This window comes from Drosophila takahashii, chromosome 3L, assembly GCF_030179915.1.
Source record: "Drosophila takahashii strain IR98-3 E-12201 chromosome 3L, DtakHiC1v2, whole genome shotgun sequence".
NCBI lineage: Eukaryota > Metazoa > Arthropoda > Insecta > Diptera > Drosophilidae > Drosophila > Drosophila takahashii.
In genome coordinates, this window is record NC_091680.1 from 16660844 (window position 1) to 16732932 (window position 72089).

At 39.3% G+C, this 72089-nt stretch overlaps 4 protein-coding genes and 3 long non-coding RNA genes across 7 annotated transcripts; 3 read left to right on the forward strand and 4 right to left on the reverse strand.

Moving 5' to 3' along the window:
• Positions 1-15710: 15710 nt before the first annotated feature.
• On the reverse strand, positions 15711-16062 carry LOC138912883 (uncharacterized). The gene is given in 3 exon segments (XM_070214497.1): positions 15711-15940; positions 15943-15984; positions 15987-16062. Coding segments are annotated over 3 exon segments (348 nt in total).
• An 11722-nt stretch (positions 16063-27784) lies between these two features.
• Positions 27785-28775, reverse strand: LOC138912930 (uncharacterized). The gene is made up of 3 exons (XR_011418503.1): positions 28659-28775; positions 28308-28539; positions 27785-28250 (listed from the first exon to the last, which is right to left on the reverse strand). It is a non-coding gene; the product is annotated as an uncharacterized lncRNA (long non-coding RNA).
• Positions 28776-30778: 2003 nt separating this feature from the next.
• LOC108069092 (uncharacterized) lies at positions 30779-31769 on the reverse strand. Its single transcript, XM_017159043.3, has one exon. It carries the CDS (start codon positions 31660-31662, stop codon positions 30898-30900), a length of 765 nt encoding a protein of 254 aa, XP_017014532.2. The 5' UTR covers positions 31663-31769; the 3' UTR covers positions 30779-30897.
• Positions 31770-38692: 6923 nt separating this feature from the next.
• LOC123002972 (uncharacterized) lies at positions 38693-39229 on the forward strand. Its single transcript, XR_006412334.2, has 2 exons — positions 38693-38797; positions 39046-39229. It is a non-coding gene; the product is annotated as an uncharacterized lncRNA (long non-coding RNA).
• A 17593-nt stretch (positions 39230-56822) lies between these two features.
• Positions 56823-58472, forward strand: LOC108069084 (uncharacterized). The gene is made up of 3 exons (XM_017159035.3): positions 56823-57077; positions 57131-57307; positions 57367-58472. The coding sequence occupies exons 1-3, from the start codon at positions 56841-56843 to the stop codon at positions 57544-57546; spliced, it is 594 nt and encodes a 197-aa protein (XP_017014524.2). The 5' UTR covers positions 56823-56840; the 3' UTR covers positions 57547-58472.
• A 2138-nt stretch (positions 58473-60610) lies between these two features.
• On the forward strand, positions 60611-62901 carry LOC138912829 (uncharacterized). Its single transcript, XR_011418384.1, has 3 exons — positions 60611-60914; positions 61382-61558; positions 61617-62901. It is a non-coding gene; the product is annotated as an uncharacterized lncRNA (long non-coding RNA).
• A 1974-nt stretch (positions 62902-64875) lies between these two features.
• LOC108069094 (uncharacterized) lies at positions 64876-65379 on the reverse strand. Its single transcript, XM_017159045.3, is given in 3 exon segments — positions 64876-64974; positions 65285-65339; positions 65341-65379. Coding segments are annotated over 3 exon segments (174 nt in total). The 3' UTR covers positions 64876-64894.
• Positions 65380-72089: the final 6710 nt, after the last annotated feature.

Sequence of the window (72089 nt, forward strand, 5' to 3'; positions counted from 1 at the left end):
GGTCCTACCGAAAATAATAAATGTTGGTCCAATTATATAGGCCACGTAATTCAAAATGTCGGCAAACATCGGTTTTTTGTATTCTTAGCTATACCGCGGAACCTGTAGGTGATGGAAAATAATTTTGTATGGGACTTTTACTCAGGAGCACCCAAATATCATGGAAAACTTGAAATGGTTCGTGGAAATTTCACAAAGTTTAATTTTGTGTTCCTGTGTAATAAACGTTCTTTAAGAGTTTTAAATATAAGACTTTGTTAAAATTTAAATTATTAAATAATTGTCCATTAACTTTTAAAAATATTTTCGTTTTTTTTTTTATAAAGATGAAACAATAAAAATTACATATTAATGCAGTGTAGCTGGAAAAACACTTTCTCTTAAATGAAAACTTAAATAAAAGTTCAAGTACTAACTGTTAAGTTCCACAAACTAAATTTCAAAAGGAGATCAATTACTATGTTGTACAAAAATTAAACCATAAATTTATTTAGCGGAATAAGGGTAATACCAATTTATAAAGAGATCAAAGCACAAAATCCTTGATGTTGAAGAGCTCTTCTTGATTCCAGATCGACGGTTATAGGCTTTTATTTTCAAAAGGTCTAAAAAAGGTCTTTCGTAGAGTTCTTGACTTTGGGTCAGCTTTCTTTTTTTTGCGTGGAGCCCATGGGTGTGAGCCAGCAAATAGCATAAGAATCCAACGCACACATTGAAGCGAGAGGAGGGGAGTCAAAAGGGAGCAGGGTGAATTTTAGGGATGGAGCCATAAAAATAAACCACCCAAAAGTGGGCTAAAATGAAGTTGTGTGTGCCAAGAACAATAAAAACGGCAAAGGAAGCTGCGAGCACCAAAAGACCAGGGGGTGGTGGAGGGTAGCCAAAAAAAGGAGGGAAAAGGGAAAGAGCCGGCTGCCAACATGATGATGATGGCTAAAAGTTACAGCCTCGAAGCAGAGCGGGAAAAAAACCCCAAGCGAGAAAAGAAAACTCACAAGGAAAGCTGGCAGCGAAGGAATGAAGGAAAGAACAAATGAAAAAAAGACGTGCCACAGACAGCGAGGGGGGTGGGCAAAGAAAAAGGGGGTGGGGGTGGGTGCTCTGGGGTTGGCGAGGCGACAGAAAAAAATTATACAAATACAAAAGGAAGAAATCAAATGGGCAAAAAAGGACAATGACAAAAGAAAATAATACAAGCGATTGGGTTGAAAGTGTGTGTGGGTGTGGGTGGTGATGGTTTGGTGGGTGGTTTAAGCATAGGGGTTGCAATGACGAACGTCCGATGACAATGACGTTTTTTTTTTGTATTTAGCTGTGTATTCTTGAATAAAACCTGTGCATATGCAGCTCAAATTTATATCCGATATTTCCAGGAACGGAAGTGGAGTGTGAGATGGGCGAAAAATATCCTGGCAGCTTGTCAAGGGTCTGAAACGAGACAGCGCGGGCAGGGGTTGCCAGATTTTGGGGTTGAGAGCGACTGAGGCCCAGACAGTGGCAACCTTCTTATGGAATAATATCTCGAATATGCGTAAATTCGTTTTTTTTCGCCTGATTCATTGTCCTATGCAAATGAGGCGGAATCGGAATCACGGCGACTGAGATGGGGAGGTGTGCCCAAAATGGAAAACGGATAAATTGGAAAGTGGGAAATGAAAAATGCTCCAGCGAAAACTGCAGGAACTTTGCCTCGTTTTGCGCATATTTTCGCCAGTCAAACCAAATTCCTGCCACTTAGCGGCAGCTTCGTCATCTTCTGGGTAATTCGAAACTTTCCCAAGGGATTAGATCTGCGCTGCCAGGGGGATGGTTGGGTGGGTGGCTGCCCTTGTGGGTGGCTACTCGCTGCGGCATGTAAGTTGACTATTATTTTGACGTGACTACACAATCACAAGCTTGCAAATATCCAAAGCACCCGGACCCTTAAAGCTGCTTTGCTTATGGCCATCTCTTTCCCTTGATTGTTCGCCGTTACATTCTCCACCATCAACCAACCACCTACCCACCCAACCGCCACCCACCCACATCAATGGCAAACGACCTTCGCTGACAAAATGCACAGTGGCTTGGAAATTACGCTGATGCTGGGCAGGAATTTTTTGGTGGGGGTAATTGATGTGGTCGGAATATATGGGCACTTCCAGAAAAAAGTCCACCAAGCCAAAAACCTTGAAACTTTAATAAAACATATTTCCACATGATTTTGCCCCGATATTAGTTTCTAATTAGTTGTATACTGAGCTTAACTACAAATTTGGAGTATAGTTTGATTATTTTTATGACAAACCCCACCAATATATGCAAAAATCAGTTTTTGGCTATTTTTTTGTTATTTTTTGGACCTGTCTTCTGTTGTAAATTTATCCTATAGGAATGCTAGTATGTGACATTTTTCTGTACTGAATGCTTCATTCACATGCTAAACTATTAGGTTAAAAGCAAAACATCCAGCAATTGAGAGTTAGAGGTAAAGAAATCCGCTTTACAAAACAGTCGGAAAAAATGTCCCGAGCGACATGTCCCGAGCGAATGTGGTTGAAACTGCATAAAAAAAAAACGGCAAAGAATTTTTGAGTAAAACCAAAAGCATTTCACAGCGACATGTTTGAACAACATTCTAAAAAAATTGCATTAAAATATTCCATCAGAATTCGCTAATTTCTGGTGTTGTATGAACTTCCCCGAAATCCACTTCTATTTTTGTCCCGAGCGAATACGGCAGTTTTTTACCGATATCTTAAAAACTAAAAGTGGTACAAAATCAAGATTTTTACCAAAAATAGAGCTTAGGAAGAGTGAAAAGAAAAGCCCATAATTAAAACTAAAATCCATTGTTTTACAATTTTTTTTTCAACTTTAAAGGTGTGCAAATGTCCCGAGCGACATTTTGGAAGTGCCCATATGCATATTTTATATTAATTTAAAGAAAACGCCGAGGGAATACAAAGTGGGAAAAAGTTTACCTTTTTAATTAAGATCAAATGGAGTTTCGTTAGGTAAGGATTTTATTTTTATACCCGTTACTTAAAGTTATTGAATTCACTTAATATATTGTTGTTAGTAGCTTAAATAAATTAAACAAAAAATAAGGAAAACTTTCCCTTTTAAAACTATTGATTTCATTTAAATAATTAAATTAGTTGGTAATATCGCTAAATTACAGATTAAAAGAAAGTTTTTTTAAAATTAAATTTATTAAATTTAAAATGAATAAATTTTGGATTTTAAAAATATGTAAAATCTAAATGTTTTTATAATTTTTGCATCATAAACTTAATTAATTGTGGATCGGCTTTTCTTACGCTTTTAGCTATAAGCTCAGTTTTTTACAATTTTTTTACGTGTGCATTTGGCCCGAAGACAAATGGCATTAATTGTTGTATCTGTTAAGCAAGCTCTTATGAGTTAATCCCCCATTTTCGACCACTGTGCCATGTCTGTTGAACATCACTGTCGCGCTGCCTTGTCTCTAAGCCAAACATTGTGTTGACGGCTTTTAGGCATGTGCGTGCTGCTGTGTGGGCTGAAAAAGGGGGTGGTGATGGAGCGGGGGGACGTGGTGTTTTATTCCGCCCGGGCTTGGGTGTGCCAGGGGGCTGTAATAACAATGACGACGACGACTACGACGAAAACGTCGCCCAGGCAGAGTTGACAATATGCGCAGAACCATCGTCCTCCGTTCTACGTCCTCCATTTACCATCCTCCACCTTTCTGCCCATCTGTCTCCAACAAGTCGCGTCAGTCTGTCCCCGTTCTACCCGCCCCCCGACCATCCTGGCCAAAGTCTTCAGCCGCTCCAAAGCCAAAGCTCCAAACCTGCCAAGCCCCCCAACATCCATACGCCCAACCCTTAACCCATGCTCATATTGCCGGCAATTTTCTATAATCCTTTTTGCCTTTTGCAAACATTTCTACAAGTTGCTCGTGTTGTTTTTGTTACTGTTTGAGTTTCCATTGTTGTTGCTGGTGAAAGTTTATGAAAAGTGACTGCGTTAGCAGAAAATATTATGCTGCCAGCGGCAATGACTCCACACAAAAAGCAGAAAGCAGAAGCAGAAGCCCAGCCCTAAATGCGAGCCGCCCACTGCAAAGCAGCACCCTCTCAACTGAGTGGTCTCCCCACTTTTGGCCATAAACTCTTTTTTATTTCATTTTATATATTTTTTTGAAGCCTTTTTTTCTGTGCGAGTGCTGGCAAAGTTTTAACTTTTGGTACCAAAGTTGGCAAAATGTTTAAATTCAACAGAAAATAAAACACACGCAGCTACAATGTTGTGTTGGCCTATCATGGACACAGTGCGTATGCGTGATATACTCGACTCCTTCCACGGAATTTTCCAACCCAAAAACTTGCAGAGCTTAAATCAAACTTTTCGGTCTTCTGGTGGGAACGAGGGGCTAAAAAAGGGGGTTTTTAGTGGGGTTGGGGCTGGTTTCGGAAAGTCCTTTTAGATCTGCACTTCAACTTTTGGGTCAACGTCTGTTTGTCTATTTGTTTGTCTGTTGCTATCTGCGTCTGACTGTCCGTGTTGTTGCCGGGGTTTCTCTTACCAACCCCCCCTTCCTGGGCACACTCAATGTCTGCTCGATTTGTTTGTACATTTCACCCACAGACCACCCCACATCACCCCCAAAATGTTCCAAACTTTACAGCTGACCATTGGACATTGTCCTTTTCTATCTTTTTGGGCCTGCCTGGGTGAGTGTGTGTGTGCTCGAGCGACCTTTTTGTGCATTTTTGCCTTGACTGACTTGTCCGTCGGGCGGTCCTTGGACTCCTCTCCTTTGCCAAGTTGCCTTGGCCCCACTGCTGCTGCTACTGCTGCCTTTCTCTATTAACTTTTCGTTTTAGCTACTTTTTCTTTGTCCCTTCCGACCGACAGTCCGCCCTTCAGTCCGTCTATCTGTGACCTGCAGAGACTGATGACCAAAGGATCTGGTTCTGGGGGTTCGGGTTGGTTAGGTTTTCCATTTGGCATGGGTTGGTTTGTTGCTCGAGTGTCGCCAGCCGAGGGGCGAAAAATGATTTGTGGATGGTTAACAAGAGGTTGAAACTATTTAGGGGATGAAACTCCAGCTGAAGAGCCACTGATGAATAATTGGATGGCGCTAATGTCGGATTCGAGGGGATGTTCATTTCCATTTATGTGTATTAATTATAGTAAGTAATATTTTGTTATTCATTTTCCCCTTTTTTAATTGCATGTTTTTTTCAATTAACCTATGAAGGATTTCATACAAATAATTAACCATTCTAAAATAAAAAAACTTTTAATAGAACTTAATTTTTACATACAATTTTGAATTAAGTTTACTGCAAGTACTGTTAAAAATTATTTTTTTCCAATTACACAGGTCAACAAAATGGACTTTATTAAAAGGTGCAGGCTTATTGGCATTAAAACATGTTAATATAGACGTATATAAGCATTTCTGCATACTTAGTTTTCGCGTTTAACGGGTGGTATTTGGGCAATCGCGGTTTTAAAAAAATAGCAACATTTAATTTTTTGATTTAAGATATCTTCGAGGGTCTGTGCTCAGTTGTAATAAAACCTATGCCAAAAAATTGCTTAGATGCCCTTCTACATTATTGCACTTAAGGTTCCATCATAATTTGAGTCAATGAAAGCCTATGAGCCATTGAAGTAATTTGTTCACCTCTATTCCCAACCAACTTGATGCGGTGAACACGCTTAAAAAAATACAAGGAAAAATATATGCCCTAAAATATTTTACAGGCATCTAAAGGCGTCTTTCACCGAATTTTTAAGACAAATAAGACCATTGTACGTCGAAGGATGGAATTTATAGAATTTTTTCCGTAAGAACTTAAAAAGTAACAACTATTTTTAAATCCCATTTTACATATATATCTGACACATTCGTAAAAATATGCCTTTCAATTTGGTTAGCAGTAGGCGCCGAACATAGACAAATTATATTTTTAAGGGGTTAATATGCCTTAAAAAAAATCCCCACCACAATTTTAAGGCGACGCCACTGTTATCTTTAAAAAGCCTACTGTGTGAAATCACGACAAACTCGTTACGTAAGAGTGACTCTAAAATACTTGTTACTTTTCCCATTCTTACGGAAAAAATTCTATAAATTCCATTCTTCGAAGTACAATAGTGGGATTTATCTCAAAAATTCGGGAAAAGACGCCTCTAGATGACTGTCAAATATTTTAGGGCATATATTTTTCCTTGTATTTTTTTATGTCTGTTCACCGCATCAAGTTGGTTATGAATAGAGGTGAACAAATTACTTCAATGGCTCATAGGCTTTAATTAACTCAAATAATGATGGAACCTTAAATGCAATAATGTAGAAGGGCATCTAAGCAATTTTTTGGCATAGGTTTTATTACAACTGAGCACAGACCCTCGAAGATATCTTAAATCAAAAAATTAAATGTTGCTATTTTTTTAAAACCGCGATTGCCCAAATACCACCCGTTAAACGCGAAAACTAAGTATGCAGATATGCTTATATCCGTCTATATTAACACAATTTAATGCCCATAGGGCTGCACCAAAAACACTGTTGGCCTGTGTTATCAGAGTCATTCCAAAACACTGCACACATAAAAGTCAAGAAAAACTTAAAAATAATAACCACACCTTAATTTTATTAAATTGAATATCACTTTAACGGTAAATAAACGTGCAATTTATAAGTTTGTGAAATCATATTCAACTTCCATAGTAATACCCATAGGATTGCTTCTACAAAAAACTTTTCCCAAAAGGGTCTAACTCCTAGCCAAATATTTATTTTATTATACCCGTTACTCGTAGAGTAAAAGGGTATATTAGATTCGTGCAAAAGTATGTAACAGCTAGAAGGAAGCGTTTCCGACCCCATAAAGTATATATATTCTTGATCAGGGGCACTAGCCGAGTCGATCTAGCCATGTCCGTCTGTCCGTCTGTCTGTCTGTCCGTCTGTCCGTCTGTCCGTCTGTCCGTCTGTATGAACGCTGAGATCTCAGAAACTACAAAAGCTAGAAGGTTGAGATTTTCCACACATATTCTTTGGCTTCCTACGCAGCGCAAGTTTATTTTAGCCGAGCGCCACGCCCCCTCTAACGCCCACAATCGCCCACTAACGATTTTAAAATGGGTCCTGCGCCCACATCTTTAAAGATTTTCGAAAAGTATAAATGCAATTTTGTTGTGTATATTTATACCTATCGAAATGTAGAAGACATTTTTCAAATCGGACCATTCATTAAAAAGTTATACGCATTCAAAATATCTACATATATCTATCTCCCTCGCACTCCCTTTAGCTGAGTTACTATTATTAGTCGGGACACCAACCCGCGTTCGCACTTCTTTTAGCTGAGTGACGGGTATTAGATAGTCGGGACACCAACCCGACTATAGCGTTCTCTCTTGTTTTTTATTCAAATTGCTTTTCTATCCTCAGGCAATCATAATCTATCATGTATTCCCCGAAACAGCGTATTATCATCACCATCTTATGAGGCATATCCCTCCGTTATTTTCCTATCGTCCTTATTTCACCCCGCCTCCACTACGACTCGATTATATTCCAGTTGGCAGATGACAAAACATCGCACCAAAGTCGACAGTCGCCGTCACAGTTCTGGCTGCTTCTCTATCCTCCCCCACGAACCCCCCTCCCAAGCCATCCGAAAGTCCGATCCAAATAAATACAGCCATCTGCCCCTGTCCCTGCCCCTTTTCCACCACCTGACGCCCGCTCCTTGGGAAAAACCATAGCAATGCCATAGTCCACGCTCCGAACGGTCCGATGTCCTTAGTCCGAAAAGGACATGCTATAATTTCCAGCAACAACAGTGGGACGGGGGAAAACCGAATGGGAGCGAGTGAGAGGGATAGAGAAATAAAGAAAACCGACTAAAGTAACCAAAGGAGAGGAAAAAAAGCAACAATCCCAACAGCGGCAACAACAGCAACAAACAACTTAGGCCAAGCCATGTCCCTGTGCGACCAAAAAGCTCGCCCATAGTTGTCCTTTGCCAGGCTGCTTCATTCCACCACCGCTCTAGCGTACAGAGAAAGAAATTTAGGTTACTAACGCCAAAATAGAATGATTTTCAAAGAATATTGGAAAAAAAAATTAAAAAACAAAATTCCAGGTCAATAAAAAAACAATTTTGATATGAAAAAGTACAAAATCGTTTTTATAAAAATGTGTTAACATTTTTCCCTGTGCACCTATCTTTGTATTGGTATGCATGCCTTGGTATGCCATCACGCAAAATGTTCCACTGTCCACCCGCTCACCCTTCTTTTTGCCGGCGACGCCTCCAATCCGCACCCACCTCTTAATGGGTGGCTTGACAGGGTTTAAGCTCTTTTACGGGGCAGATTGTGTTTCCACAACAACAACCCAAGCAACAGCTAGAGAATCAGGACGAAGGACACGGGGTTTGTGGAGGAGGAGGAGGGGAGGCGGAGAAGGAGCAGTAAAGTAAACTCGAAAAAGGTTGCATTTGATGGGGAAGAAGTGGGGGGCAAGGAGATATGAAAGCCAAGTGAACTAGCGATGGCCAGACCTCAATTATGATTTGGGGATAACCCTGTTTTTAATCCCTCAAAAGGCTTCCCTCTAAGCTCATTGCCTTGACACTTTTATTTTTTTTTAAAAATACGATTTATTGAATCTATTTAAAAAAAAAGGTTCTAAATTCAGTTAATTGAATAAAAAATATTCTAGTACATGTCCTAGTGTTTGAAAGCCTTACAAAATATCAAGAAATTAAGGAAATATTATAATAATCCTTTACTGACTTATTATAACTTCTTATAATTATGAAATTCTTTTTCGTTGACCTTTAACCTTTTTCTTGTACGTGTCACGACCTTTTGCCATCGCTAAATTCGCCAATGGAAAAGACGTTGGCGGAAAATAAGCTGGCAAAAAACTTGATTCTACTTTGGTGCAAAACTTTCTTAGCTTCGACTTTTGTTAGTTGTTGCTCCGACTTTCCTGCCCACTGCCGCCCCCTTTTGGTCCTTATCCAGAGCCAGAGTTCTCCTCTTTCTCCGCCTCGTTTCTTCTTGATGTTTTGCTGCTGTGTTGCTTTTGTAAATTGGTAAAAGTTTGAGTTTAATTCAATTCGGAACGGTAGCTGTGAGTGGTAGCTTCCTAAAGGATAACGAAAACGTAGCCAGGGGGGGTGGAGGGTGGTGGCAGGGGGGTGTCTGTGTGTGTGCATAGTGGTGTGGGTGTAAAGGATATCACGCGCAAATTGCGGTGCCTGACTGCAAAAAGGGAGAAAAGGAGGCGAAGCAACGGATGGCCCCACGTTGGGCGCCACGAAAAGTTCTAGTTGTTCTTCTCATTGCTGTTGTTGCACTATGTAGGGTCGAGCAAAATGGGGGAAAAAGGGGAAAAGCCGGGGGCAACGTTTGGCTTGTTGCTCGGCACATGCAACTCTTGGCACGTAGTCGCCCCTAAATGTGACATGTTTATGGGGGCAGGGGCAGGCCCTCAAGGGAAGTGGAAGGGATAACAGTACGAAAAACAAATGGTTGCAACAACAGCAATACAAAACACTTTTGGGACAAAAGTTGCCATCCCACCAGGTCGCCCACCTCCCCCCAGATTGTTGCTGCATTTTATAGATTTTGGTGGCACTACCTCCAGGTTTTTCCCCCGCCCCCAGCATTTTATTAGCAATTCCACACCCCTCGAAAGGAATATCCCTTCGCCTCGCACTCAACAGTTGTTGGTTTTGTTGTCGCTGTGCATTAAGTGTTGCCAACTTTATTTAATGGCATAACAGTTGACTGCCAGTCATTGGCCTCGCTCCTCCACTCTAGTGCACTGTAAAATTATCGAATTGTCTAGAGAGTCCCCTAAAATTGTATTCATTTAATAGATTAGCTCAAAAAATTGATTTAAAGGAATAATCTTAAATGCTTAATAGGCAAGTATAAGTTTATGTGACTTAATCATACGATTTAAAAGCAATAGTAGTTAATGAATTGGAAATAATGCTATCCGATATATCCTTAATTAGGAATCAAACATTTTAATGAGACATTTATTAATTAAATGAGTTTGGAGAGACGATTTAGTGATAAACTTGATATTTGGGTTTATTAAGCGATGCAGGTTCGTAAGCTATACTTCTTTTTACAATGAAATAGGTACTCCAGTCAGGATCCTCCTTATTATAATAAACCAGCTTTTTCGCTTTGATAAACGTAAAGAGATTATAATAGCAGACTGAAAAGTGGAAACAGGGAAACGTGGAAAATATTGTTTGTGTATCTGCCAGGCAAATTCACTAATTTCAAAGTGTTTCGTGCCTTGGTGACTTTTTTGCCGACGTTACTTTTGGTTTGTGTGGTTGTGAGCAGGGCGTAAATTGTCTATTAGTCAGTGGAGAAAACGAGAGAGAAATTGCTGCACATTTTTATTATGTTTTCCTTTGCTTTTCGTTTTTGTTTTTCGGCTAAGGGATGAAATTTAATTAAGATACTTTGACGTCTCGCAGATACACAAACAGAAGGAGCCCACACACCCACAGGCCCACTCCAAAGGACAGAAACATTTGGTCCTTGGGATAATTCAATTTGTATGTGTATGCATGGCTATGTGTGGGTGTGGAAAATCATCAATATACCAAGACAGCAGCCAAGACGTTGACAATGTCATGGCCCCAGCCCCACCACCCACAATCCACCACCCATGGGCGGGGTTCGGGGGCGGTGGTTCACTCACTTTCGTTTTGTCATTTCGATAATTTTCGCCTTGTTGGATGTCTTTGGGTTTTGCTTTATTCGGTGGGGATGACTGAAGGGCAGCAGGCTTCGGTTAATGTATATATATAGCATTTTATTGGGGGAGATTTGCGTTCGGCATAGGCCACTTGTGTATTTCCTTCGATAATGAAATTACTTATCTATGTCATCTATGCTGATTTGGGTGTACAAACATTTGAAAGTAAATTGAAAGCATTCGAGGGAAATCACTAAAAGCGATCAACTAAAAATTGAAATTGAAAAAAGGTCGTCACATGCTTGAATCTGTGCTAGAAAATAAAAAAGTATTGTAAAAAATGACATGAAGTACTTGAAAAGAATTATTTTCAATATTCATAAAAAATTAATTTAAATTGTATTAAAAAGTGCAGTCAAGTAATATGTTTGTTTGATGTTACAAATAAATAGGTATTAATAAAAAGGCAAATGGTTCCTCTTTTTAGTTCGCAAATAGATTTTTTTATTAGCTCTTGACAGATTCCAAAATAAGTTTCTGAAGAGGAGTTCTTTGATCTGTCTTGGTCAATTTGCCCCGCAGGTCAGGAAGTCCCTTGTAGAACCATTTGGTCCCGCCCAAGGCAACAGGCCCCCCTGGTCATCCCATTAAAGTTGATAGCTTTCCAAACTGCTGGGGATATGGGGTAATGGAGAAAGGAAAGTCACTCGCATGACGCAATCTGGCAATTATCTGGTTGCCATCCTCAAAGTTTCTTCCTTCTTGCTCATCGCCAGTCCCGAACCCATAACCAAAACTCTATCGAATCTGTTCGGGGGGCGTCGTTTGTTCTATTGGAAATTTAATTAGGTTTACATCATTTTCGTGCAGATTCTGCCAGATGGGCTGCTCCCAAAAGAACAGGCACAAGATGGGGCAAAACAACAACGGCAGTTGGTCAAAAACAACTTTCACTTTGGGCATTAACTTCCTGAGGGGGCACTCAATTAGAGGCGCATCTACAAGTCAAATATTTTGACTGGGCACTGAAACAATACGAGCATTGGTCCTCGATTAATTAAACTTACCCTCGGCGTCTGGAGTTGGGAGCAAAGATGCCTTGGCACAACAATGCATTAACGTACCGCTGGCTGACAGACACCAACCACCACCCAATAAAATATTAATGGTTACAATTATGTGCTACGTGGCAGGGATAACAAAGTTCACATCCTAACGCAATTACAAGACAATCAAAAAAAGCAGCAGCTGAGGAAGTCCAACCAGTAACACATACAATAATTTATGCACCATGAAAAAATATTAATACAAATGTTTCAATTTGTCAGTTTTTTTACCTTTCTAAACACTTAAATTTATTTTTAACACAAATGTAGCTTACTTGTCGGAACTTGTTTGTTAAGTTGGAAATGATTTCAAATTTAAATGTACATTTTTATTTTCACATTTTATTTCCTTTTGAATAATTGAAATGGAAAATGCATTATTTTAAAAATATATTTATTTAATTAAAATTACACATTCATTTTAATTTCTGGCAATTAAAAGCTTAACATGCATTATGTGGTGGTACTAAATTGTCCTAAATTTTATTATATTGATAATTGATCAAGTTTTATCAATTAAGCTGCAATTATTAAATTTGATGTACCCTTACACCTTCTTTTTGTTTCAGTGCTTATAAATGCTCGGCATGCTTGAAATAATTCAATGAACACACACTGAGCGAACCACGAACGAACATTCGCCGGCAGCCCAAACAAGTGGGGTTGGATCGGCAACGGCTGAGAGATCCAATTTCGGGGGGGAAGGTGGGTGGACTTTGGATGGGCGGGTGGTCGAACCGCCCGCTGTGCGCTGAATAATTCGTAATGTATCTAACCTCGAAAACCTAATCAAGTCCAGTTAAGCAAATGTGTGCACAACAAGGCTGGGGTCCTGCAATTACCAGCGCACAGGACAGACAGGACTCACTTAGAGTGTCGGGTCGGGTGCCAATCCCGGTCTCAGGGCCCCCCCCCTCCCTTCAGAGCCCGACTTAATCGGTCCGAGGTCCGCACAGAACGTCACACACGAACGCAACACGCTGCCGATGGACCAGGCGCTCAGAATTATCAAAGCAACGATTGGGAGTCCGGGGAAAAGTGCAAGACCAGAAACCCCGCGGCATTCCCACATGCGCAATGGCACGTGAAACTCTGGATATATATATTTAGTAGCATTGTGTCCGTGCGAACCCAGTCGAACAATCGAACCGAGCCGCCAAGCGAGATAAAAGCCGAGGCGAACCGAACTGAGACGAACCCGAACAAACCACCCAACTGTGAGGAGTCGCGGAACCCATGGGGTATGATCGAATCGAATATGTTGTTTAAAGTGGGATAGGAAATACATCTTTATAAGTATTTATGGTTCAAGAGTTTGGCAAATATTTAACTAAAGAAGTGAACGTCGGATTTTTAAAATATTTGTTCAAATATCAACAGTAAAATAAACGGAATATAATTATTTTCTTCAACTTTCATATTGAAATTCAAATAAAGTTGATAAATATTAATATATCACAAAACTTGTATAATCGAAGGCCCTCGCAGATATTATTATAAGATCCTCTGTAAGTTTTAGTTCTATAAAAACTCTTAAAGTTATTAAAAATAAATAAATAAAAATATATTGGTATACTTTTTCTTCGTAAGAAAAGTACATTTCGTTAATAAACTCAAGCGCAGAGTACATTCTATTCGAAAACCCCTATCTTTTCGTTATGCTCGCCTTGCGTGTTCTCCCGAAAAACATTTCTCCCGGTTGCAGTCGGCTCTGGAAATTATTCAGCTGGCAATTTTCCGGCTCACCCGCGGCCCGCTAACCCCTGACCCACAGGCGGAAAGCCAAGCGAGCGCTGAGCGGAAAATTCACTTTTCGCCATCGCTGCGCACTTGTGCCGAAAGTCAGTCGGGCACGTCCGCCCTCCGTCAGGCCCACGGGTCAGTTGTCAGTGGCAGTTGGGCGGGGTGGAAGGGTAGTGGGGAGTGGGTGGAATGCCCGCGCCCAGTGGGCGACCTCCAGAGGGGGTGGCGGTCGGGCGGCAGAGAAAGCCACTCTCTCATTTGCTCGCTCAGTCGATTTAATCGTTTAGTGCGCCCTTTTGCGCCTTATCAACGTTTCATTTAATTTAGCCCGAAACCTTTTTCGGTTTCGATTTGTGGGCGTCGGAGTGGGTGGCTCCGGGATTCGGTTACGGATTTCGATTGGGATTCCGGATTCCGTCCGGATTACGAATTCCGAATCGCTGGATGGCCCGCCGAGTTGCGGTTGATTAGGTGTTATCGTTATGATTAGTGGTCGCTCGAGTGGCAACTCCGTCCGGGAAGCTGCGGTTTCCAAAGGGTCGTTGTGGGTTAAAAGAGGGTGTGGCGCGGTGGGCGTTGCGGTATGTGGGCGGCGTGTGAAGGGGCGGACAAGCGGATGATTAGTTGAGAGCAATTGGGGGATATGGACATCTCAATAAATTGATTGTAAACTACAAAGACTAGGCAGTAACCACAATTTATTACAAATCAGGGATAATAAATATTCGGCAAATGTAATGGGCAAAAATTAAATTATTTGAAAATTAGGACTATTGGAAAATGTTATTTAAAATTGTAAGTAATAGGAAAAACGTAACTAACAATAGGTAAAGTTAAATTAAGTTAGGTTAAGTTAGAAAATAATAAACAACATTAATATCGTTTTATTTTTGTGTATTTTTTTTAACGAATTGAAACTTAAAATTAAATAAAACATGCTTGTAGTTTTAGAAATATCTTCTTTTTTCTGTCATTTTGCCAATTGATTTGGAATTTATTATAATTTTATTTGAAAACCAGCCTCATTTTAGCCAAGTCTAGTCATTTTAGACGCAATCTTTTAAATCTGTTAAATTTCGATGCTTAAAAATTACTTCGATGAATTTTATTTTGATTCATATTAAAATTATGTATGTCTTTCTTGTTCTGCTTTTGAACCGATCGCTCCCTTTTTAAATTGGTAACTGGTAGCAGTGATGTCTCTTGCCATGTATTGCTCATACGCCGCGTTGTACGGCGGTAAAAATGGGAAAGAGGGAAGAGGGAAGGGGAGGGAGGTATTCATGTCCCACAGCAGCGAGGATTTATTAATATTTTCCAGCATTGCTGCCACTCCCCATCCCCATTTTCCCCCTTTTCACCGCTTTTTTATTTTTTTGTTGCATACATTTTGTAATTTCTTTGTGGAACTCTGTTCCTTTTCCTCCATTCTGCCCCCAACGAGTCCTTTGCCTGTATGGTATCCTCGCTATCCTTGGCGCTTTTATTCATTCATTTATTTGCGCTTTTCTACATTTCTTTTTTGCCCTTTCCCCTCGTCGTCCCCGCTCTCCAGTTCAATTTCTTTGGGAACTTTCCTTCACGACTTTTCTTACGTTTTTTGTAATAATACCCACGCTTGGTATGGGAATTTCGATCGGAAGTTTAAATAGTGATGTTTTATGGTTTTTCGAATACCCTAAACTATAAGGTTTTTATACTTCCCATGATATGTAATTGATTTCCTTTAAAATTACAGTCTACACAACTATATACGAACTATTTAGGCATTTAAAAGAAAAATTACAGGTCTCTTAACTCTTAATTTTAAAAGTAAAATTTTTTGAAAGTTTAAGATTAAATTAAACATACCTTTGAAACCAAATACATTTATTTTTGTACAGAAAGAAGAAATTTTTGGCATTCAACGTGAAAGTTGAGCTATTTATTATTCAATATTTTTAAGAAAATTCAAAATCTAGAATTAAAAGAGTACTTGCGACTTCGTGTTGTTCATGTTGTCACACTTCTACTCGTTCCTTTTTCAACTTTCTTCCACGTTTTTTTTCTGTGTTCATTTTGCTTTCTTTTGCATTTTTTCTTGGAACAAAGTTGCCGCTTTATTGTTTCGATTTAAGTTACTTTGTATGCTGTCAACGTTGGGTAAGATGGTTATATAGCGAGTGTCGGCGCGGAGAAGGGCGGCTGGAAAGGGGGTGCCGGGGGTGTGGGTGACGAGGGTGGTGGTTAAAGGAAGGTTCTCCCGGGGCTTGGGTTTTGAGTTTGTGGGTGGCCAATTCCTTGGTCCGACCGACGAATGCCCGCATCGAAATCGCTTGGGAGCCGCTTTGGGTTTCATTGTTGCCTGGTTTTATTTCATGAGGCTTGTACTTTGATTTGTCGGCCCCACAATTTCGTTTCGGCCCGGCATCGAGTTTTATGCTCGTTTAATGGCTGCGAATTTACTCGCTTTATGCGTCTTCGATAAGCATTTATTAGCGCCATGAAAATCGGGGGAGAAACATTTATTGGGCTGGGGGAGTGTGATTTTGCAGCGAGGGTAATGGTTACGGTATTGGCTTACTTTTTACTGGGTGGCCGATGGGGCGTATGATTTATTTTTATGTTATTCATTTATTTTTTATGCCTTGTCTCTCGCCCTTATTCTGTTTTCGTTTTGGGGCTTTGTGGCTTCATCTTTGGGGTATTCTCTAAACCCCATGGAACATATGCTGACAGTTTGTTCCTTTGGGAACTTGTCTGGTGAAATATTATAGCGAATTAGGAAAAAGTTTTTGTTGGGAAAGTATTTGACAGGAAGTGGAAAAGTTCTGTTTACCTATTATTTCATTTTTAACGATACTATTATATAAAAACAATAATTTAATTGGGTTCTATTTATGATATATAAATATTAAACCATAGTTTTTAGTGTGGCCCAAAATATTATATTACTAAACTATTTCCCAAATTATTTTCACATTTCTTATAGAGCAGTTTCCTCTTTAAATTGGTTTCCCATCCATTTTTCCTTTTTCAGTTCTTCATCTCTGCTTCTTTTCTCATCCCATCTCTGATGTTTTATCCTTGTCACTGCCGCATCCTCTTCTCCACAGCCATCAAGAGCGCAGCCCCCTCTTTCTCCTTGGCTATATTGCAATTTTTGCTGCTGTTGCCCATAAAACTTTTCCACAATTTTTCCTCCTCTGGTTTTCTTTTTTCCTGCCACGCCCCCTTTGAAGCAGGGGATGTGGGTGGTGTAGGGAAACAACAACAAGGACAACATTTACTTGTCTGCTTAACTGCAAAGACAAACCTTACCCAACCCCCAGCCCCCCATTTTCCTCCCTCTAGCAAGCTGCTTTGCCTGTCATCTAAAATTCATTTTTATACTTGTATTTTCTCTCTTGCTTTTTTACTTTTTTCCTATTTTTTTCCGTGCTGCTTTTTTATTTCAGTTCGTTTTTGCCATTTTCTTTTCTTGAGCCATTTTTATTATTTTTGTCATAAGCTCGCATTCGGTGTGTGTGTGAGTGTGTGTGTGCGGGCGGATGTGCCTGTGTGAGTGGCGGCTTCTTTATATATTTTTCATTGTGCCACGCAAAACCCCCCTGCCCCCACCGTCGTTTCATCCAAAACTCACAGAAGTCAAATACGTTTTAATATCTTTTCTCTCTTGACATTTTCACTACAGTTATGTTGCCATTTTTCCTCTCCGCTTGTGTGTGTGAGTGTGCTGGGGATATATGTCCTTTATGCTCGTGAATGTGTGTGAGTTTTTCTTCGCTTTTGGAGCTCCCAGCTTCACGTAGTCGAAAGTCGCGCCAAGTTTTCCATCTTCTTCTTCTGCTGTGCGAAAGTATGTCGACCTGTTTTTGTGTGTGTGTGGGTATTCCATGGAAAGCGCATCCTTCGCCTTCTATAATGCCCCTCGTTATATGTGTGTGTGTGTGTTCGTGTGGGCGCAGCTTAATGCCTTTTCCCACCCTCCTTTCGGCCACCCAACGTCCTTCGCCGGCTGTTGCAGGCTGCTGTCATTGTAGGAGCCAACATGTTCGCTCTCCCCCGGCTCCTCTCCCCCTTCTCCTCTCCTCTGCCCTTGCGAAAACCCCAATCCTCAGCTTTCCTCGGCCCCCGAACATTTCCACATTTTCTCCTCCATTTCGATGCAAGCGTAACATTTTGCGCCACAATTTTCCTTTTTTGCTGGCTTGTCTTTTGCGTTGGCAAGAGGTGCTCTTTATACCCTAAAAGGGGATCCTGTGGAATTATTATCATATCTAATTATTTTTATGTAATATTTTAGAAATATTTTGTCTTTGTTATTAGTTATTTTTAAATAAATTCTAAAAAGCTTACACTCTTATTATCATTATACCCTTGTAGAGGGTATTATAATTTCAGTCAGATGTTTGCAACGCAGTGAAGGAGACGTTTCCGACCGCATAAAGTATATATATTCTTGATCAGCACCAATAGCCGAGTCTAAAATATATAAACGCTGAATCTGGAATCCCTGGAACTGCACCGAGTGAGCATTACTTTATCTACAAGGGTATATAAGCTTCGGCTGGCCAAAGGTAGCTTCCTTTCTTGTTTATTTATATTTTAGTTAAGGTAATGAAAATTCCTTTTATCCCTATTTATTATTAAAAAAAAATTAAATTTAAATAATTTTTTATAAAGTTCTTTTATTACTTATCAAATAAAAACACCTCTTAACGAGGTAAAAAACTAGTGACGACCGCACCTTCAACATACAAAAGTTCTGATATCAACATTTGTGACGAAAAATTATTACACTCGTCATTAAATAGACTTTTTAATCTTTTCTCATTCGGCCCGCCCTAGCAAACTATTCCAGCCTTTTTCCCTTTACAGGCATTTCTATTGCAGCGTGACGAATGAGAAAAGATTAGAAAGTCAATTTAATGACGAGTGTAATAATTTTTCGTCACAAATGTTGATATCAGAACTTTTGTATGTTGAAGGTGCGGTCGTCACTAGTTTTTTACCTCGTTAAGAGGTGTTTTTATTTGATATCAGAAGTTTTTGTTTGTTTACATTTGCTCTCATAGGAGCTAATATATACATTTAAATTTAAATTGGTCAAACATAATTTTTAAACTATTGTATTTTAACAAATTAAGTTAAAAAGGCGTTGAAGTATTTCAAAATACCTTTTAATCGAGGTATAGCACATGTCTGTACCTTTAGTAGTGTAGAACTTACAAACTAACGAAATTTAGCTATTTTTAGCTTTTTCCCGCTAAAGTAGCGGCTTTTTCCAAATGTCGTAGAACAAAAGATTCCTATATGGAACTCTTAAGTGCAAATTTACTGATCCCATGACCCTAAGATACAGTTCGGATACCCTCACACAAAATTCAATACTCAGGAAGCTTTAGTTGTTCGAGCTGGCAAAAGTGGCCATTTTCGAATAAAAATAACTTTTAAACGTGACTTTTTACAGTAATGTGTTATATACCAAAATTTAAGGAATCTCAAGGGCTATACAGTTTAAGGTTTTAAAGAAAATCGTTAGAGCCGTTTTTGAGAAAAATAAAAAAAAGCTAAAAAAAAAGTTTTAAAAAATTGTCTTTTGTTCATATTTTTTTAAGTATTACATTTACACAAATTGCATATAGAAGGCGTTTATAGCATTTAAAAATACCTTTCAAACGAGATGCAGCACAAGCCTGTAGCTTTAGTAGTATAGAAGTTACGGTTTTCCGAATTTTAGCTACTTATAGCTGTTTTCCCGCTAAACTAGCGAGTTTTTCCAAAAGTGGTAGAACAAAAGTTTTTTATATCGATGTGATGAACGTCATATCAAATTTTCAGAACTTAAAAAACATATTTTGGACAAGTGGACAAACAGAATTAAATTTTCATTTTGGGAAGAAGAAGAAAATCTTATTTTGGCTATAACTTTTGAACGGAGCGTCGGATTTTGACAAATGACCCCTCATTCGACGGGTATTTTCAAAAGGAATACAACTAAAACATTTCGAGGGGGCATTTATCCCCACCGGCCCCAACAGCTCCAAATTTCGAAATTTTCACTTTTTCACTTTCACCGCTCTCTCTCCCAAGCCAATTAATTTTCTTAGAGTCTTGGTATGCAATCCTGTTAGTTTTCGCAATACCTTTCGATAGGTGTATCATTCATTATGATCGGACCATCACAGTAGATTTTCATTTCTTCGTGTATATATAGTAGTCGCCTTCGCACACTCTCCTGGTGCGCTTCGTCACTACATGGACTGCCGTCCATAGTGATTTATCAACTAAATTTCTAACTGTTTTATACAAGTTATAATTGTAAATAGCTAGAGTGTCAAAGAATCATGTGCTTATTTCATGTCCTTCCTTCCCATCCTGCGCCATCCTTCCACTCACTTTGTCCCTGTCCCTGGGCGGCATGCAATTTTTTGCTCCGTCTGTGTTTGCCCGTTCTGACTTGAGCTTTTAAAAATATTTTTGCTGAATTCTCCACTCACCAAACACACGGAAAGTTAACCAAAATGTGGGATTTACTTATGTACCAGTCGGCGTACATAAAAGGTACATATGTATATTCGGGGGCTACTCTATGAAATGGTCAACAGAGATTCCCAACCCACCCACTCGCAGAACGTGTAAACATTATGCAAACATTGCCGCCCACTCTCGGACAGAGAACATTCCGAATTACAATCCCCAATTACCATCACCTGACTGCATAATTAAATACAAAACGATTTTCCTTTTAATCTGCGGATGCAGAACAGAACGGAGGACACAAAAACGATGACACGCCCCCCAAAAGGCCCCCAGCCCTAAACCGAACAACCGCACATAAATAATTAAAAAGGAAAATTCCACAATTGCAAAAAGGTCAGCGCATAAAAATTACGAAAATCGAATATTAAATTACCAACAGCAGGGAAAGCAGAAAATGTCGTTCTGCCGCAGTCGACATTTGCTCGACTTAACCCAACTTAACTGCTTGACAGCAAATTTTGTAAAATGTAATTAACCAGCGCCGGTCCTATGGTCGAGGAAAATGGGGAAAAGCCGAGCTGGTAAACAACAAAAAGGAAAAAATGGGAAATGGGCGGAAGAGAAGGTGGGCAGAAATAAAAGCCAAACGAAATAAGGAAAATCAACAGAACTCGTTGACATAATTTTCAAGCATCCCAAAGTGTGAGAGGGAGATAGCCAGTTCGAAAAGGGGATGAAAATGGAAAAGCAATGTGTGAGCGTATATTTGCGCTTTACGGCTTTCCCTTGCTGCTCTTTGCTGGGAGCCCAGTCGAAAGAGCTGGACTAGGAGATACCCGATACCCGGTTAAGTCCACAAACCACCAAGAAATTACAGAAGCCCAGGGGAAAATTATGTTAACAGAGCCGTAACAGATGGGAAAATGTTTAAATTGAGTGGAGATTTGAATATAAACGTTACGTTTGCTGAGGCATAAATGGAGATTTGAACTTCTTTAGTGGAATTTTAAAATTATTTTTTTTAAATTCTAGCTTATAAGCGTTATAAAATTATATTTTGTATCATAATAAATATTTGTGTGTATTCGCTATCATTTATAATTTAATTTAGCAATTACTTTAGAAATAAAAGCTCGAACAAAAACCCTTCTAAATATACCACATAACACTAACCAGTAACCACACCTCTACTGCCCTCATATCATTACTAAATAGTGTGTGGGATGGTCTGTTATTTTTCGGGGGTTTCGGTTTTGGTTGGCAACCATTTGTTGAACCTTTTTGCCTTTATTCCTGTTCTGTTTGCTCGGCCACAAAATTTGCGCCTCATTTTCACAGAGCCCCACAGTAGCGAGCGAACGAGACGGGAAAGGACCTTTCTCGTTAGCCGTCTCACTCGCCGACTATACCTGTCTCTATCTGCGGCTGTCTCTTTCCCTCTAGCCGCACGTGGCCTGTCAGGAAACATGCTAAGCAGCGGCTTCCACATGCTGAAAGTCATTTTGATGGCCCAACAAATTCATTCCCGCCACCTCTCGCCAGTTACAAACCACCCGAAGGGACCCCAGGGGCCTTCAACCCTATACGCTACCCTGTAGCTATACCTTCTACCCTTCAGGCCACACTTGGCCCACCTCAATTCAATTTAACTTTCAACTTTAGCTCTCGCTTTCTCTCCGCTTTCTCCACCTCCCCTAAGCTGGCTCTCTCTCTCTCGAGCGGGTTTTCCATAATGGCATTTTTCCGAAGTCTCGCTTCCTGGAAATTCTGAGCGCCCAGTCGACTCCCGCGTTTGTCGAACGCAACCAACGAGCGGGCGAACCGAACGGCGAACGAAACAACGAACGAACAGCTGGCGAGCGAGTGCGACGGAACAACAGCGAGTGGGCGAGTGGGTCGGAGCGCCATACGTTCCTAGATTCCGGATTGTGAGTTTGAGTTGCCGGTTCATTTTAGGTGGATGGGTAAAATACACTCGGAAAATTGTAGGATGAAGTTTATGTTTGGTCGTTAAAATATGGTGCTTTTAAATCAAAATAACTTCCAATTAAGATTAGCTTTTAAAAAGTATAATATTGTTATTAATTTAAATATTTTAGCACTAACACTGAGCAATTATTAGAAAAAATAAATGAATCTCTTAAAGACTGTTAAATGTTTCAAGTGTAAGGGCTCTACTTCATGTGGATTGAGTGGGTGGCATCCTCTCGCTACTGATTGTTACTGTTGTTGGCAAACGACTGTGCTTTTATCGTTTATTTGTGCCTGAACTGGGGAGTTGGGAATGGGGATGGGGTCTACAAAAAGGGTTCTGAGTTGGTTTGCGGATGGTGTATGCAGGGTGGTGGATGTGGCAATGTGCTTCAGAACAAGTGCCCGAGCAGAGCACCTCGACCCAAAGAGGATCCCAAGAAAATCGTTTAGCGGATAAAGTCTTAGGGGAAGAGCTGCCCACGGGGCAAGAAACTCAAGTTACGAGAGCAAAAAGGCAAAGATGAGCTTTTACCCCTGCAAAGTACCAGGCTATCAGATTCAGTGACTTGATTTTAAGTCCAGGGGTTGTGTGAGACCTCGCTGCCTTAACAAATAGCTCTAAAATATTAAAATTTTTTAAACTTATTTTATTATTTTAAATAATTGACTAAGAAGACCGATATGTAAAAATGGTTTCAATAAAATACAACACACCCAATGACAAAAGAGATCAAAGGGAAAGTGTGAAACAAAACCTCTATAACCGTACATACTAAATTGGTTGACTCTTTTTTCATACCTATACCCAGATGAGCCTTTTCAGATTCCATTACAAAGTCCATTAATCTGCCGGCAATCACAAATCGAACTTGCCCAGTGGTTCATTTAGCTGTCAGGCCCAGTCTGGACCAAAAGGACCTCCCCTAAGCGACAAACAAATATTGTCTGGGGTTTTATTTAACGGACAGTTGCCAGAATGGCAGTACCAAATTCAATTGCCACATCCGCCAGCGACTTGTCACGGGTGGTTGAAGAAAGACGCTTCTGCTCCAACCACTTGGCTGGATGTTTCTGCTTCTGGTTTATGTTTTCTGTTTTATTTCTGGGTGCGCAGTTGCCGGTGCCCAAGATCCTTGAGGGTTGCTCTCGCTGTTGTCATGGTCACTCGATTGCAGCAATTAATATTAAAAATGATTTCATTCCCGGTGGCTGGGCCTCCAACCCCCGGAACACCGGCAAAAGTCGGTGTGATCTGTTTGTGGCATGGGATTCGGCATAACATAGAGTGGGTGATGGGATGCTGGTTCCACATCTGATTGCGATGGTGATGGTGGTGTGTTAATGCATATTTCAGACACGTGCTGGCTACGCTTCTTTGATTTAATGCACAAGGAGCTGGGCGTCGAGTGGCATTTGTTTGGGGGTTGGGGAAAATGGCTTGAAAAAAGGTTGCCATCGAGAGGAGCGGCAGAAGGCAATGATGAGCGGCTTAAAATATTTGTAAAGACCTTTTTATTAAAAACAAAAATCGGTTTTAAAGATTATTTGTTTGACTGGCGGCAAGAAAACCCATCCCCCTCCTCGCCGAGACCCTTTGTTTGCCTGGGCGTGATATTTTAATTACGACCTGACGATGTCTGATGTAGATATGTAAATTCGAGTGTACGTGTGATTATTGAGTGCTTTGAATGCTGACTTATGTTCTTCGTGATGGTGGTGGTGGGCAAAAGGGGCTGTGTTGGGGCAGAAAGCACACAAAGGGGTTAAATATTCGAACTATTAATGGGCCAGTGGAAATGGTAATTTACTACCCAAAAAGTTTCACCAAAAACCTTACCCAGAACGCTGGTGGTCTGGGCGTTCTTGTCCTTATAAAGTGGCAAACAATGCAAGGAAGCGCAAACTTTATCAGACGATTTGAAAGGAAATGACTTAATTAATATTGAACAAGAAAGGAAGCTACCTTCGGCCAGCCGAAGCTTATATACCCTTGTAGATAAAAGAATACTCACTCGGTGCAGTTCCAGGGATTCCAGATTCAGCGTTTCGATTTATTTCAATTTTGTTTTTAAGTAGTCAAGAATCAAAACGCCTACTTCCTACAAAGTTACAATGAATTTTCTTATATTTGTTTGGGAGCCTTAAGATATAGTGGTCCGATCCGGCTGGCTCCGACATATGTACTACCTGCAATAGAAAGAAGACCTTCGGGAAAGTTTCATCGCGATAGCTTTAAAACTGAGAGACTAGTTCGCATAGAAACGGACAGACGGACAGACGGACAGACGGACATGGCTAGATAGACTCGGCTATTGGTGCTGATCAAGAATATATATACTTTATGTGGTCGGAAACGTCTCCTTCACTGCGTTGCAAACATCTGACTGAAATTATAATACCCTCTACAAGGGTATAAAAATGTTGGGAACTTTATTGGGTGGAGTGATGATGAAATAGTAAGGATGACCACCCCTTGAAGATTTTAGCTGGGTAGACAAAATTTCAGACTTCTTAGGTATTGCTAAATGAATTTTGTACTAAACATTTCCTATTTTTATTTGGACACTTTTAATTTAGAAAAGTTGTTTAAATTTTATTATATAGCTGTAACAAAAGTTACTGAGGCATTTCGTTAAACTTGAGTCAGTGGGTCCAAGAAATTAGATTAAGTTTTAATTACCTAAACGATTTATGGATCCCCAAGGTGCTTTCCTGTTCTATTAAAATTCTTTAAACGTCCTTATATTCTTTTCTTATCCTTAACTATTCGTGGTTATATTTTTCTGCTTACTTGCGGGACATATGCTATTGTATTCCTCCGCCTTTGTGGATATTCCCCAGACATATGCTCTCTAGCTTGGACCATAGATGGTATTTCCTGACCCTCCTGCCGCATCCCCGCCCCACTGCAGCCCCTTTTCGCGCCCTCCACTGTGTTGGCACTTGCGAGTGCGTTTTTTATGCCATCTTAAGGCCACTTTATGCGCTTTTTATGAGTCCGCAGCATCATAAAAAAAATTCTTTTCCCACTCATACACACAAATAGTTATGCTTTTGTGTGAACTGGCAAGCGCACACACAGCCATTTATGATTTTTTCCACTCGCTTATATATTTTTATATTTATTGATTTTGTATTAAAAATGTAAGTGCGGGCTTTTAGTTTGGTTCTTTTCTCCACCCAGGATGGTGTAAAGTTTTTTATGATATTGAAATAAAGCGATACACATTCAATAAATATAAATAAATAACGTTAAACAGAACGAAAGGTTTCCAGAACTGCATTCTAAAAGGAACGTGGCGGCAAGGGAATATATTGAGTGGGGAATAAAAAGGTTAAATAAAATAATTTTAGTGCAAATATGAAGAGGATGGCATTTGGTTAAGAGCTTGCTGTTGAGCTTCGAGTATACGATATATTCATGATACCGTTTAAAATAAGGAAACTTTGTACTTTTCTTTTCATTTTTTTTTCGAATATTTTCTGCACTTTTAGTTATTTTTTACAAATGTTTTTCTCAGTTGCTTATAATTTTATTTGCAAGGGTATCTTGTCTTCGTGATGAACTTCTAAAGCTTTCATTTTTGTTTTTCTTTCTGAGTGTAACATTGCCAAAGGGTAAAAGCAAAAATATATGATGATATATATTTACAAACAGGCGACGATTGCGACTCGATTATTTACAATTTGATTTTATTTTTACAGCCATTGACAAACAGGGGGGAAAAACTCGGTGATATGTGTGTGTGTCTGCCCGAAAGGCATTTCCCGGCGCAGTGAGAAAAATCAATCAAAATCGATTTAAAAGCACAACTTCCGTTGCGGATTTACCAATGTCCGTCTGTGCGTGTGTTTGCCATTGGGCTTGTGGGTGTGTGTATTGTGAAAATGTTACCAATTTATTTGTTTTTATGCCCTCGTGTGTGTTTTATTGCCTCAGCTTTTGTTGCTGTCATTGTCGCTTTGTTGCCTTCATCCGAGTCCATTTCCCCTTTACCCATTTTCCCCAAACCGAAAAAAGGGGAATCACTTTGCATGCGTCCGTCTTCTGCTTTCACACACATATTTGGTCAATTTTCAATAACGAAATGGAGGCACACACACCGTCACACCCGCACCCTCACATAAGCAGGCACTGAACGCATTTACAATTGGATTTTTGTGTTTTTTAAGGGCAAAGGATTTGCTTGGGGACTGGAAGGCCGAACAATAAAAGAGTGGAAATGGCATAAATACGTAATTCAGGACATTTGAATATTTCATAAGGACATGACCCACATACAAAATAAAACACACAAAAATTATTACAATTCTCTGGTGCCCACACATATTGGAAAATGCGTGTGCGTGTGTGTGTGTCGGAAAATCCTGCTTCAGGGTGAAGGAAATTTGCTTTTATTGCTGATAGTTTGCATTGTAATTGAGTGGGAACAGTGCAGGAATATGTAGGAAAAGAGAGGGGTTGAAAAAGAGTCTGTGCAGCATGAATTGTGGATTTTGTGAATTACTGGAATATGAATGTGGGAGTTTTCGGTATTCAAATTACTTGTTGGCCCAGATGAAAGTGTGACTCGAGGAAATCACTTGAGGATAATAACTTCTGAATAGCAAATTTTAATTGAGTTTGACAGGGAAAGATGCGGCAAACGATGTCTTACTGAAGGATTGGAAGTCACTTAAAAGGCAATTATTATGTAAATATTTAAGATATTATTTCGAATAAACTTTATTGAAACTTTATTGAACACTTTTGATTTCTGTTTTATAAATTAAAAATAAATACTTATCACTTAAAAAAAACACCTATTGACTTGGAAAATGTTTTAAGCTTTAAGAAACGTGTCACATTACAAGAGCTTCAAAGAGAAATCCCAAAACGATAAACATCGATGATTACATACCCAAGTAAGTGACAGCTTTCACTTTTCCAAATATATCACATTGCAAGCAGAACCAATAAATCACAGGATGTCCATAAGTCACACCTTCCCACATTCATTTCCCCTTGACTTCGATTAAGTTGACACCGAACCCGATATGCCCCGACCTTCAGGCCGAGATATGTAATAGATAGGAATCGCAGTTGGCCAATTACTGCCCATCCCCATCTCGCACGCAATCCTGCACCACCTGAACCACCGGCACAATCGCACCACCCGAATCGTCGGCTGACATTTGGCATCACTTGAGTGCGCGGCCACCTGACAAATACCTCGGATATCATTCACGCCGGGAATCGGAATCATTCACTCATATCGCCAGCCACTGATTGGCATTGACAGACGTCGACGCAGACGCGTCGCCGGGCAACTGCAATTTTGTATCTTGATAAATTACTTATGACTGGCCCAGACATTGATGAGTACTCGGTGCTCAGTTTTCGGTGGGGGGAGGCCTCGGGCACGCAGCACAAATCACTAAGTGCGCACCTGAAAACATTTAACGATAAGCAAACAACGCGCGAAATGGGCGGAAAGCGTTGGGGCCTGAAGGATACCCATTAAATAAAATGTAAAATAAAATATAATTTTAATAGTATTGTAATTTTTATATTCCTAGTAATTTAAATCCAGAAAAAAATATTTTGAATGTTATAAGATTTTACCGAACATAAATATTGAAGTATATATACTTTAACTTTTTTAAAAATCCTTTTTAAATGGTGTGATAGTATCATAAAAATTAAATATCGTTTTGAGGCCATGAAGAAAATCTCGATACGTTTCACAAAGAATCACTCATATAAAGAATTTTAATAAAATCTTTAATATAGTACAGTGGACTTTGTTTTTATTACATTCTGGATAAACATTTTTTAGAGCTTTTCGAGGGTATTAAATCTTTAATTTTTAATGTTATATAATACCCGATTTAATAATAATCAACGGTTATGCTCTTAAGTTCTATAATTTTTGTGAAAATAAACAATCACCAGAGTGCGAAATAAAAAATATTGTTTAGAACATAAGGCGAAAAGTGTTGGACTGTGGGTGTTGACAAAAAAAGGGTGCAACGGAGAGTATACCGAAATGAATTAGTAATAATATTTGCTTGTTTGCCTGTGGACAGCCCCCCCCCCCCCCCCCCCCCCCCTTGCACATTTCGAGTTCTTTATTTTTTCGCAAAACTTTTTCTCTTTTTCGCCATACTTATAACGATTTCGAAGCTGTTTCAGTGTTTTGGCAGCCAACAAAGGCGACATCGAAATGGGTTGCCGAGCGCTGCGAAGGGGGCTGAAAAGTGGGGAAATCGATGAGACGACAACTGGTGATGGAGGTTTGGATATATACTTATAGAGGTACAGACGTGGTGGAGGCGTCGCCGACGGCGTCGGTGGGACAGTTAATGGCGACAACGGCGGCGCACGTCTGGGTCTGGAAGCCCCGACTTTGGCGACGGCGATGCGATCCGTTGATGGTAATGGTGGCTCTGACTCTGGTGACGGTGTCGTCGACCAGACGAAATCCCGCCAGCAGGCAGTGTCGGAGAAAAATAGTGGCACACACACATCCAGACAGACTCCTTCGAAATGACAGAGGACCGAAAAAATAAACCAGGACGAGGGATCGTGGGAGGGGAGTGAAAATGTCCACCCCCCCATTCAGTTGAGTAAATCAAACCAATTTCAAAACTCAACTAACCAAGCAGACAATAACAAATCACGTCCAACGAAAAGAGGATGTGATGGATGAACCATTTGCTTAATGTTCTTAAGACTCTAAACGAAGGGAAATGTTCTATTAACTTGTTATTTCGCTACAGAATGCGATTAAAATTTAAAATTTAGTCACGCTTAAGGGTAAATATAGAATTTATAAAAAATAAATTTCTTTAACTTTTATTTAATATGGGTAACGCGAGTTTTAATATTTTTTGTTTTGAAAAATAAGGATTGTTAAAAAATATTTGATTTATTTTAAAATTTGTAGATATGCTTAGTAAAATTAATCGTGTATTATTTTTTAAATAATGCATTTGAAAAAGTTAAACAAATTTTAAAATATCTATTTGCCAAATATATTTTTATTCCTGCTTTTGGCAGGTAAAATTAAATTATTCCAGACAATGCACCAATACTCCAAAAGTTTAATTAGAAAATCAAACATTGCATTGAACGACAAATAAATGGGGAAGTTTTTTTAGCAGTCGATGTCAACCTCCGTCAAAAGCAATTTTTTTATGAATTCAATCAATGAAAACATAACTGGCTCTTCATCCCTTTATTGCAAATATATATCAGCCAGACAAATCAAAATTACTTTCGGTTAGAGGTTTGGGCTTTCATCCAGAATCCCGTCAAATGGAGCGGGTGAGATTCTTAATAACGACTTCCGAGGGGCGCTTAAACTGTTTGCTCTTGCCTCGTTGATTGTGTTTTTCTGCATTTGTTTGTTGATGTTTCTGATTCAGAATCGGCTGCCGCCGATGCACACGCGCCCACAGTAAACACACTTGAAAAGCGATTCAGTCAACAGTTCAGCTCGGAAGACGACGGCCCCCAAAAAAAAGACAAGTCTGACAAGGGGGTACATTCCACCCAGACAAGCTACCCAACCACCCACTGTTGTCCTTGGGTAAACACGCAATTTTCCACTGTTTCGACCGCTGCACGTGCTGAAGAGCGGCAAGAACAATGGCAACAATCAGTCAATAAGTAAAATTAAAATAATAACAAATTTCTGAAAGAAGCACCAGTCAAATATAATCAACGCAATGGGGAAAGATTAAATCGAGAGCGAGGGAACAAGGGAATTTCATTCAATGGAAAACAATTTTCCATTTAACTCATAAAAATTATTTCGTAGCCGAATTTGTTTAGAGATGCGATTCGATTTTGGGATATTAAGTAAAAGTAATGTGTGTGTGCGGGTTTTGTGTGTAGGAATTTGGCTCCGATTGTTTGTTTACAATGCCGGCAACAAGTTGATGGCTATTGAGTGGGAGAGAATAAATATGTTTAATGATTGTTTTTATAATTCTTTCCTGAAGCCAAAAAATTGCGCAATTCCCTCAATGGAAAATGCCCAAAAGAAAACAACGGGGCAACGAAAATATTCACTTCCTCTTTGATAAATCAATACCGAAAATCAAACCTATCATATCGGCTATAGCCAGCGAGCAACAAATTGCTCACTTCTCTGGGTGTGTATATAAAGTTCTTTCTTTGTCTTCATTGTGTAAATGTTCAAGGAAATCGAAAAGGACCCAGTCTGTCTTTTATCCTTTTCTTCGGCACTCCATTTCCCCCGCTCCAAGTCCCAAAAAAAAGAAAATAAGAAAAGAAAAGAAAAGCTGAAAATGTTTTGCCCACTCTCTGCTGGCCCTAATCAAGTAACCCGAACACGTTCTTTGTTAGATTTATATGGAAAATATATTTTTATACATGCAACCCAATGAATCCCGACATAAAAACCTCCCGCCCACCCACATTCCACCACCGCCCGCTGTGAGAAAGCTGGCTCCTTGGGGGTGGCTAGACTTTCCCGGCTAGTCAAAAGTGATATTTTACATATTTTCCGACAGTTTTTCCTTTATTTCCACCCCCTCCCCACTGTCCCTTCTTGGCTGCTCCTTTTTTTTGCCGAGCTTTGCTTGCATTTTATTACTTAACGCTTAAGTGTGCTTCTTAGGAGGGAAAATGGTGGGTTTTCTCCTCGCCGAGTTTTCTGTTTTAAATTGAAAAGTTGTAAAAGGATTTCTTGGGTTGCTCCTTTGTTTTCTCTCCTAGAGTTTGGCAAATTAAACACTTTTTTTTTGGAAATGATCAAACAGAAAACTTTTATTTAACAAATACGGTGGAATGAGGCAATAACAGAGAATGAATGTGAAATGGAACAATGGGTGGGTGAGTGAAAACTATGAAATCAGGGGTTATCACAATTACCAGCTGCTGCCGCCGCCCTGGGGAGCCCAGCCTCCGCTGGAGGCGCCACCCGAGGACCAGCCGCCACTGGAAGCTCCGCCGGAAGACCAGCCACCGCTGGAAGATCCACCACCGTAGCCACCGCCGGGTGCACCACCCGAGGACCAACCACCGGAGTCGCCGGCTCCCGAGTCCGATTCTGAGATGATTTTGATGATCTTCACGGCAGTGGGGGCCTCAGCACCACCTCCTCCAGAGGACCAACCGCCGCTGGAAGCTCCGCCCGAGGACCAACCACCGCTGGAAGCTCCACCGGAAGACCAGCCACCGCTGGATGCACCACCATAGCCTCCCGAAGAACCTCCGTAGCCGCCGCCTCCATGACCTCCAGACGAAGCCTGCTGCGAGATGATCTTGATGATTTTGATCTCCTGGGCACCGCCGCCATGACCGCCACCACCGCCAGCAGACCAGCCACCAGCGCCTCCTCCTCCAGATTGCCAGCCTCCTGCGCCGCCGGATGGAGCAGATTCGTGAATCACTTTGATGACCTTGACGGGCGGCGAGCCTCCACCGCCATGGTGATCTGAACCGTGATCAGAGCCACCGCCGCCATAGCTGTAGCCACCACCAGCATCTCCGCCGCCATGGGAGGATCCACCGTAGCCACCGTGGGAAGAGCCACCACCACCGTAGCCTCCACCACCGCCACCGCCGCCTCCTCCAATGAATCCTGCTTGAGCCACAGCGGCCACAGCCAGCAAACAGACGAAGATTTTCATGTTGACCTGATGGAGATGAGCCAAAGCGTCGAACTGATGTCTCTGCCAGATCGTGGTTACACTTTTATAGAGCCAACCACCACGATTCGAGGCGGCCTTGTCCGGAAGCACCACGCAAGTGGTGCAGTGCACTGCGAACCACTGCGGACACCCCCGGGCCAGTTAACAGTATTAACACAGGCTCGAGTGGCTCCGGCGAAAGCATCGGTGGGCTGATGTCGAAAGACTCTCCCCTAACCGCAATTGAAGGCTACATTTGCTGATCGAATCAGTTGGCAAATGGCTTTAATAAGTGACCGAAATACGCTTTCCTTTGGGGGCAACATGTAATTAAATGATAACTTACTTATTATGAATTTCATTTTACTAAGAGATAGCTGGAGCTGGTGTTCTCTTTATATATATAATTTAAAGGAGCTAAATATATATTTAAAAAATCTAATTATAATTTTGATGACAGTAACTTCATTAGTTTTCATTATTTTAAAGTATTTGGACAACTCTAAATAAATATTCAAATAAACATACTAAAAATGATTTTCAAAATTGGTTTTGTAAAATTCTTTGATAAATCTAGAAAATATAACAAAGCAATTAATATTTCTTTTCTTTTGCTCCAGACTTAGCATATCTAGTAGAGTATCTCATCAGCGACTTTAATCAACATTTGTTATACTTTCTCGTGATTTGTTTGGATTATGTAATCAAATACACAGCCAACAAACAAATAAGCGAGCAGGCAGCCAACATTATTTTTGGCGCTTCAAGCGCACTTGAATGAAGTTTTTCCCCCTGATCGCACAAACATCTGTCCGTGGCACTCGCGCCGATCCCCTTTCCGCCGATCGAAGCCGTGATTAATGAGTGCGGAGTTCAAAACGCAGGTGATCGAGCCCAGGTGAGAGGACAAGTCGACGGGCAGGCGAGGTTCGTGCGCTTTCAACTGTCCCTGACATCGATTTCTGGGCTACCGCTTGGAGTTGTTACGCATGCGATTCAGATGGGGTCACTTGCCAAATACACGCAAAGAAACAATTAGAATTGGTCAGCAAAAAATAAAATTTAACAAAAAATACTTATTCATGCCATTTATTTAAATCAATTTATTTAATTTATTTGATTTTTGGTTGTTAAAGAGGTGTTTTTATTAGAAAATCCATTTAACTTTTCTTTTAAATCAAAGATTAGTATGATCCAAAAAGTTTTCTTAACATGGCCTTAAGCTTATTTTAGTCAGTAATTAAAAGCTTATTTTTTCTGCTTTTTCCCGGTGCATTGTCTCCTGTTTTTTGACCGCCATGCCAGACTCTACCCGTTCATTCATCCGTTCCAGCACCTTTGCATCCATTCATCGATCATCTGGCTGGGGGCAACAGTTCTCAATGAGACGTCAAGTTCTCATTAAGACGAGAGCCGCATGCAAATGCCAGATCAATTAATCAATTTGTTTTGCCAATAAATACGACTAAATATGGCCAACGATCTCTGCCAATAATGATAAATGGTTTCACCAGCTTGGTTTTTCTGCTTTTGCAGTCCATTTGGCTTTATGTTATTTTATCTCTTTACATTTTCACTCGGCCAAATGAATTCAATTAGGCAAAAATAAAAAAAATGGTCAAAAATTAACGTGGGAATATTTTTTGGCCACGCATGACAAATATGTCAAACAACATCAGGCCCCGCGAAATCCCCTTCTATGTGACTAAATAGACTACGCATGCAATGTATTGCCAGTTTTATACTCTTATTTTTGCTTAAGGCGGAAAAGACAGGCTTGAATGGGAGATAAATTAAAAGTCATTTATTTGTAAACAGTTATAACTCTATTGGGGGCCAGATATATTTGAATGACAAGTGGATATTCAGGAATCTAAATTAATGGAGTTCCTTTTATTCAAAAGAGTGATTGAATATGAATATTCAAATTAATACAAATAAATATAAGAGTAATGATATAGTAAAAAAAATATGAAGATTTGATAAACGGATAAGAATATTTATACCAAAATAAAATCGTTCTTAATTGATCCTTTTTTCTAAAGTTTCAAGTTGAACCCCTGGGAAAGTTGCTTAGGGTTAAAATGGCGAGCTTTTCCCTCGCCCTTCTCTTATGTCACATTTAGCAGGTCTGACATTTGGTGGAAATATTGTTGGAAATATTTGCTGGTCGAAAAGTGAAATAAAGTTGCAATTCCTGCAAGAGCTGTCAAAATGTTGCTGCAGTTGCTGCTGTTGCAGTGGCTGCTGTTTCTACTGCTGCAGTTGATATTGCAGTTGCTGCTGGGCTCGGCAACCTGCTGACTGTTGACTGCTGCCCGTCGTTTTCCCATGTGAATGCTTAACCGATTGCAAGTGCTTACCCTCTCGCCCCCGACTAACCCCTTTCCATTTTCCCTCCCCCCTTTTGCAGTCAACCTGCCTGATATTTTTACCAAAAACAATTTCGACAGTCGCGCATTTTTCACGCTGCCTCATTTGCAGCGATTTTCAATGCGATATTTTTTGCTGCCGCTGCCACCGATTGTTGTTGCTAGTTGCAGTTGTTGCATTGCTTGTTGTTGCTTGTTCACATAACCATAACTCCGCATGGCACCTCTACAGATTGTGCTGAGTTTTTCCATACCCTAATTTAAATTGGCATATGTTTTGGTTTGACTTTAGGCTTTTAAACTACTTAAAGGGCTTATAATTATTTTTAATGATTTTTTTAAGTAATTAATTGAAGAAACTTAGAAGTTGGGAAATATTTAATTTATAATTATATTTATGAGCTTTTGTTCCTTTTTATTTTATTTCTGTAAAATGTTTGTAAATTGTTATCTAAATTAAAAACCGATGGGAAATATGAATACTGAAATTTTTGATATAGAAAATATTAAATCAGATTTTGTATTTAAAAAATTTAATTTTGTAATTAATATTTTCAGTTTGAATTTATTTTTTTTCAGGGTATTTAATGGGCCATCAAAATTTTCTTCTTAGTTATTCCCTCACATATGCTGCTGGGCCCAGTCGACTTTTATTTCGTTTGATTTCCTCGCCTTCAGGATCGTGACACACCGCAATGGATGTTGCAACTGTTGACTGGCGACCGGCAACCAGAAATACTTGCGATTAGCTTGGCCTGGCCCTAAATGAAATCAGCGGCCATTGGAGTCATAAATGGCTGGCAAAACCTTTGCTAATATGTCATGAGCCCATCGACGGACGAGCGATGAACGCCGAGCGGGTCAGCGAGAAACATTGGGCAATTGGCATTTGTCGAGTATTCGAGTATTCGAGTGCCGTGGAGTACACGAGTACTATTTTGGGGTGTTATGCGCCATGTCATCGAAACCAGTTTACCGTTAGCACACATATGTGTCCCAACCAGTACAGTGGTGACCCATTAAAGCAATCAGCGGCAAACACATGTAAGTCAAGTGGCAAACAGCGGGGCACTGAGTCCCAACTTCGATTCCCGCCTCGTTTTTGGTTACGGTTGCGGCTCATTACGCAGTTCGCTTTGATTTGCATAGCGATTGAATGGAGTTAGCATAGCCGAAATGGAGTTGGCCCCTTGGGAGTTGGCCAGAAAGCCAGCCAGCCAGAGCCAGTCGACATTCGACAAACCCTCGATTTTCCCCTTTGCCCGGCTGTTTGATTTGTGTGACATGTGCACAGAGAATTATTTGCTTATTGTTAAACATTTGCGTTTGAATAACTTGTAAACTGTCAGGGCAACACTGGTCGATTAACCCATCGCGGGTCGTAGTTGCTTTGGTTGTGGGAAATAAGTTAAGATTAATGAGTCTTGTAAAAGGGTTTTAGTGAATATTGAATTAAATGGGCCTTTTAGAATCATTCATTTATGCATGACTAAATAAAAGAAATACGTATTTTGAGGATTGTACATCTTAATTAATAACGAGATTCGGTGGGGACAAAATATATTCCTTAAATTAAATTTTAATGACAAACTCTTTAATTTAAATATGTTTAACAGATTTTTTAATATATGTTCTTATGCAGAGGAGGCTATATTTTCTTGAATTAAATATCTCGATAGAACAATAAACATTTTCTAGACTAACAAATTTCCAAAATTCAATGGATCAATGAGGTATCAGTTAAACAAAGAAGAAAATGTTGTTAATATATAAATTATTTTTATAATACATCACACTACGTATCAGGACATATCTTTTCGTTTTTCAATGGGTTAATGATTCCAGTTGGACATATAGTTAGCGTTATTGGCGACTGTCATATTCGGGCGGCATTCCTGCACCGTCAATAGTCGATTGTCGATTGTTGAGGCCAGGCAACCGGCTTATTACCGGCTGTATCAGATGGCCGGAGACACTGAGACACACGCCGCGTATGCGCAATGTCGATCCCATTGCATTCTCGGCCGTTTTTCGATTGCTTTATTGCATTTTCCAAACGCTGCCGCTGCTGTTGCTGCTGACCATGTCACATTCGCTTTTCGTCTCAATTGCAGTTGAAAGACAAATTGGGCACCCTTGGCAGCTTGGAATTTGACTTTTTGATTGACAACTGCAGCGATCAGCGATCGGCGATCGACAACAAAATCCAAGTAAAGCCGAAAAACCAACGATTGGTTTCGCAAAGCTCTAAAGTTCAGTTTATTAAACGTTTGCCTGGCTTTTTGGCGACCTCGAAAACAAATTCAATTATGCGAAAAAAGAAAAAAAATTTGCTTGCCGAAATTCGCGAGGCACCTACGCTGACTCCAAAGCAATTTGCCAACCGAAAAATAGCTGCGATGAAAACAAAACCCAAAACACGGCAGCAAAAAAAATAGCGACAAATATCAGAGTGTGACGGCAGGCCCGCTTAACCCCCTGACGCCCGATTAACCCACTCCCTTTCCAGCGAAGACGTCAATGCCAGACAAAAGCAACAAAAAGTGAGCGACAGCCAGGGAAAACGGGGCAAGTCTTCATCATTTCTCCTCTCTTTCTCTGGTGATCTCCCAAATAAAAAAGAAATCCAAGTGAAAATCAATTGCAGCTGCCAGAGAAAAAATGTTGGAGAGCTGGCTATTCTTTCGGTTTAGTTTCTTTCAGTTAACTCGTCAACTTCTCCGCTCTAAGCCAGAAAATCACAAACAGAAACTGTGACTGAGCGACGGACACTGAGCCAGCTGACGTTACAGGTTTTCAAATCTGGCACATTAATTTTAAAGACAAATGAAACGAAAATAATACAAGATGAAAGCCGGGCCTAGAGAGCAACGAAGTCAATATGCTCTAGCTGGAAGAATAGTAAAGAATAATAATAAATAATTTATATGGAATTTTTTTTTAAAGATATTTTTATAATATTGTATTAAAAAATATGTAATTATTCTGCTAAAAAATAATAATATATTTTTAAATCTTTTTTTTATTGAATAGAAAATATTTAAGAATATATAAAAAGTTCTCCTAATTCGAACTGTTTTATCGAATATCACCCAACTCCTAACCAAAAGCTAGGGTACCGATAACGGCTCACCTCGATGTGGATGGTGGACCACCTTGTGCGACCTTCTTTTCAGATGCCGACGTCGGGCAAAACAAAAATAAAAACAATAAAGCACAACAGCCGAAAAGCGGCAACAATTACCAGCAACAACATCGGCCAACGGACAGAGCCAACAGATAATAATGGCCAATAGTTTTACGAGTCGCCCGAACATCAGAGGCCGGGCTCAGAGTCTCAGAAACAAATACTCGATACTCGAATTTCAAAGCTTACTGCAAAGATCGCCAATGGCCAAGTTAACGTTAACGTTTGGCTTTACCTCAGTTTCAGTTTGAGTTTTAGCCATTTGAAAGTCTTGTGCGAAATGAGCGTCAAAAAGTCAGATGGCAGATGGGTGGGGGGATCCGGGAAGGGGCAATAGAGTCGATGGAGGCCTTTCCTTTTTGTTATTTTTGTACGTTTTGTATGTCACTTGCTGCGAAAGTCGCAAAAATGTAAGTTGAAAGTTGAACGGAGCGAGATGTTCACACCAGAAAGTAGAAGAGAGGGGCGCCTTTACCTTTGTATCATTAGCCTTGGTTTGGTTATCCCCCAGGAGGTCTATCGCTATCTGCTATTTTTAGGGCACACATGGGAATGGGAATCCCAATTTGATGGCTGGCAATTGACCGTAATTAAACATGGAGAAGTGAATGGATTATGAATGGTGTTGCGAAACGTCGGTAGAAATTACAAATATTACAAATTATTACAAATTTTAAGCTTTTTGAAATAAACGCAGGTATAACGCTACCGAATATTATATTTATTTATTTTACAAGCTGTTAGTTATTTATTTAAGAACGTTTATAATTACAAAACTCAAGCTGTTTACACAAGTCGGAATACATCATTAAGTTCACTAAGGCCAAAGACATAAAAGCCACTATATTTATGAATTTTGGTATCATTTTCTTGAGTACGTTCCTTTGTCTCTAGTTCTCTGACAAATGGATTGAAATGTACCGTTATCACTTGATTTTATAGGAAACGATGACTGGTCGCAAAACAAGGATTGTATAATAAATTCGCAAATATAAAAAGGTTGACTAATCAATAGGATGCGGGTTGACTAGTACATTTTTTGCACACACAACACATTTTTTAAATAAATATTATTAATAGCTTTAGGTAAGTAATTACGCCTTAAAGAAGTAAATGTATAACGAGTTGGGGAACCATTCATACAAGCAGAACGCTTTACATAATTAAAAAATTTCTCAATTCAAAATACTCAGAATCTGTTTATTAATTATTTCTACCAATCTTTTACAAATTTAAATAAATATGGATTAAGCTAAGTAAAGCTGCAGGCACAAACAGCAATAAGTTAACGTAGATGGGTAGCATCGTTAGTTTATAAGGAAGATTCCTGGTTTCTAGAGTTCTAGCAAATGTTTTGAAATTCATTTTTCCCATCCTATTTTATAGAATATTTTTAGAACATTAGTTCCATTATGTTTGACTAATCAGATTACCAAGAACTAATTTTTCAATAATCCGTACGTTATGGTTGATAAAGGTTGTGCAAGTGGATTTATTCAGGGAATCAGGAGTGTAAAACTACTATTGTAAAGCAAGTGGCTTCAAAGGCCAAAACATAAAGTCTATACACAACCAGGTATGCATTAAACATGAATGCTATTCAGTAGGTGAATGTTGAGTTTGTTAATGCCGTTTCCTCACTGATGTACAACTGTAGTATTTTTTCGGTATTCAAAAAAATGCTATTTCCTGTCCGCACGGGAAAGCATTTAGCATTCAGCATTTATTATTTCGAAAACAGATGTGCTTTGTATTTAAATTCAAAATATTCAATGCTAACAAAATGATCTTATTTTTGTCCTGTGTTTTCTGCTGAAAATTCAGAAACAGCTAGAGAAACAGCGCAAGCACGGAAACACAAAGGAAAGCGTTGAAAGCTTTTCATGAGGAAGACATTTTTCAAAACCTGAGAAATGGGCATAATTTCTCAAATACTAATCCGCAAGCAGGAGATTTGAACAATCAAATGTATTGACCATGGACAATAAAGATTTGAATGTTTTATTAAGCTTTTGTTTGCATTATATATTGCTATGCAATGCACATTAGATCTTTTTTTGGTATCATTTTATTGTTGATTTTGCAATCCTTCTGTGGTCTAATCGATATGGTGGTTTGTTGCCTCTTACTTCCTGTGACAAACCTGAGCGGCAAAAGATTGGTCAGGTTTTGTTAACTGCAGTTACTCGTAATTTTTTTTTCTGCAGAGAAATCATCTATAGAGGGCCTTGATAATTTCGAAAATTTTGCGATGGCCGTTTTGTCGGTAGTCAAAAAATACTCAGATATTTGGTATTTTAGGCACGAGAATATCAAAATGTAGTAGCATTTATTGTCGAATGCTCTTTTCTCTCACCTCTAGAACCACTTGAAAATATATGGGAAAAATGTAACATATACCAAAAAATGTCAAAATGCTACATTCAGCTCTGGTGAGGAAAGGGCATTAGTTTATAATCATTTGGACCAGAAAGCCAATCAAGAAGTAAGCAGGATTTTAAAATATATTTATTTATCTGTTTAAAATAAATTTAGGTTTTTAGGCGTGTATATTAAACATTGGCTAAGTGTAGCTTTTAAAGTAATGACTGAAGCTCAATGGTGCGTCTGAGAAGGGGCATTCCATTACCTGTAAAATTAGTCTTTGATTACCGAAGTCGGTTAATCAGAACTTAAGTTAGAAAATAAAAAAGTGTCAACAACTTTTTTACACTTAAAAAAATTGGTGCCGTACAAAAAATTATAAGTGCCCTTTGTTAATTAGGGTTGAACAACTGGGTAGAAGGAAGAGAGCGCTTCAAAAATCTACTCTTGTGTATCGGGCGTTGGGCGTACATTTATTCGGAAAATTACAGCTTCCCATCCTGAGTCAACCGCTACAATTTATACCGTTTTTGAAGCTCTTTGATGGCAGTTTGGATCCCCAAAGCCTCCAAAAGTATGCTGAGTAAAGCTGCAGGCACAAAAATCAATAGGTTAACTTTGATGGGTAGCATCGTCAGATTATATGTAAGATCCCTGCTTTCTAGAGTTCTAGGAAATGTTTTAAAAATCGTTTTACTCAACAGATTTTATAGAATATTTATGGAATGTTAGTTCTATTATGTTTGACTAATAAGATTATGGAGAAAAAATTTTAGTAAAATCAATACGATATGGTTAATATAAGTTGTTGGAATTATCCCGCCAATCAAGAGTGTAAAACTTGTTTGCTGTCTAGTAGGTGGCCGCAAAAGAAAAAGAAAAAAACATAAAATGTAGTAAATTGGAATTTAGAAAATTTAAAATGTCCTAACTCACCAGATTTTAAAACTTATTTCAAATGACATGGAATAGACGAACAGGTATGCATTAAACATGAAAGCTGTTCATTAGGTGCTTAAATGTAAGATAGTTGAACAATTGGAAAACAACTTAAGTTAAGAACATTTATTATCATTTGGAGAGACCAAGGAAGCCAATCAAGAAGTAGGCAGGATTATAAAATAGATTTATAGATTCGGAATGGCAGAAGGAATGCCATAGATTGATGGTCAATTAGAGAGATACATAAATAAGAGGATGCATTAGAGAGATAGACAGCTGGAAAGAGTAAAACTCCATTATCCATTTTCGCAAGCTGCAAACTCAATCATCGTCATCGTGGCCACATTCTGACTCTCTTCCCCCGCGGATCGCCCAACTTTTTTAACTCTTGTTCGACTGTGGCACAGATAATTTGCCATCAGCAGCGCCAAATGTAATCCGCCATATAACCGTCTAACGGTAACTCAAAGCCAACATAAATATGCGCAAAGCCAGCAACAACAAACACAATCAGCCGTACAAACAGTTGGCCATGTGTTGTTGTTGTTGTTGTTGTTGCCGGATTCGTTGTTGTTTTCGTTAACAGCTTCTACAATTTTTCATCCAAGTGCAGCAGCAACAATAACGGTGCACTGAGAGAAATACATTCCTGCTATTTCAATATTATATTTATATTTATTTTTAATAACATAATCTGGAAGTAAAAAATTTCCTGAACTTTTACAATATTTTCTTAATTATCTCATTTAAATATGCAGTATTTTTTCCCGTGTAAGGGGGTACGAAAAAATGGAGGGAATGGTGCATTTTGAGGAGCCAAGCGATGCCAGGCAAACAAACAACTTCATGGGCGACGTGCAAAAATTCAATTGCTACAACGTCGACGTTGTCGTATGGTTGTTGTTTTCGTTGCTGTTGTTGTCAGCAGCAAATCACTGGCAAAATGCTCCCAGCTTCAACCTCAACTCGAATCTCGAGCCCCACTGCATCTCAGTTCCCACTCTCTCGGAGATCTTCATGATCTTCCCCATTCCGAGTCCCGTTCCCCTTCCCCTTCCCCTGCCCGTTCCGCCGCATATAGTATATACATATCTCTCGCCGGGGCTCGAGTTTTATGCATTTGTCAGGCCACACTTCGGCCTGCGTCGTCATCAAAAATAAAATATAAGAAAAAGCGCAAAAAATGTCAGTCAGTCAACGGCAGTTTGTTACTCCCCACTCGCTTCTCGAGACCCCGGGAAGCTCCCCTCCGAGCGCTTTCTTCCGTCACATTTGTCTGTTTTTCCATGCCCAAGACTCGGCCACTGCCTGCTTTCTGACAAGAGCTGAAATGTATCTTTCACCAAGCCTCAGTCAGCTAGAGATGACAGCGTGACTGAAGATCTATCTTTACTGATTTAGATCTCATGTCAGTTAAAGTTTTTATCAAACAAAGAGCACCATATTTCAAGATATAACAATAAGTCAGATTTAAAATGTATATTTTTGTTGAGTAGAATGTTTTTCATACCCATTTAAGATGTTAAAATCAATTTTTAAAATAGTAGATCATAACAATTCTTTTACTTAAATAGAAAAATGGATAGATCTTTAAGATTGCGGCTTTGAACTTGGCTTTAAAATACCAATATTCCCTTTTCTAACAACAATGGGTGCCTCCTCTCTGCACAATATATCGATTACGGACAATCTCCTTCACTTATTCCCTAGCCCTATTAGTTGGCTAATATGATAATAGTCCATACATGTGTCTGAGCCCGGGTTCAGACATCTCCTGAGAAAGCTGGTTCCCGATCTCGATGCACTGGCCAGGCCGAACTGTATAACCCTCAGATCCCCACCATTTCCTCACCCCACAACCCCATTCCCCATCCCATCCTTGTTCTCACTGTGATGGAAAACCATTTTCTCTACAACTCCAATCGACGCTCCACTTTTTTGTGCTTTTTTCCTACGCCGTTGTTTTGGTTTTCTGCTTTTTTTTTCGTTGTTGTGTGTAGCTAACATTTTTTATGCTCCAACTCCAACTAAACAATCAACTTTTCAAACTGTTTTTTCTTTCGCTGCCCCCCCCCCGCCACTCGGCGCCCCTTTATTTTTCTCTGGCTATTGCTTTTCCTATTTGCTGTTGGCTGCACTTTTTGACGGCTTTTATTGTTTGCCAATTTCTGGCCCCCGAGACCAGCGAAGCATTCCATCCTCGTACACTATACACTATACCATACCATTCCGCGACGCACTCTTTGCCTCTAATCCAGCACTCACCACCGGCTTCCCTCCTGCTCTCAATTGGTTGGGGCACACGTGGAAAAAACTATAGTTAAAACTTTACAATATTTCACTGAAACTGCAATAAGATTTCCTGTGGTGCAAAGGATTAAAGTCTCTAAATGCAAAGCTAAATTGAAATACAACATTTTTTATTTCCTTAAATATTTAAATATAATTTAAAATGATTAAAGGATTTTAGGTATGTACATTATATATTAAGAAGTTACTAATCATTAATCCATTTTAAGGACTTCAATTAATAAAAGCCGATTTATTTATATTTATTTTAATATTTTTCTCTATTCGTTATAAGTTTCTTGCAGTGCAGTCCTCATGGCATCGCAACCATTGTAAATCCGCTAGGCAGTTGAGGAAGCGTTTTGTTCGGCTTGTTTGCCGATCGAAGAAGGTTCGCTGACAGACGGAGAAAGAGCGAAAAAGCGGGGATTACCAGAGGTACTCTTCCAGATGGAAATTGAGGAGGGAAAAGGGGTTTTCTTGAGATTCTGCTCGTTGTTCGTTTGCCTGCACTTTTCTCCGATCCCCTTCTATTTATTATTGCCCATTCATTTGACTTATTCTCACTGATCTCCGGCTCCAGAGCAGGGAGAAAGAGCGAAAGAGACGGAGGGTCTGGGAGAAAGAGTCTCGCTCTGCTTGCAAATCGAATTGGTTTGACTTGGATCGGCTGGCTCGATTTAGATGGCATGTCTGGGCATTTGTTGACGTAAATTGGCATTAACCTTCTCGCTGACCTCCTTCCGCACTGCACATTTAAAAGTTTGCCGAGGGAAAGGCAAGATTTGGTTACTGCAATTTATTGATTTTTTATGGGCCAGTTCTACTTTTAAAGAATAAATCTCGAGATCTTTATAGTCAAGTTGCGTTACTGGGGGATTCGCCAAGGTGATGCAATGTGGGGTTTAAAGTTCATGGAAGATGTGCATCCGTAAAATAACTGTACTCAACTGGTATATTTTTTATAACGCTTTTGGCTAGTTTTAAACTTAAGTCTTATTAATAATCTTTGTTAAAAATGTTCTAGGGATTACTTATTATTCTGATGTTGAATACGTGTTTTGTACAAACATTTTTTCTTGGTCGATATTGACAGACAGTTTTTAGGGGAAACTTTCCATAATGACAATTGTCTGTTTATCTTTTCGATCAATTTTAGCAAAATAATGTGAATCCGGTTTTTAATTAAAGGTAGGAGGTAAACTAACTAACCTAGACAAAATACGTTTTGTTAAATACTCTTGATTTTCAAACTTGTATATATTGAGTTATATTTTTCAAACTTTTTCACACTATTTATATAAGAAAAGTTTAGAAACTATACGCAAATATATAATTAATAAATTTTACAATAAAATCATGTCTGCAATGATTTTTAGAACTGGTTTACGGAGCGCCAAACCAAATCCCATTACGCATTAGATTTCAAAGTCTTAGCAAAATCGGTTTTGGATGATCTAATTGCCTTGTCGGAAGCTTTTCGACCTTTAACATTCCGCCTGAGTGCAGAATTCGTTTGCCTTTTGCGTTCGTTTATTTTGTCCGCTAGTCGTTTATTAATTAGCGAGTGTCGAAAATATGCAAATCAAACATTTCTTGTACAATTCAAGGCGTGAAGACAATGAGACAAAGTCTCGTGAGAAATCGAGAAATAGAAAATTATAACGCGTCTTAACGCAAAGCTGAGAAACAAAGCAGAAGCGGCGAAAAAAAAGATGAAAACAAAAAGTATTTACAGTTAGTTGATTGTGCCCATTTCATTTTGTTAGCTTTTAGATGGTTACCAGTCCGAACCGACCGTCCTCCCCCTTTTTTTCTATATTACCTCCGAAAAACAGACAAAAGAAGCCAACGAACGCAATGTCTCCCAGTGGGGAGAAGAAAGAAAGGGCCCCGAAGAGGAAGCTGGTGGGGCGGGAGAGTCGCTGGAAGTTGGAGAAAAAGAAGCCGAGAAGATGTACGAGAAGAACGCGGGTGGAGCCACCGAACAAACAAACGAATTATGAACCAATTTACAAATTACCAAAGCCCCCAGAAGGAAACTCAGACACCGGGGAGAGGGTAAGGAGTACAGTGAACCACTGGTAGACAGACATTCAGTCTGGCAGTCTGTTTTAGTCTCCAATGATGATGCCGCCTGCCCTCAAGGAGAGATTAAGTCCGCGCCCCCTTCTTCTAGGCAGAAGCCATTGACCAAGTAACGAGTTTCGAGACTCGATTCAGAATCAGAAACAGCCAATCCACTTGCCATGAATTACAGAACTTATTTCCGTTCAAAGCTCTAAGTTAATGATATTATTAAATAATTAACCTTAGACAATAATAGTTTTTACAGTTAAGAAAGGTTTATAGTAAAAAGAATATTACAATACATTTCAAAGCTTAAAAATATATATTTAAAAAAAGGAACTTATATTTTTAGACAGCTTCTTTAAGTTACAAAAAAAGTAATAATTTATTAGCTTAGATTGGGGACTTATATTTAAATTTTACAATCTTTATAAGATCACATAAATTAAACTCATTAAAATTTGTCATTTATCTTCCGAACCTTTTGCTAACTGGAAACAGAACTCTTCCCTCCGATCATTACCGAGATATTCCTTTCGCCAAAAAATATCCATTGCAGGCTCCGTTGCTCATTATTATTTAGCCGATTTGCTCATTTTGCCTCCTTGCTTCTTTTCTGCTCAAACTCACTTTATTTGCTTGCGCCTGTCGTCTCGTACTCTTGGCAGATACGAAGATACAAAGATACATACCCGCGGATGGCTCAGCATAAGTGAATATATCTTCGGAGCGGCGGGTTCTTGGAAATTGCGGTCCGCCAGCTGCTTGCTACCCAACCCTTCCGGATCTCTCCGCTTTTTCTCTGTCTGTTCACCTCGCGAATTCAATTAAAATGCCGCTCTCCAAGTTCTCGCTCGAATCTTTGGTCTTTGGTCGCGGCTTAGTCTGTTGAACCCGGACGATGCTCCACATCTCGGTTACCAAAGCCCAAAGTGTTATTAATTTGTGAAAGTTCTGCCAGGCCACGCCCCCACATCGCAAAACAAAAACAAACACCTGCCGAAGTATCTTTAAGATACTCGTATTCAATGGCTCAAGTGCCGCCAGTCGAACAGCATGCCACATTTGAATTACAAAACGATTTGTGTGCGAAAATCAAATTCGATCTTGTCGCATTAATTACGTTAATTTGCTCACGCTCACGCTTCTCGTTATCCGGCAATTAGCATTTTACTGGCCATCGGATCGTTTCGGTTATCGGCCAAGGATATCTTGGAACGGTTCTGGTTCAAGTCACCATTCGATAGCCTGACTCAGCTGAAATTACCTCATCTTATCTCGCAATTGCCGCTGATAAGATTGTCCCAAAATGAATCAACACTTTTCGAAAGCCTCGAGCGTTGCATAAATCGAAACTTGTTTCCCTTTCTCAGTTTTCAGTTTTCAATTTCGGATTTAATAATCTTCCTAGAGAGAGGCTGAAATAAAAATTAATTTGCCAAAAAACAGAAAAACAAATAGCCCGGCTCCAGCCAACAAAAGATACAAATAGTTGCAGCCGGAGATACACGGATACAAGACATATGCGTGTGTATGTGTGTGTGTGGTTGTTGCTGCTGCTCATTGCGCAGTTAATTTGTTCAAGCGCTCAATGCGTCAATACCATTTGACTTTCACTTATTTGCCCCACTCGCCACTGCAGACACCCGAATCCGAACAATGGAGGAGGAGGCGCAGATACAGATACATCAGATACGGATATAGCCAACGATAGAGGGCGACGAGTTGCCAGGAAGCTGATTATGTAATATTCCGATGTCAGGGGAGAAAATGTCAAAAGATACTCAATAGAAATAGAGTTAAAGAGAAAATTTAGGGAATTTCAAAACATATTTTCTTACACTTAATATCTTAACAGATATTTAAATTAAGTTGATAACTTTGTTAATAAAGATCATAACTATTATTTACGAATAAGAAGATTTTAAGATATTTCTATTTAATATCATGTTTGCATATTTGGGTAAATTATTTCTAGTTAAATAAATAAATGCATTAACAAAATATTATAATTTTTAAAAAATACTTTTGGTGTAGATTTTTTTCTAGATAAATTAGCTTCCATGAATTCCAGACTCCACCGGATCTAAGCAAGAAAAATGTATTTTCCAACCTCGTCGGCTTTCCCTTATAAATAAAAAGTGAGCGTTCTTGGCCTGGGATAATGACCTCAAATTGATACTGTCACTTTCAGATGTAGGATTTTCACCCACCACTCCGGCCAGAGGGAAATACTTATGCTCCCGGACATTTTCTTGACTCATATGTGATTCATTCTATGCGTTCGCCCCTCTCAGTATTTCCCCCCGTTTCTTCCCCCTACCAAGAAATGTTACAGATACAACAACTATCTGTGAGATACGATTTCCATTGGGTCGCAGTTGTTGCTGCTGTTGTTGTTATTGTCTGGCGCGAGCAATTGATGTTGTAACATGGCTACCACGAGTGCAACATCCCCCTGGCCCCCTTGGCCACCCTCGGCACTCCCCCAATCTGAAAATGTGTGACATAATCTGTGCAGACTTGGATGTTGTTGCTGCTTTTTGGGGCTGCTGCTGCTGCTGTTGCCGCTGCTGCAGTCTCACTCATTCAATAAGTCAGTCAGAGTCCAAGACGCCGGCGAGTTCAATGAACCGGCGAACGAACACCACCGCTTGCTTTTGTGTAAAAACAAAAACCAAGCAGCGCCAGCGAACAAAAAGAAAAAACTTAAATATTTTTTGCTGCCTTTTTGGTCGAATATGTTACAAATTTTGTGTTTCTCTCTTTCGACTCAAAAGTTTGTTAGTTTTGCCCGGTTCGCTCGTTGGCAGGCGACTCTGTGAAATCACTTACTGGTTTTTATGCGACCAACAGCCAAACAACCACAGTGACAACAACAACCAAAACAGGCGACAACAACACGAGCAACCGCCTTATGAACAACTGTAAATTTGTTGGCCGCACGTTACTCATTTGGCAGCTTCGCACCTTTTTTCGAATAATCCTCCACTTAAGGTAACAACATCGACTTGATTACATATTGCTCAAAAAAGCAGAAAATATTTTAATTTAATAAAGGTGCACATCACAGAAATGGTTAAATAAGTTAACTTGTAGACCTCCTAAGGGGATCCAAAGAAAATTAAAGAAGTATCAAACTCTTTAGTAAGATAACTCATTTTAAATACTTAAAGTTTATTACAATTTCAATTATTTGTTAAAAATAAAGAAATGCAATTTTCAAGAAATAAAAAAGTTTGTGAAAACTTGTTGTTAGATTCTAACAATTTTTAAGGATATCATATTAAGGTAATTCATAATACCTTGACGAATGAAATGCATTAGCTCACCTACTTAACAGTAATTTTCCATAAAAGATTCTCGCACTACCAAAACACCTTATAAACAACCTTGCCTTTGTTTGCCTTATTGTTAAGTATTTTTTCATATTTCTTTGCTATTTACCGACTCGCTGCGATTTCTGCCCAATGAAACAGCATTGAGACGTCATCCGATCACTCTCGAGTCTTGGAGACCTTATTGACTATATAAACGGTGCGCACATAGAGATATTTCTATAATTACTAAACAAATGCCAATGTCAGGCCAATGCAACAACTGCAGCCGCTGGTGGCAACAATCACTCGGGGTATTACAACACCAAACAATCATAATTATATGGCAGTCTTGGGCCGATCTCAGTTCAGCTGGGTTTAGCTGAGTGGAGCCGACTTGGGTGGACCTGGGTCGGTTTAAAGCGGTTCCCGCTGCCGTTTCGCCGCTTCACACTTTTGCTTGTGGAGGGAAAACCTAATGCAAGACGATCTACGACCGCAGTCGCGGAAGATTGAAAAACATTTCGTAAAATAATTGTTGAGAAATTTGTATGGCCAAGAGAGCAATTACGAGGCGAACCAGACCAGACCAGCCCGAAAGCCCACGACTTCCCTAGCCAGCTGCTGCCGTACCGATCCCCCCGGCGCCCTAAGCCCCCCGCCCCTGCGCCCTTGTGTCGCCCCCTCTTCGCGCCGAAGCTCACACCATGGGCCGCTTAATGACCCTATTTTAATTTCAAGCATCGCTTGTCCATCGCACTTTGCGGAATTTACATTATACGCATACATATTTCTCAGTCGCTTATTTCGGTTTTCGTTTTTTTTTTGTCTTTTCTTGTTCCATGCTTTTTTTGTAGCTTTTGAAAAGCCGCCCTGGAAACGAAGAACAGTGGACTGGAATATGTTTTCTAAATAAGTTAAATTACACAAAATGTAAGCCAGAAATTATAAGTTAATTTAACATTACAAAATAAAGAAAATATATATTAAATTATGAATAAAAAAATATTTTTAACTTAAAGACATATTAGTGTTACAAAATGTATCAAAGTGAAAATATTTCAGACTTAAATTTCAAACACTTATTTCTGTCTAAGCCACATTAAAAACCAATATTTAGTGAAGAGGTTCCAAAATATTTATTAAAATTGGTATTTTTGAAATTACTTTGAAATTAAATAATTTTCAAAATGATAGCATCTGTATGTAAAACTACTTGATTTCATAGTTCTTAAACCAATTAATTTTTAAACCACTGTTCAAAATTGTGTTGACGGTGAAGAAGCGACGAAGCAGAGTTGACTTTTGGACGCTAATATGACGACGATCTTGGCCTTTGGGCGAGGCGGCCATCAACGGCAGCAACAACAGCATTATCAACAACGCTGAAAACAATGAGAGCAACAACACCAAAAGTAACAAGAGCTAAGGAAGCCAGAAAAAAAAATTATTTAAGACAATGGAAATTCATTTCATTCGCTGGGACTGAGACAGACTTCTTGGCCAAAGGCAAGGTCTCTCCGGTGGGATCCCCATTTTTCCCTTTCCCCCCTTTCCCCGATTTCCAACCTTGCTCACCTCACCCTCTGAGAAATTAGCTGCTTCAGTTATTATTATTATTGTAGCTGTTGTTGCTGCCTTCCGACTGGGCAGACGTTTCTATATCTATATAAGTGATCGTCGTAGCTGGCACTTCATGTTTGCCTTTCAACTTGTCTGTCTTCTCCTCCCCAGCTATTTTTTTCTTCTGCTTTTGCATCCGCTTCCGCAACAACAATTATTGTATTAGCAACAACAACGAAAATTTTGTTAACCAAGAGATTTAAGTTTTTTTTTTCTAAGCCCCCCTTAGCGAAGTTTGACCTCAAAAATGAAAAGTTGAAATGAAAAATATTTAATCTAATGTGAAAATCGCTGGAGCGTCATCAGCTTTTCCACCCCCTGTTCACCTTTTGGAACTGATAATGACGACACGACAAGTTTTCGTTGAGAGTGAGAAATTGTATCACTTGCCGATTGTTCTCCACTTTAAGACTCCTCCCCCTCACTTAGATAATTATATGAATTCAGAACTTTGTTGGGAAGTTTAATGGTTTGACAGAACTTTTTGTGGCTCGTTGTTGTTCCCATAAATCAGCAAAATCTCATAAATGTAACCAGAATGCGACAGTTTTGTTGTTGACTTTTGATTACTCATACGCATAAATATTTATTTGCAATGATGATTATCGGAATTGAGTGTACGGGAGAGGGAGGCGGGAAAAACACCCAAACAAAGACCCAAGCTCAGTCACATGATCTTGATGCACCGAAAAAAAAGTAGGGGAAATGGAAATATTACTCGACCTTATCATACTTCATTTTATGATTAATTTTTAAAACAATTAACCCTTTAATAATATTAATTTAATAATTAAATATTCAAATAAAAAAACCATAGTGTCATATTTTTTTCGGTGTATTTCTCTAGCGCATTCTCTTCCCTCTCTCTCTAAATCAGCGATCACTGCACCCGCACATGCACTGAACTGAATTGTTCGTGATTATTATCATGCCGTTTTAAGCTTTGCTTGATCATCGCCATCCAGTGCACATTTGAGTGATTTACAAAACTGACTGGGAAAAAAGGGGGAGGCGAATTGTTATTCTGGGAGGTTGAGGTGCTGCCTTGCCTCTTGCGCAATTTTAATAAATATTTACATTTGTTTCAAACCAATTTGCGCAATTTGTGCAGCTGCCTGAGAAGATCTGACTCGTTGAATAAGCGGTTCTATTGAGCAGCATAAATTAATAAGCGAGGTTCTCTTGAAGAGCTTAAAGTATAGCATTTAAGAATATCACATTAACCTTAAAGATGTTTAATATATATATTTTTTTATTAGTTTAATTTTAATTTAGTCAGTATAAAACAAATATAATTGTTATTAAATAATTTGTATAATTAAAAATTATGTTAATAAAATTAAATTTTAATCAAAAGTGTGTAGAAGAATTAATTTTTAAATCCTAACCAGTTTTTTAAACTTTTAAGTCGCCACCTCACGGGCAAATAGCATTTCAGTGCTTTTTATTTGGCGTGCGCTGCTCATTTGCCAAACAATTTATGACAAACAATTGCAATGAGTAAATCCGATGAGGTGGTGGGGGGGCCTTAATGGGCTGCATGGGAGCCAGAACATCTATTAAAAGTTGTTTGGCTGCTATCAGTTTGAGTTAACTGAGGCCAAACCTGGCTCACAGACAATGCACACGTGTGAAATGAATGACTTCATGTCACCCACTACCCCCAAAGCCCTATTCATGTGACAAACAGATGTGCGATTAGCAGATAAGTTTCCATTTTCGCCTCCCATTCGCTCCGAAATAACCCCCAAAATGGCAGTCTGATGGATATCCCCATTGATATCTTCAGCCAGAGACACAAAGCGAGCAGTTCCAAAAGGGGGGATCCGGGGGATGATCTCCTCTATTTTTATCAATGGCCTGCCTTCATTGGCCATAACCAAAATTGGAACAATCAAGGCATAGGCCCAGCAACAGATGCCGGGGCACCGACAGCAACGAAAATAGTCTGGAATGCGACTAAATTTAGGCAGGGACAAAGATATGTTCTGGAAAATAGGGATAGCTACACAGAGAAAAATGCAAACCATTTTAAAATATACATATAATAAAAATAAATTGCTGGTTTAGAAATGAAGAATTTTTAGAATTTTTCTAAAATATCTAAAATATCATTAAATTATTAAAAATTAATATACCGATCAGTTTTTAAAATGTTGTAAGTCTGATCTGAACTTCTGTATTAGAATTTTTAGTTTTGGAAATTCAGTTTTTAAATATTTGTTCTTTTACTTTCTGTGTAATGTGTAAAAACTGGCAGGAGGGACATGCACTTACACATGTTCCAGACGAACTCAGAGGGCGAGCTCTCGACTTCGCCTCGTTCCGAGTGTGCGTATTAATAAAAGAAAGTGCAATGAATTCCCAAATATGTTAAATTGTCTACCAAACAAAGGAACCCAAGGGCGGAGACGGCGGGGTGATGGTGATATAGGGGGAAAATGGGTGGTGGGGCCCCAATAACATGTGTGCAACAGATACTGAATGCGATTCAGGGAGTCTCTGTCTCACTTTCCCCTCTTTTTCCTATTCCCATCCCGAGGAAGTCTGCTCTGGCGTTGGATCGTAATTAAAATTGAAGTGGAGGCACTAAATTTAACAGCCCTCAATGATGAGGAGGATCAGGAGTGGGAGTGGATCCGAAAGATCGGGAAAAGAAACTTTCCTTCTTATTCGATTTTTATGACTAAAAGAATGAAAAAGAATTAGACCCTTTTTTATAAGTTAATAATAATACGATTATTTAATCTTTAGGCGATGTTTATAGGATATTTTCTAATTTTATTTTAAAGAACTTATTCACTCATTTTTAAAGGTTTACCCTTCGTAAATAAAATAACAACCTGTCCTTTTATGACTATCAAATCGTCTTGTAAGCATTACTTATTCCTTTGTTCCCTTAGTTTAATCCGTGTTTCGGACTCATTTGCCGAAAACAAACTTTCCCATTCATGTCTTTCAACTGTATACACACATTATGCGATATGCCACGCCCATCCACAGCCCATTACATGGCCCATCATGCAATTAGTGGTACCCAGCCCCCCTAGACAACCCGCCCCTCTGAGTTAACCGCTCTTCACGAACTTCCTTGCGGCTGCCACATATGAGTAAATATAAGTGAATTCGAGTGCGAGTTTCTGGTAGCGGAGCACAAAGCAAACTTGAAGCCAAGGATGGACATGGGATAGGAAATGGTCGAGGGAAATGGGGAATACCCTCGCCGGACCAAAAGAAAAGTAAAAACTCAAATGAAAAATCATACAAAAGGCGCATAAATTAGCAATGGTCTGTAATTCCAAAAAGGGTCGACCGTCTCGCAAAGTGGCAGGGAAAATTTTCATAAATATTTTTTCTACAGAGAGCATTGGTCTTCAGGAAAAGGGTAGTGGGGCCTGGCAGTTACAGTCGGCGTGCCTGCGACGCATTCATTAGTTTAATATTAAAATAGTCATCATAAAGTGGTAGCTAAAAGTCCGAAACAATGTGCAGCAACAATAAGGCAGAGGATCAGCAAAGTAGGCAGAAATATAAGTATCAGTAAGTACTAAGGGCCAAGATTTATGAACTGCAGTCAACGAGGCTTAGTAATGAACAGCACAGGTCAAAGTGGTAGTAAGAATGAAAAAAAAAGCATTTAAATAAATTACATTAAACAAAAAATAGTAAAATAAATATTATATTTAACTATTTTAAATAAGATATCAAATACCATGAATGGAATAGATCTGGAAAATAAATACTTCGATTTATATCATGTAAGATGGGTAGTGCGCAGTTAAGAAAGTCTTACCCTATTGCCTTGTAAAATAAAATAAAATTTATTTTAGAATATTTTATTAATTTTAGAAATCTAAAACTTCTGCACCTCAATAAATGCTTTTAAAAGAAGTACATTTGAAATATTGTTATTACATAATTATCATCAAAACATTTGCATTTATCTAGGTAGAACTATATAATATTAAATGTAGCCAATAATCAAATAATTTTGACCGCAACTGTTAGTATCTATGTGAGTTATCTCCATCTGTGTGTGTGCGTCTTGGAGTCGTCTCAAAGTCGCCGCTCGTCGGGCATCCCCTTAAAATCCCCCCGTTTTCTACGATTTTCTTGCCCTAGGGGGATCAATGAACTGTTTACGAATGTAGCCAGGCACTCGTCTCTGCACTCAGATTCAGATTGAGATTCAAACTCGCACTCACTGTACATTATATGTATATAAATAGTGGATATGTGTAGGTGCTAGGGCAAGTTCTGTTCAGTTCGAGATAAGTATTGTGATATGCCGCCATATCACCCATGCATATTTATGAACTCCGCAGCAACGGTCGCGAATGACCTTGAGGCACTCGAGGGCCATGGCTAAAAGCGTAAAGTTTCCCAGGTTATGATGGGATAAAGAGTCCGAGGAACTACAAATTAAATTTATGGCTGTTTTTTTTCGAAAAGAGGAGTGGCTTCTTCTTTTTTTCCAGAAGATAAAACTATTTGTATCCATTAAAACAATTTAAATGTTTAATATTTAGAAAATTTACAAGTCACAACACATTTATTGTGTTCTTAGTAATCATAACTTATTATATTATATTAAGATTGAAAATTATTTGTATCCTTTTTGGTCTTAAAAGGGTTATATTTCAACTGGTATGGTCCTTAGGAATTAATTTATTTCCTTATTTGCACACAAAAATCCTCCGATAAAAGCCCGATTTATTCCGCTTAACTGCAAGGTATTCCCCCTTGTTAATGTCTACTCATCCTATTCTATCATCCATACAAGGTCTCTACTCTAAGTCAACACAAATCAGTTGTCAGCCATCAAAACCGGTGGAGCCCCTGCTCATAATTATTCAAATTTGCATTTTAAGAAACAATTAAACCGAGAAAAGAAGGAAGCGAAAGAACCCCTTTTCAAGCCAAAACAAAACGAGACAAGCTCCACTCAACGCAACAATTTCAATGTGATAGATCAATTGTCTGGGCCCCCGGGAGGCAGTCGAAGAGGAAGCCTTCCCTATGGCTATATCTTTCGGATTCCTCCGTTCTCTTTCTCTTTAGGAATTGCCCAGACAACGCGTCAAATCTTCGGCTTGACTCTTGGCTTTTTTGCCTTGGCCCGCAGCCCAGTCAACACTTTTCCACCGAGCATTCCATTTTGGGTTCCATTTTTTCTCCTGCCCGGTTTCTTTTTCGTGCTCCAGTGAATCTTTGCTGTCTCGATTTGGTCTTGGTCTTGTACTTGGTTTTCTTTTACCTTGCTTTTCACCTGTCCGTGTCCGTCGTGTGGAAATCATGTGAAAACATGTGGCCGCCAGTCAAGCAGTCAGCCAGTCCAGTCACTCACTCATCCATCCACTCATTCAGTTAGCCAAGTTTCATCTAGAGCCGCAGCAACAATGGGGATCAACAAATTAAAGTAATTTCCTACCGCAACGTTTCCACCAGTTTACACTTTCTGAAAGGTTAAGTTCGAATTTTTAACCATTTCAAATTGGCTCTTCGCAACTCTTTGGTTTTTCTTTCAAGAGGGTATTGCCATATTTGTTACATTGGTTTTCTTTTAAATATGCTCACTCGACTTCGGTTGATTTTCCTCGGATTTCTCAATGCGTTAATTGGAGCTTTTCATATGCCAAGTGCATGGCCATGAGCTATGCAACTACCAAATTACAAGACGAAGACTATCAAGTTGAGACGTCGGTTTCGATGATTCGTAGAAAATATACTGACTATCCTTTAAGCATATTGCTTCAACATTTTATTTGAACTTTAATTTTATTTATATCAAGAGTTTATGATTTATTTTGAATATATATAAATTCCTTATAATTAACAAATACTTCTTTATTTTTTTTCAAGAAAACACTGACACAAAAATTCAAAAAAATAAAAAACATTTTCCAATCATTGCGTGATTTGATTTGCATAGTTCTTTCAGCACCCTGCCAGGCAATCCAATACGTAAACTATTCTCGAGGCCCCGCGGTGTGGTCATCACAGCGTCATCTTTGCCTCGCAAATGGTGTCAATCTCACGAGCCGTTGGAAATTAATAAAGCGAGTCAACGGCGGTGGCAGCGTCATCTGTATCCGATAGATACATTGGCTCATAAGCATAAATAATGCGATCGCAGTGGAAAATCTAGCTGTGACTGTGCCGCTGCCTTTTCAGTTATGCGTCAGCCAATCGAGGGGGGCGGCATGGGGGAGGGGGCGTGGCCGGAGCTTTGACTGACATTTATCGCCAGCTTCAATTGTTGCTGCTGCTGCTGCTGCTGCCCGGCAAAGAGTTGCAACATAGTTTGTTTTTCTTTTCTGTTTTTTAGAGTTTTTGGTTGTTTTTTTGTCGGTTTCGGTTTTCGTCTTTTCGATTTTGTGTTTTGTATTTCGTACTTTTTGGTGGCTGACGACGGCGACGAGGCTCAACGTTTTGGAAAATTTAGCACAAGGTTGCCACAAAGCAGCCAGCAAAATGAGCAATTGTGGCAACACAGTCGAAGCTGAAATCACTATGAACGCCCGTCTACGTAGTAACGAATTTTGAGTTATATCCAATGGTTTTGGTTTTAATAAATGCTCATAAATGAGAAAAATTAATGCATGGAAAATTGTAGTCCTGAATTATATCAAATTGTAATACAAAGTTATTCATTTTTAAATTGGTTTTTAAATGGCAAGCTACAAAGTTAAATACCTATAACAGAAAAATAAGTAACATTTTTGTATAAGTAAATTAGATAAACGTGATTTTTTCAAATTAAGTGTTCTCTATAACTAAAATAAATTAAACATTCCTGCCACAAACTAAAAAACCTCTTGCGTGTGAGTACTGGGTATTAAAAATGTTTCAAAAGAAGATACTATTGATTTTATAATAATCGTGTGTGTCAGATGTTTCTTGATGACATTTGGGATAAGGCGGATTGTAATGTAAATCCGTAATTAAGTTCATTAGTTCCATGTGTTGCCATTTCACTATATAAGGTCGGATCAACGATCCGAGGCATGCAAAATGTTCAGAACCTTTACCATTCTCGCTGTGATCGTGAACAGTATTTTGGCCACGGACTACATACTGCATCTCGATCCGGATTTATATGTGCCGTGTATCGACGGCCCTCCCGGATCGATGGGTTTACGTGAAGCCTACAATATGGACAATGCATTGGTCGAGATGGACGAAGATGGCCTTCACTTGTCGGGAAATGTGACCACCGTCTGGAATATTGCGCCCACCGATCGGATATCTGTAAATTCAGCTCATCTAAGAGAGCCTTGGATTTTAACCGAATTCATTTGCAGGCCAGGGTGAATTTGATGCAATATGACCGTGGTACCTGGCAGCCAACGGCTATTAACATGCACGCTCCGGACTTTTGCTCTGTGATGTTCAACAAGAACCAATATTGGTTCAAATATTGGTTTCAATACTTTGCGAACCGCGAGGAGATGAGAGAGAAGTGCATTGCCACGAAAGATGTGCGGTTTGCTCAAACGTGTACTGTAACTCCGCTTTATAAACACCTTACCTATTTTAGACCGTTCTGGTATATACTCCTTTCACCTTTAACTTGCGTTTCGATAACGTCATTGGCCCTCCTTTTCGTGGTCGCTATAAGCTTGTGATCACATTTGAACCATTCGACGAGAACAACATTAAGCGTCCGTATTCTGTGTGCTTCGAGGTCAGAGGCGAAATTGAGAAGATCAGGAAATAATTATAATTACACTGGTCGACAAAAAAAAAGCCCAAGAATAAAAGCTACCAAACCTGAAAGGATTTTAGCTGTACATTACTACCTCATACTTGGAAACTTTTCATCACGTCGAAGTTTTGAGAAATCCGTTGTCAAAGTTCCAAATTTTCGATTTTTAGGCACTTTTCGCTACTTAATAGTAAGAAAACCCTTCGTAGCCCAGAGCCACAATTTAGCGGAAATGGTACTTTGAACCTTTAACTTCAAGATTGTCCAATCACAAAGTTGGGCGACCTCTACTTCTTTAGCTACAATGGATTTTACTGAAGTACTTTTTGGCAGGTTTTTTCATCTATAGTAACCTGATATTTTTAATGTATTGTATGTGTACGGGTCTCAGTTCAACAAGGAAAATATCAGGCTACTATAGATGAAAAAAAGTGACCAAAAGTACTTCTGTAAAATTCATTGTAGCTAAAGATATAGAGGTCGCCCAGCTTTGCAATTGGACACTCTTGAAGTTAAAGGTTTAAGGTACCACTTCCGCTAAATTGGGGCTCTGGTCTACAAAAGGTTTTCTTAATAGAAAGCCACAAAAAGTGCCTAAAAATCGAAAATTTGGAACTTTGACCACGGATTTCTAAAAACTTCGACGTGGTGGAAAGTTTCCAAGTATGAGGTAGTAATCTAAAGCTAAAATTCTTTCAGGTTTTGTTGCGTTTATTCTTGGGCCAAGAAAATGTCTTGATTTTGTCGACCTGTGTTATTATAGCTAACATCCTACCGAAAAGTTTAACAATTGTAAAAGGAATATAGAATTGCAAATGAAGTCATCGTACATTTTTTTTAAACAATTTTTTTTAAGGAAAGGATAGAAATGTTTTTATAATGCATAACAAAATGTAACTATATAAAAAAAAATGTATTTATATCTCGAATTTAAAGTAATTTTTCGTAATTTTACTTGCTTTTTTTTATATACAAAATTGGTATACTAGAGGTGCATTCGTCACTGTTTTTGTAACTCGCTAAGAGGTTTTTTGTTTGATTGAAATTGAAGCTGCAAAGCGCCAATGCACCAAAGTTGTTGCATTCAAATCGCTGTAGTAGTTGTTGCCCAAAATCGTAAATAAATAAATACTTAATTATGTTGTTTTGGCCTCACCGCTTTTGGCTCGCAAAAGAACTGGAAGTCGAGGCAGGGAGAAGCACATTGCGCATACGCCATGTTCAACAACACGATCAGCACTTGCGGAGTTGCGTTGAGGTGAGAATCGAGACCTTTTCTCAGCCAATCACTCAGGACAGGAGTCAAACACTTGTTGCCAATTAATCAGGCACTCGAATAGTAAAGTTAAGACGTGTCGTAATCATTGCGTATACGACTAGAAGGCTAGAATGAAAATGGCAAGTACGAAAATTAAGATTCATGGATTTGAAATAAGACAGGATAGTATAAATTAAAGTTTTAGACCAAGCTGACAATTAGTTTTAGTCGTATTTGATCTGAACATTTATTTTTATTACTTTTTGAAAAATTAGCTTGCGTGGAAACTGTATTTAAAAAAGCTAAATTTTTTTAAATTATTAGAATTTATTCCTTTTGTACTGTACAAAAACCTCACTTAATCTGCCATCTAGAATCCGATGGGCAACACTTTCGGTTGCAAAACGCCATTGAAACGACCCAGCGGAGTGTGGTAAGCATCCTCAGCCACTGACAGCTGCTTACGGCTTACTGATGCTGCTGCAACAGCTCCACCTACAGATGCCACCAAGATGCTGATTTGCTGCAAGAAGGGGGAGAGCAGCAGCATCCGCTGTTACTTCAGAACGAGATGGAAAAACAAATGCAATGAGACTGATGCCAACGACCGCAAACGTGCAGCGACAACAACAAAGGCAGCGCTCCAAAAAATGCAGCAGCCAAACAAACCACTCGACTGGGATCGGAATTCGCTTCCTCCCTCTCCCCGTCGAAGGTCCGCCCTCCCCCTCCGCCCCTCGAGTGTCACGAACCGGAAGTAAAAACGTGCCAGCAGAAGATGCGAATTGCTGCTGCTACTTTTGCTGCTGCTGCTGCGATGTTGCTACTCTGCCACTGCTGATGTTGCTGCATCTGCATCTGCGGCGCTCGCGAAAGCAGGAAAGCAGCAGCAAGTGCCAGTCGCAAAGTTCTCTGCATTCTCTAGGCGATTAAGGGATGGGGTACACTGAGAAAAAAGGCTGGAATTAATTATTACATTACCCTAATAATATCTATACGTAAAAAAAACATGTTTTTATTTGTAGGACTTAAAAAAATATTTAAAGACTGTCTTTAAAGAAGCAAGACACTTAAATATAAAAAAAGGATTATAAAAGAAGGTCTAATCGAAAACGTTGTAATTAAATATATTTATTTCTTTTGATATTTTTGAATTTTAATATAAGTTTTAGGAATTCTACAAGTCCAGAAGTCGATAAAAACCAAAGGCAAATTTTTACCAGTGCAACGCCTCTCTTAGCAGAATAAAGTTCGGCACACAAAAAAAAATTCAAGTCGGCGTTGCACTTCCCCTCAAACTAAAACTAAAATCAAAGCCGGGAAGAGCTTCGCTCTCTTCCAAGCATCATCATTTGCCACTTGCCTCCTCGTCTCCCCCTCTTCTCCACAGAATTCGCACTCTTTTCTCCGCTGTTCGCCTGTTACAATTTTAAGCTATTTTTATTGAAAATGAGCGATATTCTCAGCCGGAGAAAGAGCGACAGAGATGCTGAGCAGCAGAGTTGATAAAACTGTGTTAAGTGCATACTTTGGGTTTTCACGATAAAGTAGCAGGCCCCCCAAATCCCCTCGAAAACTTGGTTCTTGGAGGGTTCCAGGATGGCTTCATTGTCACTGAGTTGCAGAGAAAACTTTGCTCCCAAAGAAAACTCGACGAATTTGAATGATTCTCCATCAGATATACAGACACAGACACATAGACGCTTCTCTATATACTTATATATTCCCAGAGTGCAATCTTCAACCCCTCGCTTTCCCAGTTTGCCCCTCTCTGTTTGTCGTGATTTTTTTCAAACAAAAACTGCGCTTATTACGCCAGCCCCGATGCATTAGAAGCTTCTCTCCAGAAATAAAGAGGAAAGTAATTGGGGAAAGGGGCCATTCGAGGAGGGGCAGCAGTGGCAGCCGTTGCTTTTTAAGCTGCTCACACTCAACCCAGCGAAACTCAGTTCGCGCACACAGCTGCCAAGTGGCCGAGACTAAAAACCGAGCACCGAAACAGCACCAGAGAAACAGATATGGGGACAGAGACACAGAGGCCCGATGTTCTGACAGTAGATTTATATACAGTGGACCCTTAGTAGGGTGGAACATCTAGAGGGGAAAGTTCTGGAAAATAAATGTACTTTATTATCATCAACCATAAGATTTCGATTTCATCGATTTCACGTTTAGAAGAACACAATATCAGAAATGAGTTTAAAAAAGCTTAGCAAAATAAATCATTTCCAAGGGATTAATTACTTGTTAAGTAATTAACCAATTAAAGTATAACCATGTTATACAATTTAATACATTTTATTATTAGTTATTTTTCACTATTTCCGTATTAGCTATCTTAAATGATTAAGTTGATTTGATGATTACTTTTTAAAATACTTTTATCATTAACGGAAAGTAGTAGTAAAAGTAGTTGAAGGATTGATTTCGACAACTTAATGAAATGCAATTATAAAAAAATTAAAATAAAGGGTATCCAAATGATTAACATTTTAACACGACTAACTTTTTCACATTTTTTCAATATGGCTCAATTATATTTTACAAGGAGGCTTGAATATTTTCCTTACCATGTCTGTTGTTTTTCAGGTTTTGCCCAAGGAGTTTTCCCTGTGCGAGCTTCTGCTTCAGCTGCTGTTTCTGCGACTGCATTTCGCCTCATTTCGATTCATTTGCGCTTGTCTCTGAGCTAACTGCCCTCCTCGTGCCGGCGTCCCCTGAATCTCAGCCTCATTCCTGGACTTCCTTTGGATTTGGTGTGCGTGTGTGAGTTTGGGTTTCCCTGTGGCTTTTGTGTTCTGCAACTCAGCTCCTCCATTTCCAGTTTTCGCACATCTCGCCCCGTGAGAACCCAGAACCGAAAACCCAAAACCGAGCACCGAGAACCCAGAACAGAGAGACGAGACGAGAGAACCCGAGTGGTGCGCTTCCAGCGAAAATATATATAGACGAAACGCCTCCAATCCAATTCGTAGCCCCCGATTTCTGTGAGTGGAGTGAGCTGCTGGCCATTTCTGAACGCCTGTTCTCAAACGACTCAAACTGAGAGAGAGATAAAAGCATGCTGTGCAAGATGATGCTTCTGTGTTGATAAGGCCCCCCGATTGTCACAGTGTGCGTCTGTGGAAATTGAGCACAATTCCTATACGCACCAAGTATCTCGTGGATAGCCCGCCACCTACTTATGTACTTTGGGATTCATCCGTAGGCCGAGATTGAGATTGAAGCCGGGGTACTAGGCAAGGCAAAGGAAAAATACTTCTTTGAGTGAATTATGAAGTTGTCTTCGGCCGTTACGTGGGTGGTGGTTTTCCCCTTGGCTCCGTCATCCCGCCAACCCTCCGCTCTTTAAGTCTCGATTTATTGTTGTACTTAAAACAGAGTCACATGTCTGCTAGGCCCCTCTTAAAAAGAAAATACAGAACAGAACAGGCGACTTTGTATGGCGAAGAAAGAGTTTTCATCATCGGGAAATGCCCCGAAACCGTTAGCTGGATCATAAAATAGAGATGAAAAGCCTCGAAATGCTTTTTTTTTTGTCGTAGCTGTAAATGCAACTGACACACAAAGGCAGTAAGACGCACCGCGATCACGAGCTGAAAATGGTTGTGGATGTGACTGGGGAAATGGAAATGGAGCTGTTGATGCCGGCCAAATGCAAATGCATTCTTCTGGGCCACTCTAATGATCACCACGATGACAATGATCATAATGATGCGGCTTTTGATGACGGCCCGAAGCCAGTGACTCGGTGTTCGGGGGAAAGGTCTGGAAGAGTCCAATAAAATCTGAGCTTGACATCGTTTATCACTCACTTTTTCTCGGTCTACGGGTCGTATAATATCTTTTTTAATGGGTTAGGAAAACAATATTGGAACTCAACTTGCTTAAAACAATAAATAATATTGAAAAGCAAATAGAACGAATATATTTACAATTAGAAAACAATAATTAAAAAAGGTTTAAGGTAAATATGTTCCTAATTTGGGTACAACTAATTTGAAAACATTAGAATATTAATCAAAACCATTTTATAATTTGTAAAAAACGAATAAATTAATCATTGGCCCTAAAAAAATAAAATGAATGTGTTACACACAAAAAATGTAAGGCAAAAATATTTATAAAATAATTATATAATAAATCTATTAAATTTTATATAATTTAAATATATACAAATTTTTGCGGTAAAAAATGAACTTTAGTAAATACATATCCCCCAACAATTTGTCTTCAGCAATTTACCAATGCAAATAAGGAAATATTTAAGATATCCAGTTATGACCCCCGAAAATGTCTCATCTGCATGTCCGGCAATTTGGAGTTGCTCCTTTGACATCCAACTACGGCAACTCGTCCGTTTGCAGATGAGGCCGAGATGAAGCCGGCCGATAGATGATCCCATCTGGGGTTCAGCCTGGACTTTCACTTCGCTGGCTCACAAATTATAGCTAATTATGCAGCATCTTAGCCGAGATTGGGCAACTCCTGGCCGGCAAGTCTGCAATTTGGCCATGTGGTTGGGGGCTAATGCTGAGGCTAAAAAAACTGATGCTGGGGCAAATCTGGGGCCGATCTGGTCATGTGGGTTTTTTGCCATGAGCCAGAAAGGCAAACAAAGCTTAGGCCGTAATAACTTTGTTTGAGCCGCGCTGCAGTTTGAGGCCATTATAACAAAATTTTTGTTTGCAAAATATTCCGACTTTCATTTTCAGTCGGAGAGCTGCGTTGAAAGTTGATTTGCAGATACACTGTATCTCTTGGACTGATCGCGTTTTGCTATTACTTGCCGTTGCCCGACTCAAGGTCAAACCACCTGAAATTGTTGCTAAGTTAAAGAATGCGTTGACAATATTTTTTGTTCAACTTAATTAAAAGGCAAACAGCACAGCTCGCTCGAAACAAAGCGAAAGAGTACGGGGCACAGAAAGAAAAATAAAAAAAACAAGAAAACCGAAACTGATAAAATGTTTTATCAGCCAGCCAGCGCGGAGACATTAACCACGATAATTATACAAAACATGTGAGCCGATGTGCGGACCTGCAGACAATTGGAAACAGGCCATAAAGCAAAAGCAAAGTCGACCGCAGATACAGATACAAATTGTATCTAGTGCAGCGGTGATAAGCGGAAGGGCCACGTGTGGAATGTGGGGCGCAGACTATCTGTAGATAGATATGTATCTTCTAGCGGTAGTTCAAGGAAATGTTCTGCTCAGACACTCAGATACGCAGATACTACTCCCCGCCTATCGAAGCAAAGACCAATTTGCAAATACTCGTCGCGCGAACATGAAACTTTATCTCGCTGCTCTCGGAATGGCGATAAAAATCCAATTTTGATAAGCTCCTAAATTATGTACAAAACGAACGATCCAATCCGATCCCAAGAGTTTATCTTTCGCTTTTGCACCGGGGCAGCTTATCGGAAGGTCTTTATCTCAGTCATTTCACAACGTAATATAAATAAACTCTTCGCAATAATTTGCCTAATTATAAGACGTTTTATGACTTCTTAAAATATTTATTTTCGTTTTATGGGTTTCTTATTGAAAGAAGGGTTGCCTTATGATGAGAACCTTTATAAGAAGGAGCATGCATAATATATAAAGAAAATACGATAATTTTTCAGAATAAAATTAGAAAATAAAAATCAATGAATAGGCTTTTAAACTCCAAGGGTTTCATACCAAATTAATTAGAATTGCGGTTTTTTTAAGCCCATTTATTTCCTGGCAAAAAATATAAAGCATTCTGCAAGGGTATAAGAACGGCTAAGTTAGTTGGAATCGGAATGGGTTTCCGTCCTTTGGCATCACATCACCCCAACAGGTTTCGATCGGTCATCCGGTCCTTCACATCCTCCTCCTCGAGCGGTTGATTCTGCTCCCGTTGCCGCTTCTGTCACCAGACGGCGTTTCCAGTGCACTTCGCCCCAACTCCTTCTCCTTCCTGGGGCAAAGAGCGGTCATCATCATCGTCATCGGCTAAACCATCGATGTGTGTGGCCCCGTGGACAGGGTCTTAAAACTGGGATGGGAACTCTCGATGGAGAACTGAACTGGGGACTCTGGCTCAGTTGTCGGCGCCGCTGGAATGTTGTTAGTTATAAAATGGCCACAAAATCATAACGCAGGCGTGGGTTGCCACTGGACTCTGTCGCACTGCTCTTTCCTCCTGCACTGCGAGAAAAGTCGAGTAAAACCAAATTCTAAATATTATTTTAACTGTTTCACAGTATTTTTTAAATAAATAACACATTTTTGTTATAATTTAATGGGTATTTATTAATCTTATTTCATATTAACAATTTTATTTAAATTTTTAAGAAAAATATATGGACATTTTAATAACCAATATAAGTTCAAAATCAGTTCTAAAAATATATTTTTAACATTTAAAATTTTGGTATTATCTTTCAATTAATATTTACCAACTTAACTTAAAAAATAATCAGAAATTTTCTCTTTCTGTGGTCCTAAAACCCCGAACCTGATATAACCGATGACGAGTTGCTGCCTCTGTCGAGGTCTGTGTCCAGAATATACATATGTTCTGGTCGGCTCTCTCCCACAGCATCCACGCATTTTCGGATGGTTCGTCTGGGGGGTTTTTTTTAATGGATCCCGGACCGCTGGACTGAGTGTGAATTGAAATGTATTTTTTACATACCCGTACATGTGTTCTATGCCAGTCGATTGGATCTCGAAAATCAAATCAAAACTCGTCGTCGTTTTATGGCTTTTTAGAAACTCTAGGAACTCGTTTTGTTCGATTTGGTTCTGTTTTGTTTTCCCTCGGTCTCTGTTTGTTGTTCTCGTTATTATTATTATTTTTCTATTCCCATTTCTATGTGTCGGCGGTGGCGGTGTCGGCGGCGTTGGTGGCTCGCTTTGAATAATGATGATAAGGCCCCAGACTCGCCTTTCGATCCGAGTCGATTCCAAACCAATCCGTCCATCCAGCCATCCATCCATCCGTCCATCCATCCGACTGCTCTCTCTCGTTCGGCGGCTTGATTATTGATTTATTGTCTGCTTTTTTGGGTCTGTGTCGCACAGGTAAACGAGAAATCGTCACGGATACGCAAAACGGTCAGCACACCGAAATGTATCTCGGCGTTCGCTTTTGTATCTCCGGCGACTATGCAGATACATTTTTGAAGCGCACGCTTCAGCATTTCTGATGTTGTTGTCATCAATTTAACAACAACGACATCGTCGGACAACAAAAGAGACCAAAAGAACTGAGCTGAACCCACCGAAGAAACCAGAAAAAGAAAACATTCTTCTCGTCTTGATCCCGAACGTTCTCATAATTTGTTTGTCCCCCCATACCATACCATGCCATACAATACCATACCATTTGGCCATTGTGCGACCGCGGACTGTGAGAAAGATTTTATTTCGTTCAAGTGGTTTTTGATTTAACACCAAACAGCCAACCAAAGAGTGGAAAATATTTTAATGATGCGTCGTCGACGTCGCTGCAACTGAAAAACAAAAAAAAATCAACAAAAAAGAGGAGAAATAAATGGAAAACAAAAAAGATTTCTAACTTGTTTTTCGGTGGCCTTTCTTTTTTCCGCTTCTTCAGCGCCGTTGTTCTCAATTTATTTGTGGCTTGATTCGGAAGACATTCGTTCGATTGATTAGCTCGCTGGGAAAGCCAGCGATCACTTTCGAATCGAGGTCGTATTATATGGGCTGTGTCACCCCCTTTGTTTTCGGGGGGTTTGAGTTCTGTGCTTCCGCTCCGGAAGGGTTCAACTCGAGAGCGAAGTGCTGCACTCGACAAGCTGCCAATGAGGTCCTACTTTAGCCCAGGATCCTGGTTCCTGTCCGATGCGGTTTAACATCTGTCACGGCTCCTTCCTTCCTGGGACCAGGCAAAAAAATAAAAAACATCGACAATAACAACTGAAACCGCATCAAGGGTTTTGGGCTTAACCAGGCAAAATATTGAGCAGCTTTTATGAGGTATTTTAACAATAATTGACATACATTTATGACCATAAAAGAGGGGAGAAGAGAGCTTATTGGTTCACTGATCAAGTTGGTCAATTATAACCGATTGGGATGACTAAACAAAACTATTAATAATCTTAGGTGTTAATCTAGCTAAAGTGTGTGAAACAATCGTGACATCAGCTATTTGTAAATTAATAATTTTAACTAATAATTTATAATAATTAAAGTATTATTAATTTAATATTCTTGTACAAAATTACTTAGCAATTTCATTTATATATTATGGGAATAATATTTATAAATATTTAAAAAGGAAGCATTATCACCAAAAAAATATTTTCAGTTCACATAACAAAATGTATTATGCTTTCCAATACATTACACAAATTAGTGTAAATTTATTTCGCCTTATTGCATTCATAATTTGCTGCCAACATATTTTAGCAATAAGAGCTGGAATATATTTCACAACTCGAGTATGTAAAAACCTCTCCATGGGTCTCTCTCCTCCAGCTTTTGATATAAAGCCGACTGCATAATTCACCCCTTCCGCTGACCATTACCTTGCCCGCTTACTCGATTCCCCTCGCACGACTCCTTCAACTAATGTGACACTAATCATGTGACCTCGAGTGCCGCTGGCCACATTTTTATGACCGCTTTGCACGCTGTTTACACACGACAATCGACGATCGACCGAAGTTTTCCAACATTCTCTGGAAAGAAGAACAGAACAGAGGAAGGAAAGAAAAGAAAATACGATCCATTCATGAAAGAAATGCCATTCTAATGCTTTCTTCTCGCTGTGCCTCTATTGTGGCACCTTTTTAGTGGGTTCTTCGAGGGGAAATCAACAAACCAAGAATGGGAAAATGTGTTAAAGGCCAGAAAATGGGACTGAGAAGGTTTCTTTATTGCGTAGGTCGACAGAAGGAGAGAAAACTTGTTGGGAGTTCGATGATTACAGTGAGAAAATAAAGTGCCATTTACCGAAGAATGTATAAGTGATATTACTAATTTTAAATTCCTTCTTTTTTATAGAAATAAATATTATTTACTGGGACTTATATTTCGAAAAAAAATATATATTATATTTATTTTTCCAGTGTAATATTTGATACTCACCTTTCGTGTTTTAGTTGCCTACTCAAAAACCTATAACGCGTGTCAGAGCAACCAATTAGTGCAATGTGTGGGAGAGAGAGATAACGTAGGAGAACAAGACAGAGAGAGAGAGAGAGGTGCGCATGCGCGACCTTTTGTGTCCTGTTTTAGGGGTTGTCTGATAACAGAACATCGAGATCTCCTTAAACTGGTGACGCTGATGAGCCGCAAACTGCGCAGGAAGCTTCGCTCTCTTCCCGCTCTTCGCTCTCCTTTTCCCCTCGCGATTGACAGGCGGCATTTAGGGGATAATGCCGGGGAATATTACTGTACGTTTATAGAGGCAGGATCCCAACCCCTGAAGAATCGAGGATCAAGAATGGAGTGTGTGTAGGCAGGAGACGCAGCAGGACGCGCTCCACAAAATTTCATTTAACATCTGCCCGGCTCATCATCATCCTTCTTACCTTTTTTTTGGTCGTCCTGTCGAGGACATGTGCGTTTTTAGTTATTGAAATTTTTACTTGTTTTGTCCTGTCTCTATGCATTGTGCATTGAGTATTTAATTGCAGATAATATCGACAAAACAAAACAGCAGGCGGACGACGGAGGCCCGAATCAACAGCTGAAGTGCCCGGAAATGCATCTGGGCAGAAAGGGGAGTCCCCTCTTCGCTCTCCTTTCTTCGCTCTGATCTCCTGGATTCTCCGCTCCTCGACCATCCTGTCGCCCCTCTTGACATTCGTTTTGTTTGCCGTGGAGGCTCGAGCACGTGTCAATAATTGTTCAGATGCCGAATGGGGCTCGCAGGTCCTCGAAGAATCAGCTGTCGTTTGGGGGATAATAAAGGTGAATAATAAACCAGTTGAAACCATACAACTTGCACAGTTTTCATTTAGGGAGCTGATGAAGTTATAAACTACACAAAGAAGCATTGTTCTGTGATAGGGTAAGCATGTCTTGGAGTATATTTAAACGGATTTTGGAATAATTTAAATCGATATAAAATATATACGGACAGCAAAGTTATTAATTGCTCAATTTTATGCACCTGCACAAGGTAAAGATCAACGAACTGATAAAATATCATAAAAATATTTATTAATATCCAATTAAAGCAAACATAATCTTCAATTAATCTTAAGTACCTACATACACTTTATTGACTTAACGCACTAAATTTAACTTGTTTTCAGATGCCTATCATTTTAGTTTGTCAAGTTTTTATGCCTTTTTTTAATGTTAACTAACTAACTTTCACAAACTATCACAAACTATTTAAACCCACTAAGAGAATAACTTATTGTAGGCATTTTGTTATTAAGAGCGCAATAAATTAAATCACTTGACCATCTTACATTTTCAATAGCTTTTCCTCAGTTTTATTGATATTCAACTCCTCTTATTTATGCTATTGTAAATCAATATCAGCTCCCCGATTCCTGTATGTCTTTTTTAATTGATTCTAAACTCCCCATCCGATTGATATATTTTCGCAGCTCAAGTCGCCCCGCAACGCGGATTTGCGTTTAGCAAGATCTGCCAACCAACGAATGCAAATTGGTTGCGCACTTGGTCAACAGTTAACTCATCATCGCCAAACAACTTCCAGCTGCTTCTTCTCCGAAAAGCTAACGGCAAAGCTAAAGCCAAACGGCAAAGAAGATGGGGAAGAAAGGAGAAGCCCGCAAAGAAGCTAATGTAATTGTGTTTGTAAATGCCATAAAGTTGGCAACACTTGCTGTGCTGTGAATATATATTTGCCCACCTAAGACCCCTCAGCCCACCCGATATTACCCCCTTTTCCCGCCCACTTTTGCCCCGCTTTTCCGCCCCCTTTCGCGCCCACCCCCCGCTCAACGCTTGCAAATGAAGTTCACGAGATGGTCAAGACGATAATGTTGGCGAGCGCATTTGCCAAGTCATGACTGCTGCTGCTGCTGCGGCTCTGATGTTGCTGCTGCCTCCGATGTTGCTGCTGCCCTGACACCGCAGCAACATCAACATCAGTAACAGCAACACAAGCGAACGAGTTTCTGTTGCTTTTCTGTTTGTTGCTCTTGTTGTTGTCCATTTTGTCGCCATCGCTGTGCCCTCAAAAAAAGAAATAGTTGGAAATCAAATCAACAACAAAAGTAAAGCAACAGCAACTGTCCAGCGGAAAATCGGGGAAAGCCGAAACGGCAAATACACTTCATTTTTTATTTATTGAATAAATGGGAAAATATTTGATAGTATAACTTGTATTTTAGGGATCAAATTTTTTAGAATATTTAACAAATATAATATATAGTGTGTAAAATAAACAAAAATAGTTTAATAATAAATGATTTAATTGTAATTATTAAATGATTTAATTGTAATATTAAATGATTTAATTGTAATTATTAAATGATTTGATTGTAATTATTATATTTGAAGAGATCATATGCCTACTCCCCTGATCATGTATTTAGATTTACATATATTAGATTTGGAAATATAATTTATAATAAAAATATTTTAATTTATAGGTACATTTATTTTAAATAAAATATTAACAAAAAAATAATTTATGAAAAAATAAATATTATTTTAAAACAAAATTGCAGGATTTCTGATCTGATATAAGAGGGCTACATTTCTTAAATGGATAATAGTTTTGAGTCCCCTTTCGAAGAGTATTGTTACTCCAAAAGCAACACAACAGCGACAAATCTATGTAAAACTCAATTGAAGTGCTCCCATCGTCGCTCCACATTTTTACTCTGCTTTTGGCTTTTGTTTGATTTAGTTTATGCCCGGGTCGGGCCACACCCCCTGCCCGACGCCCCTTTAACCCCCTCTCTTAACCCAAAGTATGCATGGCAAACTTGGCGCTCCGAAGCTGAACTGCACTTCCAATGGCCATTTACCAACACCAGCCCAGGCCCCCTCACACAGATACTCACCCATACACTCGTGCACAAATGAATCTCCGCCTCGTCGTCGTCATACAAATATTTAGTAGAGTATGAAGTAGTTCGGGTTGGGTACATGAAATGAGTTGACCTCGCTTGACCTCGTTTCAGTTTCTTTTTGCCCGTGCCTTTGCTCTTTGTTTTCCTCTCTACTCTTCTTTTTTCCCCTTTATTCATTTATTTTTCCATTTTTTTTTTTGCCCGCTGTAGCATTTATTTTATTTGTGCAAACGTTTTTAATGAAATTTAATTTCGCCCCTTCCTCGGCGCCCTCGCAGTCTTCAATTTCTCTCGGATTTCAATTAGAAATCTTCATAATCGCATCTTGTTGTCTGTGTGCTTTCGGCTTGGACAATTAAACGACTCCGACTTTTTGGCGAGTGTAGCTCATTCTGCTTCTTGGTTTGTTTACCTCGCCTTAATGTTGCTCCCGTGCTGCTTATGTTGCTGCTGTCGTTGATGTGTATGTTGCTGCTGTTGATTACTTTCACCGGACAGCAACAACAACAACAACAAAACACAGTTATGACAACAACAACAACTACAGCAATAGCAACTACAATAGCTACAAGAAGCCCACCAAATAAAAACGTAGCCAACTTTTATTATTGTTTTGTGCCGTTGGCATATGAAATATGCTTAAACATAATGAGGCCAACTGAACTGATGCTGCTTTGATACACTTTTAGTGAGTGATTTTTGAGGTGTACACTTACTTTTCAGTCACAATTTAATGAAGATTAAATCCTAAGATAATAACCTTTAAGTACAAAATTGAAGTTTAAACACTACGAAAATCTTAGTAAATTTTTAAATATTCTTATAATTTGTTGCAAATTATTATGCTATTTACCAAAATTTAAATCCTTGAAATCTACAAAATCTAGGGTATTTAACGGCTTGTTTTCAATATCCCCTATCTTGCCACATTTATTGGTGTTGCTGCTGACGAACTGTCTGCAATGCTGGCAGGTTGCTGTCGGCATTGTCCGAGCATTGCTGCAACAGCATCGGCACAGCAGCAACAGCCTCTCTGGAGGCCCGTATCTGAATCAAAATGAAAATTTGAAATAATTAGCAAGGCATTTACAGCTTGTTTTTGTTGTTCTGGGGGGCTGAAAAATCGTTCAACTGAAACTAAAGCCTTTATAGCAATGATGCCAAATCCCCAGGCGATTTATGAGCAATAATCCGAATCGATAAATCTAAATGGAGATTTTGCAACATCAAGGATAGGTTCCAATTGAAACTGTGTAGATGTTGTGTTGCCCCCAACCTTTCTCC

Excerpts from the sequence above, each read along its gene's own strand:
- LOC108069084 (XM_017159035.3), top strand. The coding sequence starts at position 56,841 with ATGTTCAGAACCTTTACCATTCTCGCTGTGATCGTGAACAGTATTTTG. Across the intron at positions 57,078-57,130 it reads CGCCCACCGATCGGATATCT|GCCAGGGTGAATTTGATGCA; the intron begins GTAAATTCAGCT and ends ATTCATTTGCAG. Across the intron at positions 57,308-57,366 it reads AGTGCATTGCCACGAAAGAT|ACCGTTCTGGTATATACTCC; the intron begins GTGCGGTTTGCT and ends TACCTATTTTAG.
- LOC108069092 (XM_017159043.3), bottom strand. The coding sequence starts at position 31,662 with ATGAAAATCTTCGTCTGTTTGCTGGCTGTGGCCGCTGTGGCTCAAGCA.